This window comes from Phragmites australis, chromosome 16 (assembly GCF_958298935.1).
Source record: "Phragmites australis chromosome 16, lpPhrAust1.1, whole genome shotgun sequence".
Taxonomy (NCBI): domain Eukaryota; kingdom Viridiplantae; phylum Streptophyta; class Magnoliopsida; order Poales; family Poaceae; genus Phragmites; species Phragmites australis.
This window is the reverse complement of record NC_084936.1, coordinates 2,973,838-3,034,710: the sequence shown is the minus strand read 5'-3', so window position 1 is coordinate 3,034,710 and position 60,873 is coordinate 2,973,838. Positions and strand designations below refer to the sequence as shown.

Genomic DNA, 60,873 nt, shown 5'->3' with positions numbered 1-60,873 from the left:
TATATATATATATATAGTGCAATATCACATAGCATATTGTCTAAAATTATTTTATCCTCATGAATTACAGATGGGGGATATATACTTTGCAAACGATATTTTGTGATAATCTTGCAGATTTATTCACAAAGTTTTTACCAACATATTTATTCTATTTTATAGTATTAGATGACTTTAAGATGTGCAAAATTTAGGGGAGTAAATCCCTAAAACATAACCTGTTTTGATCCTCAAATCATAACTATTGCACTCTTTTCCTTTATGAGTTTTTTTAATATGGTTTCTCATATAAGGTTTTTAATAGGACAATATCAATACAAGCAGATATGCCACATTATTTTCTTCTAATTTTTTCACTGAGCTTTTAAAGAGTTTTCGATGAGATATTATGATTATTTCTCATCGTATTTTTCCCACAAGATTTTAGTAGGAGATTTCATTGCGTTATATAGATGACCAAATTGATCAAGGGGGAGTGTTATGATATAAACATTAATAATCATTGGAAAAAGTACATTTTACTCTCTCGAACTATCACATTTGTCCGGATAACCCCCCGAACTTTTAAACCGTCCATTTTACTTCCCGAACTATCAATACCGTCCATTTTATCCCCTGAAGTGGTTTTTTCACGGTGGTTTTGATGACGTGGCAGCGGTTTCGCTACATGGTAGTCCTAGTCAGTGTGTCCAGTCAGCGTGCTGACATCAGCGTTGCGCAGTAATTTGATTTTTTTTAAAAAATAATTCATGAGAATAGATTATTCCGAAAAATAGGTTTATTTTCAGAAAAAAATCCAAAAATATAAAAAAATTAGATAAATGTTTTAATATGTTTTTAGCTCTGTTTTTATTTCTGTAAATATTATTTAATATTTTTCTAGTGTAAAAATTATTCTAAAAATGTTAGAATAAATTTTTTAATTTGGAAAATAGTTTTAGAAAATATAGATTAATTCTGATAAAGTTTAAAAATATTTTTTTTATAAAATAAATGCTTTTAATATGTTTTTTTAATATTAAATTAGTTTTAATTCTAGGAAAATTAGGTTTAATTCCAGAAAAATCGTATGTAGTTTTTGCGTCCCATTTGGATACATTTTGATCACATTTGGCCATATTTCGGTCATATTTGGGCATATTTTGGTCATATTTGGGCACATTTTTAGCACATTTCGATATATTTTGGTCACATTTTGGCACATTTGGCCATATTTTGGACATATTGAATATATTTGGGTACATTTTGGCTATATTTGGGCATATTTTAGCATATTTGGCCACATTTGAACACATTTTAGCCATATTTGTGTACATTTTGGGCATCTTTTGGGCACATTTGGACACATTTTGTGCATATTTTGGGCACATTTAGACAAAATATGGTCAAACGTGCCCAAATACACCAAAATGTACCAAAATATACTCAAATATGTCTAAAATATGGCCAAATGTGCCAAAATATGTCGAAATATGCTAAAAATGCGCCCAAATATGACCAAAATGTGCCCAAATATGATCAAAATATGGCCAAATGTGATCAAAATGTGTCCAAATGGGACGCGAAAACTACAAACGATTTTTCTGAAATTAAACCTAATTTTTCTAGAATTAAAACTAATTTAATATACAACAAAACATATTAAAAGCATTTATTTTATCAAAGAAAATATTTTTAAACTTTATCAGAATTAATCTATATTTTCTAAAACTATTTTCTAAATTAAAATATTTATTCTAACATTTTTAGAATAATTTTTACACTAAAAACATTAAATAATATTTATATCAATAAAAATAGAGCTAAAAACGTATTAAAACATTTATCTAAATCATTTTATATTTTTTGGATTTTTTTCTCAACATAAAACCTATTTTTCGGAATAATCTATTCTTATAAATTAATTTTTGAAAGAAAAATCGAATTACTGCGCAACGCTGATGTCAGCATGCTAACTGGTCACGCTGGCTAGGACAGCCACGTGGCAAAACCGCCACCATGTCATCAAAACCACCGAGAAAAACTACTCTAGGAGGTAAAATGGACGGTATTGATAGTTCGGGGAGTAAAATGGACGGTTTAAAAATTTAGAGGTTATCCGGACAAACGTGATAGTTCAAGTGAGTAAAATGAACTTTTTTATATTTGGTTCGCTGCATGGCATGGATAGGGTGGCCAGCATCAAAGCATATTCTCTCAGATTCTGGATGAGCTGATTCAGCCAAAATCGCTGGACTGAGCCATCCAAGTTGGTCTTGTCCGTGTGTTCATCCGTGTACGTGTTCGTGATTTTTCTTTTAACTCTAGATTTTATTTGTACGTACAAAAGTAGTTTAAAAATTTTAAACGTTTTTTAGCAAATTAGATGACGGTAGCAACTTATTTTAATTGGTATAATCCAAAAAGCATAAGCCAATATTTAATTATGTAGGAATGAGAATAGTGACGGGAGGGGGGGGGTGAATAGGCGCCTCAATAAATTTCTTTCGAAATAGATGACATTTTCCTATTTCTCACCTAACGCACTCAAATCGCTCAAGCGAAAGCAAAAGAATTAGAGAGACAAAGCAAGAAGACTACTTTCATGACAACATGACTCCATAGATGGAATATGAACCATAGGTTCCATTCAAGACCATTCCATATTTCTTTGTGAAAAAACTCTTAACTTCCAAAGAAATTAGATAAGATGGACACCGGATAAGGTTATCTTCCAAGATAATAATCTAGTGGCAAGGGGACTCAAGACCCGCTCAAATACATGAGTACGTGAGTGTTTAAGCTACTAGCATAAAAAAAACAACACTGCAAAGGTGAAAAACTGCAGCTCAAATAAAAGATCTCCGGGCAAGGAACCTCTCCAAGTTGATAATCTAGAGGCAAGGGTACTCAAGACCTATGAGCATACACTCGTATATGAGTTTTTATGCCTCTAGCAACAAGAAGAATGATCTCACAAGGTGCTAAAATTTCAGACTAAAAACCAAAACGAAAATCAAAACCAAAAACCGAAAAACTTGCGAACTTGCAAGAGAACTAATAGAGGGAAACTAGAAGGAAGGGAATTCAAGCATATGCAAAAACATAAACTAAATTAATCAAAGAGGTCAGCCCTTAGACGAATTACAAAGATTTATCTCTCAAAACTCTCACCTATTACATATGCTAAGCACCCATTCTTCTCTTCTCTGAAACCCTAGCTCTAAGGCTCTCAAATAGGTGGCACAAGAGGCTCAAGTGGCTGGTTCAAAACTCTCTCTAACCCTACCCCTATATTTATAGGCCTAGGAAACTTGGCCCTTAAGTTTCCTAATTTTTCCCAAAAATACCCCTCTTTTGTAGTGCACTCTTACCTACCACCGAGGGTATTTTGGTCCATTTTCTTCTCCATTCATTGGACGGCCACGGCGCCTTCACGACTTAGCTTCGCCTTGACGCAAACTTCGCAATAGTGCCACATACTCCTCCAGTCCTCCCACGGTTTTGAGGCCAAACTGCGAAACCGCTTGCACGTTTCTCAAAGCGTGACTCACCGCCTTGCTTACACCTTAAGCAAGCGCTTCGATGTCGACGCGTGTACTCCGTCATGCGATCCTGATCGCCGGCAAGTTTCTCCCGCTCCCGATCCCTTAGGCCGTCTTGTCACTTGCACCGGCATTCCCTTCGCTTGACTTTGTCAACACGCCGTCTCTATCCACCTTCAATGCTTTGCTTGACCTCCACGTGTTCAGCTAGGATCACCCTTGACTCTGCTTGGCCTCCTTGATCGTCTGGTACCAAGCACTCCGCCTGGCCTCCTTGATCGTCGACCGCCAAGTTGCATCCATCACCTGCACACCATGAGACAAGCAAACACATATCTCCAACTCCAATTCCAATTAGTCCATAATCATTATGCTCAAATGAAATCTCAAATCAATTCAAATCACATCAAAGATCATGCAAAATCGAAGATCACCAAACCGAATAAATGATAATGTCAATCACTCATCACAAGAAAACCAAGGCACATTTTAACTTGGTTTCTCAAATTAAAATGCTCTAAAAAAGCTTACTTTTGTAGCTTATTTTATCAACTCTAATCCCACCACCAAACAGAAAATTGGTTCATCATATTCACTCTTATCTCATCAGCTGAAAAAAAAAACTAGCTCATCCCATCCATCCCAAACAAACAGAAAATTGGATCATTCTATCTAGAAAAACATGAATAGTCCTATCACATCCAACTTAGTCCTCCAACCAAATGCACCCTTAATAAAATCTAGCCTAAAAAGATACTAGTTACATAGTACTTTTTTTCTTAAAAGGTTATCATTGGTAGCAAGATCACTAAGCCCCGTTAGGAACGAAGGAATGCAAAACAGAGGAAAGCTGAAAAACGCGTGAATAGAATGGAGTGAAAAGTGGAAAAATACAGGAATCTAAAACACAGCAATAAAAAGTTTAGCCTATTTGGATCACAGGAAATATTTTGAATTTTCATATGTCCCCATGAAACAATGTAGTTGTTGCTCTGTGATGTGTTTGCATATAGTCGTTGCTTGCTTGCGTGTCTTACTTCTTGCTTGCTTGCTAGACGTTGAAAAGTTTGTTATTTGCTGCATCTAGCTATTACTTGCTTACTTGTCTATCTTACTTCTTGCTATATAACCATGCTTGATGTAGCAAGCAAGTATTTTGCACAACTACTTGTTCATTCTTCAGCTAGCAGTCGATCGTCCAATCTAGGTACTAGCAGTCATTATTTGGTGGTAGTTAAGATCTTTATCTTCTATGGATCCAAACTACCGCCGACGATCACAAAATGAAGATGAATTCATTTTATTCATCCTCCCTACATTAGAAGAAGGTAGCTCATCCAAATCATAAAAAAAAAAAGCAATACACGCCTCTGTAAGGAATAAGACCACATATATTCATAAAACTCTAACAGGGCATGAGACCCTATGCAAAAGGAGGTTCCATATGGAGAGAGAGAATTTTCAAGCTCAGGTTCAAAGATTGCGTGAATAACATTCTTGCTGATTCAAGGTATGTCTCTGTGGAAGAGCAATTAGGTATATTTCTTTATGCAACATCAAAGAATGCAAGCAATCGAACACTGCAAGATCAATTTCAACATAGTGGAGAGACAATCAGTCGTCACTTTGGAGAAGTGTTCAATACACTTACACAACTCACATGTAGCTACATACGCCAACCATCTCTACACCCACATTGCATCTTAAGATAACCCAAATTTTGCTCCATACTTCCAAGTAATCAATTTTTTATTTCTATCATGGAAATAAGAATTGTATTGTTGATGTTTGACATTAAATATAGCATTAATATATGCAGAATTGTATTGGTGATATTGACGGCACTCACATTCCTATGACTATTCCTCTCAGCCAACAAGAACTATATAGAAACAAAAAATAAGATCTATCACAAAATGTGATGGTTATATGTGACTTTGATCTAAAGTTTGTGCATATGCATGCTGGTTGGGAAGGGTCTGCTTCTGATACAAGAGTACTCCAAAATGCACTTAACCATGGTTTTAGTGTCCCTCATAGCAAATTCTATCTTGTAGATGCATGTTATGCAAACACACCATAATTTTTTGCTCTATATCGTGAAACTAGATATCATTTACAAGAATAAGGAAGAGCTAGACAAAAATCACAAAATCATAAGGAATTATTCAACCTTAGACATGCTCAACTTCGTAATCATATAGAGAGAACTATTGGTATATTAAAGATGAGGTATCCTATACTGAAAGTTGCTTCATTATATAACATCAACACACAGGTAGATATAATCGTAGCTTGTTGTGTAACTCACAATTTCATACGGCTACACAATGGAGAGATGTCATTGGCCCACGATACTACCACTGACATCAATCAAAGTAACATGAAGGTTGTACCAGAAGGAGATGACCAATACAGTAATGATGTGCCAGCATTTAACAACTTGCGTCAAGCCGGAAATGAAATGCGAGATGACATAGTAAAGAGGATGTGGGAAGATTATGATGAGGACATCACTCTTTCGGATACACACACACCGAGTATTCCTCCAACAATAGGTCTATTGACACGAGCTCGTGCACGTCAACTAAATCATGAGGTGAGCTCGTTCCTTAGTGTTCCTTTATATTTTGATAAGGATAGAATGCTACCGAATAATTGTGATGTATTGTTACTTAGGAACACGGGAGAAGACCAGCAGGGCGCCCAAGCCAAGGTGGAGGTCCCCAATCAAGTTCGAGTCCGTTTCGGAGTCCAGGATCAGACTGCACTAAAATCGTCGCCCAAGACACATACGGACTCCGTTTTCGACGTTCTACATATGGTTGGAAAGCTAAGGAGATAGGCTTTCCAACGGGACTGGTCCCATGTCCAAATTCGTTCTGAGTCAACAGAAATCATCGAAACAAGTGGATATCTAGAATCTGTCAGGGTGTTGCGCCACCATCTTTTGACTCGTTGGGCCGTGTAACGTGTTGGAGTCCATTAGGGACGCGTCTAAGGGTCCTTGGCCGACTCTAGTCTCTTATATACAGTAGCCGTCGCCCCAATTAAGGTTGGGTTTTGCTTAGATATTGATCTACACACAGATTGTGAGATTTTCGCTCTTGTTCCGGACCGACTAGGCCGCCGCAAGTGTTTGTGAAACCCCAACTTCGAGTGCTTGAATTCTATTCGCAATATTTCAGATTGCATCTTCTACGTTCTTGCTTGTGTTCTCGGTACGCTTGCAGGGATTGAGCCTTCTTAGCGAGGTCAACCGCGCAACACGGTTGATAACCAACGGAGCTGTGGTGTAGTGATTGCAAGGGAGGTGATCTGTTTGGGTCAAAGCCTTTAGATCATCAACGTCGAGTTCTCCACCTACCGACTTATCGCTACCTATCGGAAGATCAGGCCAACAATCCCATCATCTGGTATCAGAGCTTCAGATTGCCCGTTAGGTAATTTCGTTTTCCCCTTTAGATTAGTCTGTTTTTCATTACCTAGAGTCCAGAAAAAGCCAAAAAAAAATCCGTCACTTTCCGCTGCCCTAAAACCCTTTGTGCCTTTGCAATTTTTGTTTTCAGTTGCGCGTTGTTGAGTTTGTGTCCGTGGTCGAGTCTTGTTGCTGGTTTAGAGTCGTGTTCTTGGTCTTTAGTCAACGCTCCGTGCTGTTTTGATCACGCCGCTATCCCATCGCCACCATCCCCACCAACAAGTCGAGCCACCACATTACTCGATTTGCCACCGCGAGCCGCCTTGTGTTACTTTCCGCCACGCCAACCCTAGATAGGTTGCAAGCCGCTTTGTATCAATTGCCTTGCCATCGCTACCCTTCTTGTTCCTCTCATGATCTTATTGCTTGCCATACCTTAACGAGAACAATTTCTGCAAGAGGTGCTTTAAAAAAACCCTAACTCGACAGGGGTTCAGTAAAACGGCCATAACTTTCTCATACGGATTCGGAATCAGGCAAATTTTTTTTCACGGATATCTACAGAAAAAGTTATATCCGTTGCTCCCCCGCTTCGGCTTGGAAGATTGAGTATTCGAGCCGCGAAATTTTCGCACACTTTTCGGAGAACGTGCTTAATTTTCTATAGGCCACATCTTGCATCCGTTTGAGCTAAAAATTTCTGTGGTTGTTTCTTGTGTGCTCCTAGTTCAGAAAAAAATATCAGAAAAATACAAAAAAAATATTCGTAATTTCTACTAGTGCTAAAAGATAAAAAAGAGGAGCACATAGAGAACACCCAGATAATTGTGCTGTTTGCTGTGTCTTTCCATCTTGTGCTTTATCTGATCATCCTGATTAACTTTGTTTCAGCTGTTGTGCTAGGACTAGGGACACGTGATAGACTAGCAACTGTGATTCATACTTTGGACGCTTATTCAGCTTTGCTCATCTGATTACAGTTATTGCTAATCCTTGCTACCATATTGTGCCTTCCAAGCTCCACCTTCTTTGATCCGAACAGGTTCACTCTTGCAATCATCCCACGCTTCACACGGTTTCAAGACTTGTCACCGGTTGTTCCTCCTTGCTGCGTTGGTAAGAACATTTGTAAGAGCGTGGTAAGACGCTTGAGTGTGTGTGATTCCACCTTCCACCACCTAGTAATTGATAGGGATAATATTGTGTTATCCTTTGCTTTCTACTAACCATGTCAGATGATGGCTCTCTGTCGGATTTTAAGGATTGTGTGTCCAAGGAAGAACTCAACAAAGTCTTGCAGGATCATACTAGACTATTGACAAACATTAGAACAAGCATTGCTAACCTTGTCACGCGAGTGAACGACCTTGAGTTGCGACAGCCACCACAGGATGATGAACATTCACATGATGATAATAATAATGGTGACGGAGATGGTGACCAGGAAGATGGTGAGGTTTTTGTTGGGCAAGATGCGCGTGCTGAGCAACGTCGTCGTGCTGAACAATTACGTCGTGAACAACAACATCGTCAAGGTAATGGAGGTAATAATGTTAATCGCAATGGTCGCGATGATCCTTATTCTAAGATTAAGTTTTCAATACCGCCTTTTGATGGTGCATATGATGATGATGCTTATTTAGATTGGGAAATGACGGTTGATCAAATGTATAGTTCTCATATGGTTCCTGAAATGCATAGAGTTAGACTAGCCACTTGTGAGTTCACGAATTATGCTATTATTTAGTGGAATGGTTTAGTTTCTAGTGGCTTAGAACCTGAATTATGCTATTATTTGTAAGACGGACATGTCAATGCCAGAGATGTCCTTATATTTAATGTAACCATGTCCACTCTAATGAGTTGGTCTTTACCTATGCCAACTATCAAGTTTGCTAGTATCAGTCCACTACAAAAGTCATGCTAGTATCAGTACTCTATTCAAAAGACATGCTAGTTCTGGTGGCCTTTTCTACTACAAAATAACCATATAGCATACCTGCACACATGTCACAAAAGCTATTGTAATCCAAATTTGCTTAGGTAAGCTAAATTTGTTTGTGCAACCATCCCAATCGCAATTCATCACTTTGAAATGAGAGAAAAACTTCCTTGTTTGCTGGATTGTCTTTGAAGATGTCCGTTGCTTTTACCATATCTTTCATTTGTAGTCGATCAACCAAACCCTCAAGTGTTATGACACAATTCTTGATGTTGTAGGGATCCTCCATTTTCTTCTCCACGATAGCCGCAAATCGATCAATCTCTTCTTTTTTAGCCTTAAGTATATCTCCTAGAAATCATTGTTTGAAGTAGTGGTGCTGGTCTTTTGCCTTTTTAGTCGTTTTGCATCAACCACCTCTGGAGTTGAACTAGATGCCCGGTAATTGTAGCGTAGAGTTTCCAAAACTTGTTTATGGGAATGTAGTACATGTGCTCCTTCAGATGAGGCATGAAATGTAGAATCATTTACTTGACTTGAGAAAGGACTGAATACATAAGTACCAAACCAATTAGTGCCATCCCTATCCCCTTCTATTTCAAAATTAAAAGATGATGCACCTGGAGCAAGTAGAGTAGGTGAAGGTGACTGCAATGATGGCAAAAATATGATGCAGGAACTTATACAGATAGTTTTGCCTTATTCGCATAATGATCCATTCCATGACAATTTCTTCCTTGAGCATAACACTCTGCATAAATTATGTATATAACAATTTTAAGCACAAGTATAACAATGTGCAAAGATAAGCATAAACAATCAGATCTGTAACCTAAAACTTACCATCATATAGAGCAAACAGATCATCAAAATATGGAAATGATTTGTCTCACCATCGAAGAAGAGGGTCTTTGTTTTGGTGTGCCCCTAGTGATTCCCAAACACTAGTTGGTACCACTACCGTCATTCTATTAGAATCCCAGTCAAACAACTTTCTGCTAACAAATATTTTATAGCTCGGTACTCCTTCTTCATATCTTGCTCATTTTATTTTACTTGAGCAATGGTGAATGATGAAGAAAACTTTTGGTTGAATTGAGTTGTAATACTGGTTCAGGCCTCCTTGCTCCATGCATTTTGTGTCCAAAATTTAGGCACATCGTGATCTTTTAAGAGTCCAATAAGATAAACTTTCCTTTGGTGATTACAGATAGCTCTAGCAACATTCTTTGTGGTGTCTAACATGGTTTCATAACTATATTTTTAGTTTCAAAATAAAATAGAGAAATATGAATACAATATAATTGAAAAATAGCAAAAAAAGGTAAAGGCATTGTCTGTTGTATTGCCATGCCTCGCTCTAACATCTAGCAAAGGAAATCTTGATTAGCATTAGAGTATTTTACCATGTCTTGATCTAACGATCTAGCATAGGAAATCTTGAAAAAAAACCAAAATAAATCTGAACTAGGATGCATATTGCAAAGGTATTCTAATATAGAAATCGTAATAAGGACACAAAATCTTTCTTAAAGGAGGAATCCACGTTGTTATCAAATAAATTACATGTTTCTTGTGAAATCTCTTCATCCCTCAAATTGGTGACCCTGTGCTGATGGAGGAGGAGGGGGAGGATGGGGAGGAGGAGGGGTAGTCAGATTTCCTCCATCAAAGATGCTTCATTGGTGTTGATTCGTCATCTCTAGTGGTGGATTCGCGTCAATTTTTTTTATTTTCATTGGGAATGGTCGCTATGACGGGAAGGATGAGAGAGGAGCTAGGGAGAGCAGCAAAGATTCTTTCTCTGGCTTGGAGTGGATGTTTTATTTCTTGTGAAATCATGGATAGCAACGCCTTTCCAGAGGCACGAAATCAGCGTTTCCTTCATTCCAAACAGCCAAACTATCGTACAGAAATATGGAATCCTGTACTTTTTCCCCCAAATTTTCCTTGAATCCGAACGGGACCTTAGGTTACCCAATGAAAAAATCGATGCTACAATACCAAGTTGTACATGCATACACATAAGATTCACATTTTCGCTATATTGCTTGCTTAACGTCCTAACTGTCCAATTTAATGGTAAAAATCTGGATCTCACTGTTATTGATAGAGTGACAACATATCCTAATAAAACATCATTCACGTATAAAAGTAAAGTTGTTAAACAGATTGTGAGGGATTGAAATTATAAATTGCGGATAAAACCGAAAGGACAGTGTGCTAAAAAAGGGTGAGAGAAAACCTGTCCGATGAATTACCAATTGTCTCCATTCGTCCCTCCTACACCCCACCGCCCCACTCGCCGGAGCTCGACCGCCTCGATGCCTCACGATTCGCGCCCAGCTGGGATGCGCCTCTTCGGCGTCACCATCGCGCCGGCGCCCCCGCCGGCGCTGGAGGTGGATCCGGCTGACCGGCGTTCGAGCCCGAACCCGCCGTTGGCGGCGAGGGAGACCGTGATGCGCAAGTGTAAGAGCATGGGAAACCTCGCCGCCGCCGGCTCAGGAGATGGTGGCGGCGCCGGCGACGGGTACCTCTCCGATGGCGGGTTGATGCAGTCGTCCGGGAAGCGGCGGAGAGCGCAGGAGAGGAAGAAAGGTGTTGCCTTTTTCTCTTCCGTTTTGCCTAAAAATCTCTCTTTTGATGCATAAATGTGTACAAACACGCAAAGATCTGGTGATGTAAAGTCCCGTTTCCGTTGCCGGAATGCTTAGTCTGGTCCTTGTGTTTTTTTATGTAGAAAGTTGCGGCATTTCTGATTTTTTTTTTCATGCACAAATGCTGCTCTTTTGTATCTGTGCATGCATTAGAGGGAGTGTTTGTGAATATTAGCTTCGTTTAATAGCTGAAGCCGTTGATTTAGCTGCATCGAGCTGTAGATTTATGGTACCCCGGTTGGTTTGTTCGTTGAATGCGTAAAGCTTGTTCCTTTGCTAGCGTTGTACCTTAGCTTGTATGTGTTATCCATTTTATTGTTTTGGCATATTGTTTCATTTAATGTGTACCCTCCATGTTGCAATTTGCATACCTTTTCTTGCCTGTTTGATCCAAATGATGTGGACTGGTGAGATTGTTTTGTTCATAATAGAGTTTGGGTTGGAAGTACATTCTGATTTGATGATTGGGAAGTATAGAACTGATCAGAAAATCCCTGTTTGGAATTTGTACTTTTATTGATAACTTGTGATGTGGACTAGTTCAATCACATAAGGACCAGTTATGATCTTGCCCTTTTGCCAGTCAAAATGGAAGTCGAATAAGACTGTCACCAGACCTGTGTTTGATTTTACGTCATGGTCTGTGGCCATGTCAAACAGTGTACTGCATGTATACCTCTACTCACATTGTCACAGGCATAAGAAAGAAAAAGTTTCGATACATCTATTCTGGTGATTTTGTGGAATTGGAGATTGGATGCATTCGAGTTATACTTTGCTTAGAAAAGACAAGTTATTTGTCTTCTACCGGGGAAGTGATGGCATGTGATGCTGAACGCTGCTGCCTTGTTGGCTCATATACTGCTGTCAACCGGACTTAACTGTTCTATTAGTTGAATACTCCATTCCTGCATTGCACTGACTCATGCAGCCCTATTTGCATGACTTGCCAGGTTGTAAGAAATCTTTTAGGAGCCCATTTTTCTACTGCCCGAGGCTATATGGTGAAACCCACGCTGAAAATTGTTCGACTGCCTACAGTTTTCGTTCTATTCGATGAGTTACTATAACAGTTTGTTAGTCTGATCTACCTTAATATATTAGATATATATGGGGGCAACCATTCTGCACTTATGCCCAAAGCTTCCACTAAGGTGCCTAACGCCTGTTTAAATTGAAAACCTATCAGGTCTTGTTTACCAATATAATATCTAATTTTTACTAATTGATTATCAATAGTTTAGACTTCGGAATAGTATCCTGCTGTTTTGCTGAGCAAAGCATGTGGCCATGCTTGCTAAATATACTCAAATGAATGATAAATAACTCATACAGATTTGTATTTACTCCCTGTATTACTTTTAGAAATTAAGAGTTGACGGCGACTTCTATTTGGTTGCCTATACAACTGTGTTGGCCTCAACTATCAGGCCACTTAGACCGATTAAAGACATGAAACTATATTAGCAAAATAGCATTAAGAAATGATTTCATGGTATTCTTTGTGCCAATAGGCAAGTAAGATGATGTACAGTTGTTTGACGAGGTTTTGGATTATAGGAAAATGTAGATTCAGGAATTGCTATGAAACAAGCTTGAGTTAGGAAGTGTTAATTTTTCTAAGTGGTTCTGAAGGTTTTGTCAAAGCTGTTTAGTAGGATGAGTAGATGACACACATTTGAGAACTTAGGTTTATCCCTACAGTGAGCCCCATTTAGCAGAGTGGTGGTGATGGCGAACTGTTGAAAATTGAAATACTTCAAAGCCCACATTGATTAGGGTTATCCGGTTATGTCCCCACCATTTTTAGTTATTTTTTATTTAAAATAATTCTTTATTGCATTGGTTTCCTGTGATTGTTTATTTGGTTCTTATGCAAATTATCCTCTTATTTAGATAACACCAACTGATGTTGAGAGCAGCAGAATCAGATCACTTTTATAAATCTTTTGGACAATTCTAGTAGTGAATAGTTCTGAGAGCCAATTCAGGAAGAAGTTTTACCATATTGAGTTGAAGAAGAGATATGGATGTCTCTCTATTTTGTAACTACAATTTGTAAATGCATAACATCTTTCTACATCTAGTTCTATTCATTTGACAGTATTATTGCTACTTTGCAGCTGTTCCTTGGACTGAAGAAGAGCATAGGACATTTCTTGCTGGTCTTGAAAAGCTAGGGAAGGGAGACTGGAGGGGTATAGCAAAAAAATTTGTTACTACAAGAACACCTACCCAAGTGGCAAGCCATGCTCAGAAATTTTTTCTCAGACAAACTAATCCAAACAAGAAGAAGCGCAGAGCTAGTCTTTTTGATATGATGCCAGGAGAGCTGGTACTTTCTGCCAACCTTTGAAGTATTGCACTGACATCTGAAACATTGTCTATAACCAATGCTTAATAAACTTGTGAATCGCAGTCAGAAGCACCAAATTGCCCCATCTTACCACCATCAATGGCAAAAGTACATGATGTGGTAGCTATGACGAAACTACTCCAGAACAGCAACTTGGTATGCTCATGATCCTCGCAGTTTAATTTTAACACCGTACTTTCATTACTGAACTGGAAATGGCAATCACTTTCAGGAAGGAGTCTCATCTTCAAACGCCTATATGGCACCTCAAGTTGGAAGAGATCTTTCCCCAGTTCCATCTTTTAAGGCAACAAATATGGATTCAAGTTTCAGAAAATTGAACCACATGGTAATGCTACTATACTATCACTTTTGTAACACATATACTTTGTGTTAGTCCACTCCCAACAGAGTTCCTAAAAGATGGCGTAATTAACGGAGTTCAAAACTTTTGTAGTTTTAGGTGTTGGTCCACATGTATCGTTAGCAATTTTGTTTTTTCATATTATGTCTATAACATGGGCATAATTAGCTCACCATAGTGCCAGACCATAATTATCACTAACTAGATGAACCTTAGGTGTAGTAGGACACTAGTACACTAGTACTCCCTTAATCAGCGAAATTGCAAACCAACAGTCTATTCATATTTACCATAGGACAGGTTATGGGGAAAGTGAATTTGCATTTAGTGGTCAACTCTTACATTTCCATTTAAGGACCATTTCAAATCATCACTAAAATTTTTTGTAAATTTTGCAAATTTTGTAAAAAAAAAAATTGAATTGGAAATGTAGGTACAAAATCATCAGTCATCATGCAAAAATCAAGTTTTGAAATAGACAAGGAAAAAAGATATCCGGTTGCAAAAAATAATTTGTAAATAAAAATAAAGAAAAGCTTGTTGAGTGACTTTGTCTTCTCTGTTTCTCATGCGTGAAGACATGCACTGTTGTTGGACAGTAGACCTCCCTAATCCTTACCTTTTAAATTTTTGTAGAATCTATTGTGATGTTTTGGATGGTCACTTGTCGGAGAGAGTGTTGGAGCATCAAATTGGTTGGCTGCACAACGGGTATCTCCCATAGGAGTTGCATACCTTGCACTTTAGCATAACTTACTAGCCTCATGTATAAATCCAACAAGTAGCACCTGAAATAGCCCCCTCCCCCTTGTCCGGATATTTGGTGTTAACAATTGTTACTTTTTATACTGAAACTTATGACGTGCAAAATATGAGAATGTTAATTGTACCTTTTAAACTAAGGTTATTGGGTACCTTAGCCGCAACAGGGGACCTACCTGGTATCAGAAAATTTTCTTATTGGGAAACTGCAGAGCATTTCTTCTATACTGTCACGTAGTGTTCAAATGTTGATCTGTTTGCGTTGTTTAATGTGCTAGATTTAAAATGTAATGAGGCATCCATTGCGTTTTGTGCTAGATTTAAAAAATTCATGCTTTTATCCTTTGTCAGGAGCGCTTCTGGAAAATGCCCTTCCCGTTCAGACCAATTCCAAGATCCCCTGAAGGGACGTCTTCATCAACTCCTGCCACTGCCAATATAGCTGCTCCAGCATCTCAAGCATTCTTGAGCCTGCAAAGTGATTCTTCATCATCGCCTCCTCCAAAGGCAGATCCTCCAACAGAGAAGAAGGATTTGGAACTAACTGTTGCCCCACCCTTCCAACAAACCATGACCAATATTTCTTCCCAGAATGCGGTAGGCGTTTTTTTTTGGAACTTACCATGCCATTGATAGTTAACCAAATAAACATTATCATTCTATTAGTAATACATCAATAAAAGCATGAATTGAAGACAATCATTGTCTGTAACTTTGTATGCACCCATCATCTCATATCAGCTGCCTCCGAAGTTCTGGCCTACGTTGATGTGAAGCCATTTCTTTCTTTCTTTCTTCTGCAATTTTGATGTTACTTCTTTTTTATGTTTCTAGGAACTAGCACAAGATTAACTAATATTTTCGCTGCATTTGTATGTCGGTTGGAGTCGATTGCAGTTCATGTGCATGCATGGTTCTCTGCATTAGGTCCAGGAAGAAGGTAGAGCAAATCATCAATGGAGATTGTGACTGAAAAAAGAGTGCAATACAGAATGTTGCCGAGCCGTAGCTCTTTTCCTGAACCTCATGGTTGGTACTTGAACAGCTTGCTGTCTGACTGTTGTAACTGAACGTTTTGGTTTAGATTCCTTTTGTGAATGAGAGGTGTACTTGAGGTTTCTGAAGGAACAATTCTTGTTGCCTGTTGCAGAAGTGAGAACTATGAACAAGGGAAATACTTCTTCGGCCAAAAAAAAAGGAAAGGAAAGGAAAGAAAGGGAAATACTTGACCAAATGCAAGACTGAACATCTTGATCTGGATCATCCGTTTTGTGTTTCAATGGAGGACCAAAAGCCTTGGACCAACCTTGGATAATAATCTGACGCTTGGGTAGACGTCAGCACAAGATTCTTATGCCCCATTTTTGGAATATCACATTCTTGCAAAATTCTTCGGAAATTTTCTGCTTTCCACTGGATATGAAATCCTCGCAAAATTCTTGAGGAGTACATGTATTCCAATTATTGTATGTCATTAACTATTCTGTTTCTTATCTGGTGGAGTTCACGAAACTCGAAGATCACACGAAATCCATGGACCCCATTCACACACTGAAGCATTTGGGTTGTCTTTTGCAGAATCAGAGAGCCTCGGTCATCTTGTGTAGCCCCTCGCAGCAGTCGCATCACCCCCCTTTTCCACAATCGACTACTCATCCAAATTAAAACGCACGCACAAAAATAAACAAATCGAAAGAAAATGGAATCAAAGAGTGTCACTGACACTACCATCCTCCATCCTGCTTACAGTCCGAGCATGCATCAACGTGTCAGTTGTCAAGACCTGAAACAAAAAAAAAAAAAAGACAAGGATTTTGGACAAGGAAGAACGAAATTAAAGCCAAAGGAAGTGTAACAGTAATTTGTCGGCTTGCCATGGCCACTACTGCATGTCAAACCCTAACAAACTGTGATGTTGGAAGGAAGAGAGAGAAAGGAATTGATCATACATGCCAAGAGATGTCCTCATCCAATTCATGCCTTGCCTGCATCCTTACGAAAACCACACCACAGAATCATCATGACACTACAAGCAAAATCATGCTAAAAAAATGCACACTACAAAATCATGCAAAAAAAAAAAAACACTCACAAGCACTCGCACTCGCACTCGCTCTCTCTCTCCCTCACACACACACACTTTCCATGGAAGCAATTGCAAGGAAGAATTAAAACTAGTCTTCAAATGGTGGTGGCTAAAGCACGGTGTGCTTTAATCCGTCGGTCCACAGCGACATGCGATGGAATTGGAATATCGTATCGATGGATCAGCTGCCATGCGTGTGACACTCCAGCTAATTCTCCCTCTGTCTATCTATTGCTTAATTTGCTAAAGTCCAACTCCACCTAATGACCCACTATACACAAGTTAATTATATGCTACAAAAAGTTTTTGGTTTTCACCGACGACGATCATTAGTTATATTAATGAACTCGTGCATGCATAGTAGCTAGGGTCAAACATGGGCGGACCCAGCATATATAAGCCTCAACTAGCACAGGTGACATTCAAATTCTTGTATTTCAGTAGATTTCAGTATATTTAAACTTTTTCGTGAAGTTGCAAAAGCTCAGTCACTTGAATGCCACCGCTCAAATTTTTTTAGATCCACCCCTAGTTCAAAGATAGATATTGAATTTGTTGCATCTTTTTACGTAACGGAACAATTAATATCCCGACCTCTATATCCCAAAGATAAATGTGGCTGTAAGTTCAACTAGTGACGAAACAACATTTTCACGAATTACTTTGCAGTACAAGTGATTGATAATTATGTCAGTGATCTTACACTAGCTACTAGGAATCTTCAAGGAATTTTTTTTTCATGCATGGCTTAGTTTATATTTTTCATGCAACAACAACTACGACAAAATATATATCATAGTACATACGTGTTGAAGGGTCATTACGAGCGACAAATTATATAGTTAATTTCGGGTTGACTAATAACAAAACTAAGGCAGCATGCGTTCGGACCATGTGAACTAATCCAGAATGCGAACCCCCTACACAAATATATATAGTGTTATTCTACACCAAGAGTGTACAGTGATGGGCCCAGTATTTTAAACTTAGGTGTACATACTGATATGTATAGATATTTTTTTATAACCATAAATATTAAACAATATCAAGATCCAAGGTAAAAATTGTTTATAATAATGACAACATCTAAGGTAATATAAAAGAACTAGAAAAAAACAAAATTACAGTACAACTTTACGGTTCTTAATCTTTTGAAACGTAGCTATGATGATATTATCCTTAACTTGCAAAAAGAAGTCTCGCTCAATAAATATGACCAATCAATCATTTATGTATCAGCTCCCTATTTTATTTCTTAGCTTATTCTTCACATAAGTGAGCATATAAGCATATGAGCATAAAAGTAGAGGAGTATAATCACTCAACTCTCTAGTTAGTGCTTTAAAAAAATACAAAGAGAAATATGCTTAGGTAGATACAAACACTCTATGCAACTTTATGAGAATCATATTTTCTCAATTATTACCCCAATTGAATGCTCTCTTAGAAATATTAATTTCTAGCAAACTTATTCCATAAACATGTGCTCTCATGCTATAAAAAGGCTAATCAAAAAGTCATATTAATTTCTAGCAAACTTATTCAAATTAATGCATACAGGCTAATCAGAAAAAGCTACACACAGTCACACAGATCCATAAACATATGCTCTACCTCCACCAACCAAGAACCTGGAGCACCGGTATTGTATGTATAGCATAAACATACCTAAATTACCATACTAGTTAAGTAGTTCTTTACCAGCTAGTATAAATATATTTAAATTACCACACTATGTATAGCATAAACATACTTGGAGTGGCAGTAGCGCCCACATCGTCTGCGTCACCACGACCATGCCCCGTCACCCCGTGGCCATGGCACAGCCACAACGCCACACCCACACCCTGCGGCCCCTAGCCGGGCCTGGATCTCGCCCGCGCCCCCATGGCCCCCGCTTGGGTGTGAATCTCGACTGCGCCGTCCACATCTTGCATGCACATTACGGCTCCCGCTTAGCAGGCCTGGATCTCGCCCGCCTACCACGCCATGCCCACACCTCGTGGGCCCCGCCTGTGCCTCGATCTCTCCCACGCTGGCGTGGCGGCTATGCCACGCCTTCGCTCGGCTCACTGTCGTGCCGCTACCCTCGCCCTCCACCTAGGACGTGGCTTCGTGCGTGTGCCAGCGTGTGTCTTAGCTCTCAGGCAGTTAGGCGTGACCACATGAGGCCGTGGGGTTTAGGGTGGGGACTAAGCCCACGTTAGATGAGGCCGTGGGTGCATCACGTGCATGACCTTGGGCAGTTGGGCCTAATCATGGTCATGTGGGCTTGACTGAATAGCTGATAGATACCTAGTAGTTGAATACCTAATACATAATACTATATATTTAAAAAAATTGCAAAAAAAAAATTGGGTGTACATTTGTACACCCATGCCCTTTCTTGATCTGCCCATAAGGGTGTAGAATATTTATTATACACCCAAAAGATCCAGCCCACCATGTCTGCCACATCAGGCCACCGGTCCCCCACCCCTGCCTTAAGCGCACGCATCGTATGGGCCCCACCCCACACGCCCTGGCCCAGCGCCTGCCCCGCGCTCACCCTGTGCCAACTCTCATGCGCGCCACCCACACGTACCCTACCATACACCGATCCATGGCAGTCACGTCAAAAAATCACGATAGCCTCTTTTGTTTAATCCCATGATAAATGCCGTCCACCGATCCATACAGTCAAGTCCAAAAATTATAATGGCATCTCTTTGTTTAATACCATAGCAAATGACCACCGCTTAGAAATAGCATGAATGAGCCGGGTAGCTGCTCGGCACTACTCCCTAGCTCTTCTCTCTCTTTGTTTATAGCTATGTTGGTGTGGAAAATGAACATACACAATCATTCAGAAGTAATAGGCTAGCAGCATATGTTTTCTGTTGCACCTGTCCTTCATGCCATAACTACTGAACAAACTACTGCATACAAACTAACACTACTAACAAAACCTACTGAGCAATTTTATTATAACTGAGAACTACTAACACAAATTACTGAAATATTGATATAACTAGTGAACTACTGACACTATTTTGAACAAACATACTAAGCAAATTTTCTATAATTTGAAACTACTGAACCAAAACTACTGATACTACTGAACAAAACTATCGATACTACTGTCAACTATTGACAATTGCTAACACTACTGACACAAACTACTGAATAAAAATTACTATGACTTAGAATTATTAAACCAAACTATTGATACTACTGAATAAACTACTAAATAATTTTACTATAACTTGAAACTATTGAACAACTACTGACACTGCTGAACAAAATTTACTATGACTCAGAATAACTGAATTTACTACTAAGTAACTGCAGTACTACTACTAAACTACTGAATAACTACTTATAGCTACTGACGCTACTGAACAATTTTTCGCTATTGTCTGGCGTTCCCTCTCTTTGCAGCTTAGCAAAGTTAGTTGATTCCAATTATCTTATCTTCACACAAAATGCTACTGCTATTATTTTTCATCATAAATCATCCATACAAAAAGTAGCATGCACATTAGTGTGTGCATGCACGGATGGTGGTGAAATAAAATCCATCGCATATATGATATGTGGGCCTTGAGTCATGGATGCAGGAGCACGTGGCTAGGTACGGCAACGTGGCGTGAGAGCACGCGCTGGGGAAGCGCAGCTGGGCGGGCACATGCGCCTTGCGTGGTTAGGCGGTAGGCGCGTCTAGGCGAGCAGGCTGGGCTGGCACGTCGATGCAAGGGCGTATATTCCATATCAACATTCACTTATTAGTGCATGGACTCTGTTGTCTGGCTATGTTACGAACTTACGATCAAGCAGAGAATGAGTCCGGTAGGGGAGCAACTCATTTGTTTATGATCAACTCTTCTATACTGTGAGTATATTTCAGTAACTGGATGAATTAATTAGTTGCCTGCATGAATGTAGCTGGGTGTGTACACTGACTCATTTCTTCATAATTAATTTGCATATAAGTAACACTTCCATGAACCCATGCACTTTTTTGAGGGAATGAACCCATGCACTTTGTTAACATTCCAATCCACATAGTGCCATGGTGCATTGGGATTTATTTGCATAGTAATTAATCCATATACACACTTGCTTCGAACATTGGGAGATATAGCTTAACAAAATGACAACATATAGGAGTAGTACACTTATCATCTTCTTTAATTCTATATATGTTTATTAGTGTAGTATCTAGTTTGCTTAGCACAGGTAAAAATCTTGCTTATATAATAATCAAGAGTACTACGTACACCAATATTAATCAACGCCATTATTGAGGCCCCTAAGACCAGACAGCACCAACCGTTCCATGAGCACAAATTTGTTGGTGTACAAGTACACTTGCGCGCACACATGCATATATGCATGCATTGGTTCCTTAGAACCCAAGAATGCCATTAATTTGTCAATTGTTGAGATCAAGTGGGGAGACTTGTTGCATCGCCATCCAAGAATATATATGTTCCCTGCGTGTCACATCCCATACACACACGCTGACTAATTGTTACTCGGGTGTTTTAGTACTTCCTAACACCCGAATATCTCGACCATCGGATCTTACTTTTTATGGCTGAGATTTGACCTCACTTGGTGGGGGACAGAAATTTGGGTGTTCTTGTGGACACCTGAGTTTTTATTTACTCCAAAAGAATTTGAAAATTATACACTACATAAAAAACAGACAAAAGATTTGAAAATTATATACTACATAAAAAACAGACAAAGGAGACATGAAATTAGTAACATGTCGTAATATGACCCGTCACTTATGATAATAATGATGGGTCGTAGTTATAACCTGTCACCAGTGGTGACTCATCAGTGACGGATCATCCTAGACCAGTCATTGGTGATAGATAAAAAATTAACCCGTCACCAATAACAACTCATTAGTGACGGATTATCCTAGACCAGTCATTAGTGACGGGTCTTCTAGGCCAGCCATTGGTGACAGGTTAAATTATGAGCCATCACTAATTAGCAAGCATGCCCCTCCGGTTAAACAAGTGTATGTAGTCATATACTATTAAGAAGTTTTACCAATAAGATGAAAGTGGTTATCGTAGATGAAATCAAGATCCTTTTCTATGAGATAAATCAACCAAAAACACTTAAGATGATAATGGCCAATGCTACCTATTATTGATAACAATAATACATGAGATATTACCAAAATATTTTTATTTTTCTCTTAACTTTTCTCACCTCAGCAACATTAGAATAGGAACTATTATACATTTCTACTTAAGTTTGATGTAAGGGGTGACAACTATGGACACAAACACGCATTCCAAAAACTATGCAGAAACTTCTAAGGGCAATAACTCAATCTTTCAAGCCATTTTTGGCCTCGAAAATTTGCTGAACCCAACAGTGTTGGGGAGAAATGGATGTAACTTTTTCTTTAGATGTTTGTAAGTAAAAAAAATATCGAAATCGGAGTTTGTATGTAAAAGTTATGCCTATTTTACCGAAGACACTCTAGATTAACTGGTTTGTGTGTCTATTGTACAATAAATCTGAGTGATGGGTTATAACTATGACCCATCACTTATGATATGATGAATCACAGTTATAACCTATCACTTATAACCTTAATAATATTAAAAGGATAAAATATTCGTCTCTCTTCAGAAGGCACGCGAGATGAGGTGGTAAGGTGGATACGCGTGTGAGGGTTAGGTCGTGGGTTCGATTCAGTCAAAACGCAGGGTATAAAAACAATGTGAAAAATCGCCTTTGACACGTGACAAGTTAGAATGGCTCAGGTGAATTTTTTTTTACCTTTTTTCATGTCAAAAAATGCAAATAACGTTCGTCATTCATAAGTGCTGTGACCCGTGACTTATGGCTTATAATAAGTGACACTTGTTAAAGTTATAAGTGACGGGTCAATTTTTGATCCGTTATCAATGATCTCATTAGTAATAGATCTTTACCCGTCACTTATGACTAGTCATTAGTGACGTGTTCGGGATAACGGATATGGTACCTGTCGGAGGGTGAACTCCTGTCGCAGGGATCCCGAGAGATCCCTTTTTAGAGATTCGGCCGGGGGGATGATCTTGAATAAGTTCGTCGGAGAAATAAATGGAAGCGGAAATAAATGCAACGGCCGGTGGTGGGGGAGGATCGACCTAGTGCAAAGGGAAGTAAATGCACCAGAGTTTAGACAGGTTCGGGCCGCACAGGGGCGTAATACCCTACTCCTGTATGGATGCAATAACTTTCCCTGAGGGGGATCCCTCAAGGAATATGTCTGGTTACAAGAGTGTATTGTCTAGCTAAGAGCTTGAGGCTCCTTGTTCTTCGGTCGGAGCTCTGCTCAGGCTTGCTTGTGATGACTTCGTCTGTTGGCTTGATTGACTCTCTTCTTTTGTTAACTTAGTCTTTTTTCTCCTCCGGTGTGTCCATCCTTTTATGCACTCATCGGCCACGACATACCCCGAACGGGAAAGAAGGGGCACAAGTTCCCAGACGCCATGACTGAGAAAGGCATCATCATTTCCTCTGGGCGAAGTGACAGGGGCGGTGGAAAAACGCGGCGCGCGTCCGATCACTCGTCACTGTGGACGCCCTGGCGCCGGGCGTCGTTGAGAGGGCCCACCGAGCAGCCACAGAGGCACCCGGTGCGCCCACCCTGTCTTGTTCCTCTGCCACGGCAGGGTGGCAGGCGGAACGCCTTGATCCTGGCAACGTTATCCCGAGATACACCGGATGATACGGGACGGGACCCGTGCAATTAATGGCCCCACGCCTCTCTGCCAAAGCATGGCAGGGACTGACACTGCGGCGGGAGCAGTTGGGGATATCAGGATGTCAGGCCGCGCACGCCCATTAAATGCGGCCTCGGACCTCTGACTGGTTGACACCTCGTCGGCGGGCCCCTCGGGGGCCCTTCTGGGTCGTCGGGGCACCGAGTGCTCGGGAGTACTGTTCACCTCCCCGAGCACTCTCTCCCGGGCACTCTCGCACGAACCTTCGGGGAACCGAGTGCTCGGGGGCTGCCACGTGCAGCCCCGAGCGCTCTCTCCTGAGCGCTTTTGCACTGACCTTTCGGGGAACCAAGTGCTCGAGGGCTGCCACGTGCAAACCCGGGCACTCTCTCCCGAGCGCTTTTGCTCGAACCTTCGGGGAACCAAGTGCTCGGGGGCTGCCACGTGCAACCCCGAGCACTCTCTCCCGAGCACTTTTGCACTGACCCTCGGGGAACCGAGCGCTCGGGTGCTGCCGCACGCAGCCCCCCGAGCGCTCTCTCCCGGAACTTAGCTCTTCTGATCATCGGGGGACTGGGGTGCTCGGGGGCGACCGGGAACCTCCCCGAGCACTTTCTTCCCGGAACTTAGATTTTCCTCATCCCGTAGGAAGGACCTCGCAGGATGGTGACACGTGGCGGACGGCTGGCCTGGCCTCAAAACTCAGGGATCCCTAGTTCCTGATACACCGACAGTACCTATCACCTATCACAATTATAACCCATCACTTTTAAGTTTTATTCACGTAGTGACATCAAAATAATGACTATAACTCCAATATAAACTAATTGTTAACTCCAATATAAACTGGTTGTAGCTGTATGTGTGAATGAAAATTCAGGGTTGGAAGGTATAAAAACTCATGAATTTTTCTGACCTCGAATCCCGAGTGCCCTTGGCATGAATCACAACAATCCGACAGCTACAAATTCTGGTGACATGGAAGCTTCCTAAAACACTCATGTCAGATTTAGCATTTCCCTAAACTATAGGATCTAGCCTAGGCATAATTACCGATCAGTACTAGCTCTATAATGAATATTTACATAGTACGTTCTTCTTAAAAAATGAATATATATATATATATATATATATATATATATATATATATATATATATATTTTTGTTAGGTGCTACGTTAGCCAGCAGGGCACAATGAAGCACGATCAGTGCAATTCGATCCTAGCTAGACATTGAGAACAAGTTAATAAGTAACAATATTTAATTGGAGAAACGCACAGCTTCTTGCTGAAACAAGCTAAGCCATAGGCCCATGTTGACAACTATGTTCGTCCAAGAGAGATAACGACATGAAAAAAAAAACATACAGTGGCCGGTGTCTTTTATATATATATATTTGTACTTCCGAAAGTACGTACTCTTACATATATATCTCATTATCTAGAAAATATCTCATATGATAAATAGTATGTATATAGAGTATATGAATATATAAGATCATCTAAGTGGTATATATGTATAGTTTTTTTTAAAAAAGTTTGCACATATTTTTTTAGTATATTATATTTTATGTACAAATACAAAGGTACTATCAAAATCTAATAAAATTGATGGACTTCTTTCTATTTTTTCATGTAGTTCATAGTGGAGTATCTTAGAGTGAGTATATAAGTATACTCATAGTGACAAAGGAGTATATTCAGTTCATTTATGTGGTATAACATAATAGGGAGTACGTACTCCTAAGAGTACAGACTAGTTTTCCTATACATATAGAATAACTATTCCAACCGGCCAGCCCAACGCACCTGCCATAGCAGGTCGCCCCCCTCCCCACCCTGAGCACCCACGCTGTCTGGCCCCACCCCACGCGCTCTTACCCGCCGCGCGCACCCCTGCGCCCACTTGCACCGCACGCCACATGTCACCCTTGTCTTCGTGCCCACACAACACCGTCACCCGCATCAGCTACTGAAAGCTATTGAATAATTTGGAACTACTGAACAAAACTATCGAGTAAAAACTACCGATACTACTGAACAAACTACTTATACTACTGGCACAACTAACAACTACTGACAAAACTATTGAATAATTTTATTATGACTTGGAACTATTGAACAAATACTGACACTACTAACAGTCAGTGTATTGAGTAAAGGGGTACTCTCACAAACATGCCCGTGAGGGATATAATGGCCAGAGGCGTATATTTCCTAAAACAGGTTGGTCGCACGACCAGGGTATGGTTCCCGCGACCAGTACAAGCCATACGCGATCAGTCTCCCTGCGTCATCGCATAATCTGCGACTGGCCTCACTGGACCCAGGGCCGGATCTAACACATCCTGTCTAATCGCATTTATTGGCATCGACTCAAGTGTTTTTCTTTCCCAGGTGCCAACTCCAGTGGACGAAGTTATGGACGGCGTAGAGGGGTATTATCCAGTCTCATAGCATTAAATGCTACAGAGTGGGACTTCTACAGGTCGACGCGATGCCGCACGACGGATGGGACGTTATCAGCAGGTCGATCAAGCAAGTGGTTGGCGATGGCACAGAGTGGGACTTTGCAGACCAGCACAAAAGCGCATGGCGATGGGATATACTAAGCCATCTGAGCAAGTGGACACGCCCGGTCCTCTGTAATGATGGCGTGGGTTAGATATTAGGATGAGCAGTGTCTTCTGTTTGGACCCACATATAAGTTCTTCTCCTCCTTACTATATAAAGGAATAAAGACCCTGTTTGTAGGAAAAGGCAGATCAAGCCTGGCAAACAGCTAGAACTACCTCTGTAACCAATTGAGATCCTTCATAACACAACACACAGGATGTAGAGCTATTATCCTCTGAGAGGCATGAACCTGTATAACTCCCTGTATCCCTAAATCCATCGTACGCGCACACATCAATTCCAAAAATATCGTTCACGCACCCACTATCTAGCATACCTCGAAATCATTGTCAAGGACTAACCCTTGACATTTGGCGTACCAGGTAGGGCGTGCGTTTTCATCGTTTTATCAAGTTTGAAAAGCTTGATCAGGTAACCCATGGCCGGATCCACGGCAACCGTTGAGTCCCATTCCGAGGACCCCAGCCACCACAAGGTATTCGTCATGGGGTACCATCCAGATGAACCCAGTGTGCATCAGGCATGGGACACCGAGACGAAGTCCAAGAGCTCCAAGACCTAATGCGAGGTCTTCATGGTGGACCATGCAACAAGGGGCGCTGGAGGCCCTCATGTTCCAAGCTCCGGTTACGAACCCCGGGCTATACGCCCATAGGGAAACTAGTATGGCGCCGGATAGGCAGGTGCTTCGAGACAGCTCCCGCATCCCTAGCGCTGTCCCGAGGAGCCCCTACACAGGACGCAGTCTACGGTGGCATCATCGCCTAGGTCATCGCGCCGCCCAAGCGTTGGGGGCTCCCCCCCCCTCGCGAATTATCGCCGCTCTGCGCTCAGCATCTCGACTACGAGACCATGACACTGGTGCAAAACCTACAGACCCTGCCAGTCCACCTTAGCCACCCACGGGTATTTATACTGGAGGGCTCACCTGTGGCACCATGGCTACGTGATCTCGCCCTCCTGGCCGAGACCGCCCGACACCAGACCACATCAACATGCACCATGCCTATCGCAAAGGCCGTGAGGGTCACGGTTGCCAAGGGTCATGGTAGGGCCTACGGTGGAATAGGTCATGTGCTCCCTCAACCACAGTGGGTACTTGTGGACCACCACCACATCAGGACAGCTAACCCTCTAACCTGCGCGACTCTCTATGCCAACGTGACCTACGTGGCGTGATCCAAAGCCATGTGGCCACTAGAGAGCAGGAGGACCGGGCTAGGCAGGAGCAGGAAAGGGGCAAGCAAACCTACTGCACGCCTTCCTCCTGCAGGGAGGCATCGGACAGCTCCACCCCATCGTCGGGACCCTGAGACCACCATATCACACCTCTGGCGCCTGCCGCTGCCCAACAATGAGTGGCTCACCATTATGGGACAGGGTACAATGCCCTATCCACCCAGTTACGGGAGGTGCGCTGGCTAGACAAGTTTCGGCCTGTTCTAACCAAGAAGTATGACAGCTCGACCAACCCGAAGGAGTTCCTGCAAATTGACACCACCATGATGCAGGCTGCAGGAGGCCATGGGAAGGTCATGGCCAACTACTTTCCTACCGCCTTGGCCGGTTCCACCTGGTCCTGGTTGATGAACCTCCCTCATGGGTCGGTTCACTCCTGGGAGGACCTGTGCGACCAGTTTGTTGCCAACTTCTAGGGGACCTACGCCTGATCAAGGGTCGAGGACGACCTATATCAGGTCCGGCAGTGACAAGGAGAGTCACTGCGAGACTTCATACATCATTTCACCAAACACCAAAATAGCATTCCAAGGATCATGGGAGAGTCTGTGATCATAGCGTTCAAGCGGGGGGTTAAAGACTAGAAAATAGTCGAGAAGCTGGCCACTCGGGTAATCCGAAGCACAACTGAGCTCTTCAAGCTCGCTAATAAGTGCGTGCAGCCCACCGAGGCCTAAGAGTGGCAGATCGATGTCAGGCCATGACCTGCTTCCGACCAGCCCGCCTCTTCCAAAGGGGTCAACCGGAAGGACAAGAAGAGAAAGCGCAAGGCCAGACCTTCCGAGGTCTTGATGGTCGAGCAAACCGGCCTAACACGCCAGCTCTTCAAGAAGAAAGACAGGAAGAAGAGTCGGGGCTACTGCCCGATCCACCGTACAGACGCCTACGACCTGACCGAGTGCAAGGTCGTTCGAGGCATCATCAACCAGGAGCTCAGGGAGCACAAGCACGGTAAGGACGATGAGGATGGGGCCACCCCTGACTAGTTGGCATTGGGATACCAACAGGCCGATCACATGATCCACCACATTTTCGGAGGTGCCGCGACATATTCCTCTAACAGGGAATACAAGTCGATGGTCCAGGAGGTGTGGGTGACCGCATCAGACCAGAGCCCGCGCATGAAGTGGTCGAAGGTCCCTCTCAATTTCAGCCAGGCTGACCACCCCACGTGCGCCAGACGCCCAGGTCGCTACCCCATCGTGGTCGAACCCACAGTGTAGAATATCAGGCTGGGCCGCGTACTCATCGACGGGGGGAGCTCGATCAACCTTGTCGGTGTATCAGGAACCGGTCCGCCACATGGCGCCATCCCGCGGAGTCTCTCCCGCAAGGTGAAAAAGATCGAGTCCCGGGAGAGGGCGCTCGGGGCCACAGTCGGTGGCCCCCGAGTACCCCAGTTCCCCGATGATCCACGAAATCTAAGTACCGGGAAGAAAGTGCTCGGGAGGATGTACGGTGACCTCCGAGCACTCAAGTCCCCCGACGACCAGGAAAGCTAAGTACCGGGCGAAACGTGCCCGGGGCTGCTAGCGGTGGCCCCCTGGGCACCCAAGTATCCCGAAGACCCGCTGAAGGAAGTTCCGGGAGAGAGTGCTTAGGACTGCGTGCGGCAGCCCCCGAGCACTCGGTCCCCCGAGGATCCGTACAAGTGTGCCCGGGAGAGAGTGCTCGGGGAGGTGAACAGTACCCTCGAGCACTCGGTTCCCCGAGGATCAAGAAAGGGCATTCTCGGGAGAGACTGCTCGGGGAAGTGAACAGTATCCCCGAGCACTCGGTTCCCCGACGACTCAGAGAGCCCCTTGACAGTGGCCCCCGAGGGGCCCACTGATGAGGTGTCAGCCAGTCAAAGGCCCAAGGCCGCATTTAAAGAGCGTGCGTGGCCTGTCACCTCCAACTGCTCCTGCCGCGCTCAGCATCAGTTCCTGCCACGTTCTGGCAGAGGGGCGTGGGGTTATTAATTGCACGGGTCCCATCCCGTGCCATCCGGCCCGTCTCGGGATAACGTCGTAAGGGCCGAGGCGTTCCGTCTGCCGCGCTGCTGTGGCAGGGGAACAAGACAGGACGGGCACGCCGGGCCGCTCTGCGGCTGCCCGGTGGGCCCTGTCCACGGCACCCATTGCCAGTGCATTTATGGTGACGGATGACCGGGCGTGGGACGCATTTTTCACCCCCGATCACTTCGCCCAGAGGAAATGATGACGCCCTTTCCATTTATGGTGTCTCGGAACTCGTGCTCCCCCTCCCGTTCGGGGCACGCTGCTGCCGGCGGGGTATTTAAAGCCGCCGGCGGCACAAAAGAAACAACGGCTCAGTAGTGTGGGAAGACACAGAAAGTAAAAAAGAAACAACAGTTGAGAGGTGAACAACACGAGACAGAACAGAAGAGAAGATCACAGGCCGAAGAACAAAGAGCCTCAGGCTTTAAGATAGACCAACATTCTTGTAACCAGCAACATCCTTGAGGGACTTCCTCATGGCATTTATAGTATCCATACAGGAGTAGGGTGTTACGCCCCCGTGCGGCCCGAACCTGTCTAAACATCAGTGCATTTATTCCTTTCCGCATTAGATCACTCCGCACCGCTGGCCATCGCATTCATACCCATTTATTTCTCAGGCGAACATATTCAGGATCATCCCCCCGGCCGAATCTCTAAAAAGGAGTCCCCCAGGATCCCTGCGACAGGAGTTCACCCTCCGACAAACCTCCTCTTTGCTGACGTGTTGGATGCCCTATAGATTTTGAGGAGCTCGTTGAGGCCATCTCCACCTTTCTTTGCGATCTCCTCAGGCTCCTCGGCTAAGCCGCTAGGGCGAATTGAGCTGCCCATTACCTTCGGCTTGCCGGACAAGTTCAGAACCGAAAGGGTCCTGTTCGATGTGGCCGACTTTAGGACCGCGTATAACACAATCCTCGGATAACCAACGATGTCCTAGTTCATAGCCATTGCCCACTACACATACCAAGCGATCAAAATCCCTGGGCCAATAGGGGTCATCACCATTGTTGGTAACGACAAAACGGCCCTGCACTATGACAAGAGGAGCCTCGACATGGTCGAGCTGAGTCCCAGGTCACAGCCGGTGACCGCTAAACCAAGTGGGCGACCGGTAAAGGTCCATGTCATCGCTAACCCAGATGATCGACTCAAGGTAGTGAGCCTGAACGACACCGACCCGACCAAGTCGGTCCAGATAGGGGCCACACTGGACCCTAAATACGGACTCACGCTCATCACCTTCCTCCTAGCGAACACGTACATCTTTTCATGGAGTCTGTCTGATATGTCCGAAGTCCCCGGGGATGTGATCGAGCACAAGTTATCTGTGCGACCAGGTGTGAGACTAGTAAAGCAAAAACGCATCGATTCGTAGCCAACCAGAAGGAAGCACTTTGTCAGGAGATCGACAAGCTCTTGAAAGCAGGCTTCATCCAAGAGGTGTAGTACTTAGAATGGCTAGCTAACTTAGTCGTGGTCTAGAAGCACAATGGCAAGTGGAAAATGTGCGTCGACTTCACCGATCTTAATAAGGTGTGCCCAAAAGATATTTTCCTTCTTCCCCGAATCGACTAGCTAGTTGACTCAACGGTCGGCAGCGATCTGTTATGTTTCTTAGATGCTCGATCGGAGTACCATCAGATTAGTATGTTTAGGGAGGATGAGGAAAAGACGGCTTTTGTTACGCCCATTGGGGTCTTTTTCTATGTAAAAATGTCTTTTGTCTTAAAAAGCGCTAGTGCCACTTACCAATGATGTATTCAACTCGTTCTTCAACCACAGCTTAGAAGAAACATCAAGGCATACGTGGACGATGTGGTCATCAAAAACAGGACTGAGACAGACCTGGTCGCAGACCTTCAAGAAACGTTCGACAATCTCCGGAAGTACCGTACGAGGCTGAACCTAGAGAAGTGTACATTCAGGGTTCCGTTAGAGAAGTTGCTCAGATTTCTTGTGTCTTATTGAGGGATAGAGGCGAACCCTAACAAGATCAGAGCCATCGACCAGATGATATCCCTGACCAGGTTAAAGGAGGTTTAGAAACTAACATGATGCATTGCTGCTATGAGCAGGTTTATCTCAAGGCTAGGGGAGAAGAGACTGCCTCTCTTCAAACTCCTGAAGAAAAATGACCACTTCCAGTGGATGTTGGAGGAAGAGGCGGCATTCCAAGAGCTCAAAAGGTACATTTCCTCCCCTCCCGTACTGACCGCGCCTCGACCTGACGATGAGCTTTTGCTCTATGTTGCCTCAACACCACAGGTCACGAGTGCGGTCCTGGTCTTCAAGCTGGTAGGTCTCCAGTGACCAGTATATTACGTCAGTGAGGTCCTGCACGACGAAGGCTCGGTACCCACATGATCAAAAACTGCTATACGCCATCCTAATTGCCTCTCACAAGCTCAGACAATACTTTCAGGCTCACAAAATCAAGGTGATTTCCTCGTTACCAATTAGGGAAATTCTCTATAATAGAGATGCGACAGGAAGAACAGCAAAGTGGGCAATAGAGCTCGTGGGATTTGATCTCCAGTTCATCCCCCGAACATCTATCAAGTCCCAGGCGCAGGCCGATTTTGTAGCTAAGTGATCATCCTTCGAGTCCGAGCAGGTGCAGCAACCAGAGGTAAGCGAACACTGGACCATGCACTTTGATGGATCGTTCACACTAATGGGAGCCAGGGCTGGAGTGGTTCTAACCTCACCTACCGGAGACATCCTCAGGTGCGTAGTTCAATTATATTTTCCAGCCACTAATAACACTGCTGAATATGAGGGCCTCTTGTCTGGAATACGAGCAGCCTCCACACTTGGTATTAAATGAAGTGAGAAGACTAGAGTGACACTTCGTTGGCTTTGAGTTCAAGCACGTCCCTCGCAAGGACAACTTCCTAGCCGATGAGCTGGCTCATCTTGCTTTTTCTCGTGAACCTATCCCGATTGGAGTCTTTGAAGAAAGACTCTGACAACCATCCTCCATGGTCTCGGGCAAAGGTGAAGGGGATGCTCCGCTCAAAAACGGAGCACCCGAGGCAATGCCTCCTTCGGTGTCGTCGACCTCGGGCGGCCATCATATGGTCATCCTGCTTGATTTGGGTACGACGCGGATGGATCAAATCTTGGACTACCTTCAGAATCGAGCACTCTCTAATGATGAGGTGTCGCATAAAAGGTCTCGCGGTAAGCACGCAAATACTCCCTGGTAGAGGGACGCCTCTACCGCTGAGGGAGCAACGACCTTTACTGAAATGCATCACTCAGAAAGAGGGGAGCACAGTGCTCTCTGATATCCACAGAGGTATATGTGGTAGCCATGCTTCATACCACACCCTGGTCGGAAAAGCGTTCCGCTAAGGATTCTATTGGCCCATTGCCCTCCAAGATGCATGCGAGCTGGTGAAACGGTGTGAGTCGTGTCAGTACCACGACCGAAATACCAACATATCAGCCCAGGCACTGTAAAACATACCACTCTTTTGGTCTTTTGCTGTCTAGGGGCTCGATATCATGGGACCGTTCCCTAAATCCCCAAGCGACTTTTGAGTTCCTGTTCACGGCAATCAATAAATTCACTAAGTGGATTGAGGCCGAGCCCATGAGGAAGATCACCGCTACAACAACGATTAAGTTCATATGAGGACTGATAGTGCGGTTTGTCAATCTAAACAACATAATCACTGACAACAGAGCTTAGTTCGCCAGTAGTGCTTTCTGAGACTACTGCGAAGAGATCGGGACCAAGGTTTGCTATGGGTCTATGGCTCACCCCAAAGCAACGGATATGTCAAAAGGGCGAATGGGATGATACTGCAAGGGATTAAAACCCTAGTCTTCGACTGGCTTAAAAGCTATTCGAGACGCTGGATGGATGAACTCCCTATAGTACTCTGGTCATTGCGAACGACCCCTAGCCAGGTCACAGCCGAAACCCCTTTCTTCCTGGTTTTTGCCGCCGAAGCAATGCTCCCCTCTAAAATCACCCTTCAGTCACCCCGAGTCAACAATTACTCGGATAACGACCAGGTGTCATGATGGGAGGATGACATAAACCTGATTGAAAAGTTCTGTGATTGTGCTCTAATTCGAGCCGCTCGTTATCAGCAGAGCCTTAGACGCTACCATAACCGAAAGTTGCGGAAGCGAACACTGGTCATAGGTGACCTCGTCCTTAGGCAAATCCAGAATAAGTCCGCTCAGAATAAACTCTCCCTCAAATGGGAGGGACCCTACAAAGTGGTCACGATCACCCGACCTGGCGTGGTCAAGCTAGCCATGGAGGATGGCCATGAATTACACAACTCCTAGAACATCGTCTTGTTGGCAGGTTCTATGTGTAGGATTTCTCGAAGATGGGCTTGTCTTTCTATTTTGTAGGACATTTCGGACTAGCATGGAATACACCTTGTAAGTTGTTAAATTCAAATAAAAACAGACTTCACAACCAAGCCACGGGCTCCCGACATATTGATTCTCCGACCACAGCACGCGACCACGCTCGACGGCCACTACGGAACTTAGTGACCAAGATGCCAAACGACCAGGAGGTCGGAAACAACGACCACAAAGCCACAAGTCCTCTCTAGGGCCAAGCGCTAATCCCCCCCAACGGACTTGCCGAGCCGTGTCTTGTTCCGTGCACTAAGAACCTGACTAGCGTGTGGAAAAGAACAAGAACAATCATCCAACCCCTACACTCTTTCATTCATAGAAAGGTTAGGTTACATACCGACTAGTTACATCCGATCGGACTAACTATCCTATTACATACCTACCCTATCCTCCCTAACTCAAGCGGCTAGCAAAGTTGATAGAAAGGGTCCACCAAATTCTCACCTCTATTTTCCCTTAAATGAGTCAAGGAACCTCTTATACTCCTCCTTGGAGCGGTAGCTCACCACTCCAGGATCAGACGACAATCGGCATAAGGTCCAAGGAAGGTGGCCGACATAAAGACCTTGCTAGGGCTACTGACCGGCACTGGTGCACCCTGCAGACCTCCCTTCCGCTTCATCTCCAACTCTTCCTCTTCATCGATCTCCTTCTCCAGAAGGTCCCAATTGACCCACTCCTCGTCATTGGAGATATCGATGACCTCGGCCGAGGGATCCGCCCAGGCGTGAGATCGAGATGGATCGGCAAAAGGTGGCCTTCTTTGGAAGGGTGTGAGCTCGATGGTCGCCAGCTTCAACCTCGCAAGCATACCCGCGACAATTGCTGCCTCCGAAAGCACCACGGTGAGCGGATCCAAAGCCAAAGGCAACTCTGCCCCGCCGAGTCATTCGAGATCATAAACCTCTCCAACGATGAAGGAGGGGAGTACGACATGGCCTTAGGGCCCGCCGACACTACAAAGCAGAACTCGGGATGGGATGGAGGTGAATGGACTCCAGGCATTAAAGGCTTGAGGGTGAGAAGGAAGGTGAGGAGGTGGTTCGAAAGGCCATCAAGCACACCTCTTTTAAACCACAGCGGCACCCCAACCAGCGTGGCCTTCAAACTACACAAAACCCAAGGGGGCGCATAGAAGGAATCAAGAGTCCTTCAGGTCCAGCGGCAATCTCTCTCTCTCTCTCTCTCTCTCTCTCTCTCTCTCTCTCTCTCTCTCTCTCTCTCTCTCGAACCTTTTTTCCCCTCTCGGAACATTTAAACCTCCCCACGTAACGCGAAGTTCAGAGTTGCACTCTGAGGACTGACGGCGTCAATGACCACTCCCTAGGCAGACTAGGGCCCAAGTGGTGTGACTAGGCTGGACCTCGGTCACAAGGAAGCTTGGGGGTTACTGTCGGTGTATTGAGTAAAAGGGGTACCCTGGAAAACGGGCTCCGTGAGGGATATAACGGCCAAAGGCGTATATTTCCTAAAATAGGTAGGTCACGTGACAAGGGTATGGTTCCCGTGACCAGTACAAGGCATATGCGACCAGTCTCCCAGCGCCATCGCATAAACCCACAACCAGCCTCACTGGTCCCAGGGCCGGATCTGACACAACCTGTCTAATCGCATTTATTGACATCCACTCAAGTATTTTCCTTCCCCAGGCCAACTCCAATAGACAAAGTCATGGACGGTGCAAAGGGGCATTATCACATCTTGTAGCATTAAATACTACAGAGTGGGACTTTTGCAGATCGACACAGCACCACACGACGGATGGAATGTTGTCAGCAGGTCGATCAAGCAAGTGGTCGAGGATGTCACAGAGGGGCATTGTCCCATTCTGTAGCATTAAATGTTGTGGAGTGGGACTTTGTAGACCAGCACAACGGCGCATGTCGATGGGATATACTGAGCCCTTCGAGCAAGTGAACATGTCTGGTCCTCCGTAATGATGGCTTGAGTTAGATATTAGGATGAGCAGGGTCTTCTGTTTAGACCGACATGTAAGTTCTCATTCTCCCTACTATATAAAGGGATGAGGACCCCGTTTGTAGAAAAAAAGGCATATCAAGTCTGGCAACCAGCTAGAACTACCTCTGTAACCAATTGAGATCCTCCATAACACAACACACAAGATGTATGGCTATTATTCTCCTGGAGGCATGAACCTGTATAACTCCCTGTGTCCCTGATTCCATCGTACGCGCACACATCAATTCCTAAAACACCGTTCACACACTCGTTGTCCAGCATACCCCGAAATCATTGTTATAGACTAACCGGCATATATAGTAGTATACAGGAGTGCTATTTTACACCCAGGGTTATTCTACACCCAACCAGTCCAGCCCACTGCGCCTGCCATAGCAGATCACCGCTCGCCCTATGCACACCCGCTGCTAAGTGTCACTCGTCCTATGCCACCCGCTCAGTAGTTGTCCATTAGTTATCATCCAGTAATTCTTTAGTAGTTATCCAGTAGTTATTATCCAGTAATTCTTCAGTAATTATTGAGTAATTTTGCTATGGGTTGGATGCTTTCAAGTACAAGTGTGAATTTTTACTATAACTCAAATGCTTCAGTAGTTATCAGTAGTGTGAGAATTTACTATAACTTAAATTCTTTAGTAATTTTGCTATGGGTTGAATGCTTTTAAGTACAAGTGCGGAAATTTACTATGAGTCAAATTCTTCAGTAGTTGTCAGTAGTGTGAGAACTTATTATGACTTGGATTTTTCAATAATTTTGCTATGAGTTAGATGTTTTAAAGTACAATGTGAAAAATTACTATGACTTGGATGCTTCAATAGAATTTTACTATGATTCAGATGTTTCAGTAGTTGTCAGTAGTTTTATTCAGTAGATGTTCAGTAGTTTCAAGTCATAAAAAATTGTTCAGTAGCGTCAGTAGTTCAGTATTCAGTAGTTCCAAGTCACAGTAAAATTGTTTAGTAGTATGTTAGTAGTTGTCAGTGGTTACCAATAGTGTTAGTAGTTTTTTTCAGTAGTGTTAGTAGTTTTGGTCACTAGTTTGTTCGGTAGTTGTTAGTAGTTTCCAGTAGTTTGTATCAGTAGTGTCAGTAGTATCAATAGTTTATTCAGTAATATCAGTAGTATTTTTCAGTAGTTCTCAGTAGTTGGTCACGCCTTTAGTGGTCAGTAGTTGCACGCAGGGGGTGGGGCGCATGGGGCGCGGGGCGGGGACACGTGGCGGGCGCAGGGGGATCCAAGCGCGAGGGCGAGGGCACGTGGCGCACACGGGCAGGCGCGAGCGCAGGGGCCAAGCAGGCGCAATGGTGCGCACACTAGGAGCTGAGCCGGCGGCATGGTGTGGGTCGGTGGGCTAGGCAGGGTGGTGTGGGTTATTCTACACCCTGACACAAACTATTAAATAATTTTACTATAATTTAAAACTACTGAACAAACTACTAATAACTATTAAAGCATCTAAATCATAGTAAATTTTCACTTCTGAGCACTACGATACTACTAAACTACTAAACACTATTAAGCAACTATAGAGCTGCTACTGAACTACTGAACACTACTTGACGCATGACGCACGGGCGCATGGCGAGCGGCGCACTAGGACACATGCGCGTGCGGGCGAGGGACACGTGGTGTGTGCTGCACACGCTAGGATGAGGCTGGTGTGGGCGCGGGCTGGCTGGGGAGGCTCTGTTGGGTCTAGGTGTAAAATAGTTCAAGATGTTTCTTACAGAAGAAAACAAAATAAATTAAGAAATAGAAACAAGGAAAAAGGTAGCTGATAGCTCGAGATGTTTCTATCCATTCATGGATATGCTTGCACAATCTTGAGAACAAACACATAAGAATCCAAAGGAGAAAAGAGGGGCTGGCTCCCTCTCTTTGTTTCTTTTTCTTTTTCCTGATGTCATCTTGCTTATTTTAAATTCACATAGATACATCAATCAAATTACACTCCAAGTATTGTGCAATGCCATGCATGCATGCAGTTTCTCTTTACAAAAAAAACCCAATTAATATGTACACACACACTTCATTCTTCAGTCCAAACAAAAAAGGGATAAAATAAAAGGGAAAATCCAAATGACAAAAAATAAAGATCCAAAACAATAAATTAATTACGTGCGGCGTCTTTGGAAAACCTCATTATTTCATGTGTAGACAGATCAGATCGAGTGAGAGCTAGAGAGGGATTGGATCATAGATAGATAGATCAGATGAGATGAGACCAGAGAGATATGCATGCACACCAGCTTGCTTAATGCATGATCATGCATGGTCATTTGGTCACATAAAAAGGAGGGAGTGAGCACCACTTTGCATGGCTTCCAGGTTGGACGGTGTTAGTTCTTGGTCATCATCCCACATCAGCAGATGCTGCGCCGACTCGTCATCCCACTGGTCCTGCCCTAGCTGCTCCTCCTGCTGCTTCTGCTGCTCGTAGCAGAAGCCGCCGCCGTTCGCCATGCCGGCTGCTTGGCCATTGTTGCTCTCGTGATCATGGCATTTTTCCTCACCTAAGCCGCAGTCCATGGCTCCCATGCCCATGCCGTCCACAATGGGTGGCAGCTGGTAGCTCGGCACGTCCATCGCCGTCGCCGTGAAGGTGAGGAAAGGGTGCTTCAGGATCGGCGTCGACGTCAGCGACGACTGCGGGCTGACGCTTGTGTCGAACATGAAGAAGGGACCGTGCGTAGGCAACGGAGCCGGCGGTGAATCTTGGCCGGCCGCCAGCTTCGGCGGCAGGGCTAGGCTCTGGCTGATTATGGCGTCGAGCTGGTGATCGGCCGCGCTGAACGGTATCTGCAGGTGGCCGTGGACTGCATCCGACGCCGCCGCGCTGCATGGAGAGCTCGCCGTCATCGCCGGCAAGATCGTTGTACTCGCCGGCTTGCGGATCTTCTTCTTGATCCATGAGTTCCAGTAGTTCTTGATCTCGTTGTCAGTCCGGCCGGGTAAGTGGCTTGCAATGTGGGCCCACCTGCAGAAGGGATGACAAGACAAAGCTTTGGTCATGTACACATCAACTAGGTATGCATTACTTTGGAATAAGCCTTCGTTTTCAAGTAATGCAATCCTAACATATAGTATACACTGCTTGATTTGTCATAGTCGTGTTCGAGTTTAATTAACTAGTAGAAAGCGACTTCTAAATTGGCACGATTTGTGATGTATGATGTCAAGCTGATGTATGTACAGATCATTGAATAATTAACTTTGAGAGGACAAACTGAAAAGCATGGAAAATATATAATAGCTAGAGAGTGATAAATCACCATTAATTCTGAAGAAATTTCAGGTCACTTTTATCGTATGATGTTACCTACAAGATTGCTATGTCAATGTCTCAGGAAATGAAAACGAAGCAAGGAGAAAATTCTAAAGAAGAATAGCAATTTGGCACCATATCACTATTGCCAAATTAAGAACACAATAATTGAGAATGGGAATTGATCATCGAGTTACGATGAAATACACCAATGTGGGGGAGCAAAGATTATTGCAATGACTCTTCTTGTTAGCAATTGACAAGCAAATTTGATATATCCTAGCGGTGTAAGTAGTTTGGGGAAATTGGTAAGAGAAGAAAGAGACCAAAGCTCCACTTGGCACTGAAGGAAATTAAAGCACCAACTCTTGTGACCTACCTGTTGCCAACAATGGCGTGTAGGCTGATGATCAGCTTCTCCTCCTCGGCGGTGAACCGCCCTCGCCGGATGTCCGGTCTGAGGTAGTTGATCCACCGCAACCGGCAACTCTTCCCGCACCGTTGTAGACCTACAAAACCATCACATTGCGCAAACTTACTTTTAATCAAAAGAAAAGCAATGTTCGTCTAATTAAGAACAAGCAAGAAATCCAAATGTTCATCAATCAGGCCATGGGGATCGAGTTGAGCGAGCGACCTACCGGCTTTCTCGGGGACCTCGCTCCAGCATCCGTAGCCATGGGTGGTGATGTATCTGATGAGCTTCTCATCCTCCTCAGGAGACCAGAGCCCCCTCTTCACCTTCTGCTGGTTGCAGCAGGAGTGATGCCCCATGCACAACGAACACACACCTTGATAACTAACTTGTTATAGCTAGCTAGCTTAACAAGTTGTGTGATAACTATCAAGCTAGAAATATGACATATCATGGGGTGTGCAAATGGCTGGTTGGTGTTTAGGCCTTTTAATATGAGCTGCCTCTCTTGGCTTGGCCCCTTCCTCTCTTCTACATCTAGTTTCTTCCTCCTTCACTCTTCTTCGTCGTCGATTAATTAAATCCTCAATTAGTTTCTTTGCTTCTCGAGGGATCCTCTGATTAAGCAAGCATGCAAGGCTTCACCATGACACTTCCTTTCATTACATTTCCCTGGTGAGGGCCCTACCCCTGTTCCACTTTAATTGGTGCTTTCTATCTAACCCTAAAGCGACATGGCATCAAACATATAGCTAGCAAGAATGGTTTGCCTCACTGTTATACTGCATAACAACCTGCTGCTAACAACGTATACACTTTCATGGGCACTAGCTTTGTGCAATACACGGCATCGGTATGAAGCATCCATGATAGCACCATAACTAATTTGCAGAAATCTACATGATATATACAGTTATCGGGTATATATATGTATTATACAAACATGTGGAATATTAGCATGCAAGGTGATATATGTTGTCAAGAGAAAAGGTGCAAATGTGCCTTTGGGTGCTTCTGTTGGTAGTTAGCAAGCAAATGTGGAGTTTGGTATCTAGTCGACACAATATTATGCGTGATCTTGATGTCAACCTACTTTTCGATGTGCGTTGAAATGAATATTGAGGTACGTCCTGATTGGGATTCAGCTGATGTCTATATGTATGCATGATCTCTCAATAGCCATCATTGCTGCTTGGTTATTTTTCAATAAATGTGATATGCACCTCCGTCCATTCTAACCAAATAAAGTTTAATTAAATGGAATTATCTCTGCTCGGCAAAACACGTATATAGCCTTGCAATGGAGTAGATCACAAAGAACAACTAATTTAATGTGGATTCATTTTTAACAATATAAATTTAATGTAGATCACTAATACAAACATTATTATTACATAACACAATACAATGATGCAAGGTTAGAATTAAGCTCTCAAGAAAAAAAGAGGAAAAATATAATGTGCTACGAGTTCCCGCCAAAAGAAAATATCTAGCCCATAGAATTTGAACTACAAAATTTTGATATATACAAGACTACAAATGTTTTTAAAATAAGATTTGGATATGAGCGCAATGAGCATATCACGTGCGATTGCAGAAGGCACTATTACTTTTAAAATTTTGAATAAAAAATTTTATTATCAATGATTGAGAAAATGGTTCATGTGGAACATTTATAAAGAGGCATGTTCTAGATTGTGCTATGATTTAGCTATAGTCTTTTATATTAAGTTCTAGAATCATCATCTGATTTATTTAGTGATTTATTCTGTACATATTTCTTTTTATCAAATCAAAATCCAATTAATGGTAGCTAGGAGGATAATTTGATGATGTGGCTTCTCCTTTTGCACTTAATTTTAATATATACTAAAGATTTTTCAGATTTTAATATGGTAGCTAGGGGGGTGCTCAAGCTCCATGTCCTTGCTCCTCCACCTCCTCTTCGTCATCTTCTTCTTCTTTCCCTCTTGTCTTACACCTCCGCCTTCTATCCATCATATTGATTGGGACTACTCTTACAAGAAGCACAGAATTTTCTTTTATCAAGCTATATTTTTCAGGACTCGTAATATTCTGTAAATAATTTAAAACAACTGATTCTTTTTCTTTACGAGGAATGAATAAGGGTAACATTGTTCTTGATACCAGTTTTTCTTTTAACAAGGAACATGGTTCTAAGTCAGGTTTAATAATTATTTACAAAGTGATCATATCTGCTTTCCTAAGAGAAAATTGCGTGTAAATCTTAGAAAAAATTGAGCTGGACAACTTATGCACATGCACTATATTATTAATTGCCAAAAAAAACGCACCACAAATAATGTTTGATGACTTGGACTCGTTGGAAGAGAATTTTCGAAGGAGCTGAGGCTTAGTTTATTGTGAGATGAATATAAAGAAGCAACCCTCTAGTTGTAAATTGAATAAATATACAAAGACAAATATTTGCTCGACTGAAAAATAAAAACATGTGTTAGCATGTTCCCCCGTAAATAAAGTTATTACCTTTAATTAATATGTAAAACAAATTATCTATAGTGCAGAGAGATCGTCCCAAAAAGCAAAAGAGGTAGCTAGCTAGCTTATACAACATCATTGTCACGCCATATATGAAAATATACATGACATGCACCGGGGCCCACATGTCAGCGACCGAGGACTTTGTCGCCAGACACAGTACCGCATGGGGCCCCCGTGCAGGCCCAGTGGTAGCTGCGCGGAAAAGGGCATGCCGACGATGGACGCAGAGCTTCAGAGTGAAATCTTGTGAAGAAAACTAATCAGACCATGAAATGTGAGAGCAAGGACAGATGAAACTGTACGCAGGAGACGTCCCCTTCACATCTCGGCAACCATAAGCTACGCGTCATCTCAGTACGATCGACTGGCTTCTGAGCAGGATCAGACTGACCTGATGAAGTTGCAGCTAGACAAAAGCGAGATTCTCTGATGTCCTCACTGAATGTCAAGTGATCTTACAAGCTCATCCAATCAGCTGTTTTTTATGGTTTTTCTGCTAGTTCTGCATTCCTGCAGGCTATTAATTCAGAATAGTTCATGCATCATGAATACTGTGGATAATCCTGTTGCTAATAAGTATGAGACTGAACCTCGATATAGTACTTTCTGATGGACTTTATGATCGATCTGATGAGCTATTTGATTGTACGATGCAACATAACTAATTTTTTGGTATATCCTGTAGATCTTCGTGTGTTCAGAATATTGGCCCATCTCTGTAGATGCATGAAGCATATATTTAAGATTGAATATACAATTCACATTATGATTTAAAAAGACACTTATGATGCTCCACAATAGAAAAAAGAAAAAGAACCAATTGATTGCAAGGCTTGAGCCAGAATTTGGTGGAAACAGCTTTGTTCAAATCAGAAATATATCGACGAACTAACCAAAAGAAAAAATAACCGCACCCAGTTCTAAGCAACTGCAAAGAACTTGTCTATCTCTGTCTGACAAGAAGCATAAGACATCTCCTAATTGCCATTGTTCAAAGCAAAACAACCGTGACAAATTCTCTGAACAAACTCTCAAATATACGCACAGATTCTAACTTTTAAGACATCACTCTGCTTCCATTATTCGCTTATCGTAATCTTGAAACTAACTATCCTATGTTTGCACTACTTCAGGCCAGTTCAGTTAATGCAAGATGGATTGAACACAAGTAACTAATTGCTTGCTTCATGCTGTTAGAGTTAATCTTATATTTTTGGTAGGATTAATTTTGGCATATGCACATGCATGCACGAGAGTCCATGCTAAAGTCGAAGTGATGTCCTAATTAGAGTTTAATATGTATAGAGTTGAGGTAAGAGTAAGAGTTGGAGTAGAAATAGGATAGGATCGGAGATTTTTAACGAACTGACAAGAAAACTATTCGTTATATTAATGATAAGAAGACCCAACTACCCAAAAATTTACATTCCAGAATAAAAAAGAGCCGAGGATTCCGAGCGATCTCCAACCCACCCGTAGGCCTACTCTCGCACAATTAGGTGCCCTAAGTGGCGCGCTCCCGCAAAAGCCTAGAGGGAGGCTTCATCCTGAATAAGACAGAAGATCTGGATTGACGACTGCTCTATGTGGTCAAAAGTGTGCCGGTTATGTTCATTCCAAATTTCTCAAGAAACCAACAGATAGATCATAGTATGATTCAAAGTCTAGTACTTGGTTTCTATATAACGAAGGGTGAGGACACCGCATAATGTGCCATGAAAAAAGAGTCGTATTCATGAGTTGTAACTTATGCGTGCATGAGAAATAAAGTAACAGCGTGTGCTAAGAAAAATATACATAGTTCTTTTGTGTGTTTATGTTCTTCGTGATTGTTGATCCCGGTGAAAAACCAAAACATGCACATCCAAGTGCCCAAGAAATGCAGACATTTCCAGCACTTGCTAACTTGGCATAAAAATTAATCTTGATCTTAACAGGATGCAATAATCACCAACCAAAATATGATCTGCAGGGGGACAGGAAAAGAAACCTCGGTCCCCTTCGCTGCTCTTTCCCCTCAATCATGTACCTTCGACGTCGCCACCGTCGATCTGACGCAGATGCTCCGAGCCGCCGTCGCCGTCGGTCGGCCGGATGGCGCAGGCGGCACGCCTCTTCGTCGTACGATCCATCGAACGGGTTCCTAGCGTGATCGTTGCTGTGCATGTTAGTTCAGCAGTGACGCTGATCGAGTTCAATATACGTTGCATATTGAGCTCTCAGGCCCCTTGTCTGCTACTTGCAGAAAACACTGAGAGTGGTATTAATTTGGTTGTTGATTATTCCCGAATGCTGAACGTAGATTGGTGTCGAATTGTCGATATCCTTAACTGATCAAGAACAATTGAGACAGAGTCCTTCAGCAATTGATTGAACTGAAGAAAAATTGGAGCTAGGCAGATACATCATACAAGCATCTCTAGGTAACTAACTGAACGACAAGGGCAGGAGCCTTACATGTTCTTTCCATGTAAGTTTGTACTACAGTATTTGTTGAAAGTGATGAAAGGGACAGGTGTTTCAAAAGTTATATTTACTTAATTTCTCTTGGATGGACTGACTAATTGATTTGCTCATTGGGATTATTTACTGTAATTTTTTTCTAGTGGTTGGCCTGAATTTGGCTGGTTGACACTACTACTGAATTAATTTATGTGGTGAGCAAAGCAGTTGTTTTCTTACGGAGTGAAGCTGAAATATTGTTTTCTTGATCGTTATTTCAGAAATTGATTAGTTAATCTAGGATGGACTTGCACCGGTTTTATAAATATTTTTCCGGTAACCGACAAAGTCTCCTTAGTTGGGTGAAGCATCGGTGCCAAGAATTATGTTAGTTTTACTAGGTTGTTCTCTAACAAATTGAAGAACGAGAGAGATGGAGTAGAAACAAGGCAATTTTACAGAGTGAAACAAAAGTGCTATTTTCTCGATCGTTATTTCAGACGTTGAATTAGTTGATCTCGGACGGAGTTGAAAAAAAAAAAGACATATTTCCAAAATTTTCCAATAACTGACAGAGTTTCCTCGGTTTGGTGAAGCATCAGCACCAACAAGTGTGCTAGTTTACTAGGTGGTTCTCTAACAAATTGAAGAATGAGAGAGATGAAGTAGAAACAAAGCGATTCTTCTTGTCCATATGTAAACATGGATCCCAATAGGAACTAAAAGAGATGCTATAGGCAATTTGGGATGCCACAAAGCCAAAAGGGAGGCAACCGAAGCATGTAGTCAAAAACCTTTTGAAACTGTGGTTTTCAGTTTGCACACATGACAAGTATGCTACACATTTTTTTCCTGCTCAACAGGGATTTGGATCTTGAGAGCAAGCTAAAAAACCTGGAAAGCATGTTCTTGAGCCGTCTTACATTAAGAAGTTAATGATGTTGTTCTTCTTTTGCGAGATTCAGTTATTAAGCATTTTAGTTCGTCCCTGCTGTTGTCAGCTGCGTCGGTCAATAGCAGCTTGTATCCTGTTTTGACTCCCTTTTGCTTCTTTTTGTTGCATTAAGGCCTTTGTTTGCATTTTTTCTTGGATTTAAACTTTTCTCTATCTTAATATACACAGACATATGTAGTTCTTATGCGCACTCCTGAAAAATATACTTTCGGTATTTATAAAAAGAAAACACAGCGACAGCCTCAAGAACACCATCCCTCCTCAATCCAAAGAAGCAACTCCAAACCAGTTTATGGATTCTAGTAGTAAATGTAGCTTTTGTTTCAACTTCGGATTCTGAGATCAAAATTTATAATCAAAGACTGAAACAAATAGGGTCATGCTAACAAGTACTAACCATTTTGCTCACTCGAGGAATGCCGCATGCTCCCTGTCTAGTGGCTGTAGGTTTAGTGCCTGTATAAAAGAAAGGAAAAGATGAGTGGCATGAGGAGCACAAATCTAATCCTCATGGGCGTGTGGGTTAACAGGTCACTCTTACAGCAGCAGCAGGACCAGCTGAGTGATGTGCGATTGATATGATTGAGGCATATCACTCACCATCTGTGATGTGAGCAGCTCGAGCTTCCATATCCCTTTCTTCTTCTATTTTTGCTTGGATGGGTAGCAATCCATGGTTGATAAACAAGAGGGACAATGTGAAGAGTTCTGTAATATATGTACATCCTTCATTCTTGTTTCAGATAGTAGTATACTGTAATCTCATCTCACAAGAGCGCACATTTCAATTTTCTTCCTCACGATCTTAATGTGAAAACTATCAACATATAAAAATTAGAGCGAATTAAGAAAATACTATTGCAAAAGAGCTCATATGAGAAAATACGACGACAAAGATAATGAATTTCTAAATACCATCGCCAACAAGGTGAATGTTAGAAAATACTATCGCTGTTTCCCGTGCGGTCCACCTGGTACGTTTAGTCACGTGAAATGACGATAGTGCCCCTCCAATAAAAGGAAAAAAAGAGAAGAAAAAATAACCAGGTCTTCCTGCTCTCTACTCCGGGACCCGAGAAGAGAATACATACTGTAGCATCTGAAACAGTAAAATACAAAAAGTAATTTGCAGTTGTACTGTAGGAAAATACTGTAGTAACAATATTTCGCTAAGCTGTGACGACGATTTCTACTGTTCATTTAGTTACTGTAGCATCTAGTCTAAAAGGAAACCTAATGTATTTACTGTAGCCCTATTCGGTTGCTATCGCTCTACTCCGTCCCTCCCCTGTGGCGCCTGTCGTGTCTCTACGCCAGCTCCTCCGGTGGAGCACAAGGGAGAACTCTCTCGCTCGGCAGTTCGGGCCCGATTTGGCATCACACGCGCCGGATTCGCCGCTGCAACCGCAACAACAGGCAACGTCCGTGGCTGCCGGATTGGTCGAGGGAGCCGAGGACGTGAGCCGCGTGCTGGCGCCATGGCTGGATTGGGCGAGGATGGCAGGCCGCGCGCGGGCGCCGGCCGCCGGGCATGTCGCAGACTTGTGCGAGCAGTTGAGCAGGAGTCCACGCTCTGCCACGGCAAGATCAATGGACCTACTCAAGCATCCCCTCCAAGCGAATCCGATGCCAAATCCATCAATTGGGGGCTCAATGAGAGAAAGCACGTCAGAGCCATCTCCGGCGCTCACATCTGTATGAACAAGTAGAAACAGAGGAAGAAAGAACAACAGGGCAAACTAGTCTCTACTATTTAAAAAATAGGTATCGATTCTTCATCACTGCAGATTACTAACTTCATAAAAATTATTCATTTTATACCACTTAATCTTTACTATTCCACTCGTATATGTTCCGTTTCCGAAAATTCTGCTCTCACGTTTTGTCTCTGGCTCGCACGCTCGACTGCCCAGCGCGTTGCACACCATACACTCGACCGTCTCCCGCAGCTCTGACTGACAACTGTACATGTATGAGCCCAACAACTAGTCATTTCTGAATTTTCTATCTTCTCGATGGCCACTAACGGCTGAAAGGGAGAGGAAATCCAACGGCAACGGTATTTTCCGCTGCTCTCTACTGTTCACGATGGTATTTGGCAACTCACAACCTTTTGTGTTATTTTCCTAATTAGCTCTAAAAATTAAGGCACCGGCCATTGTTTTGGTGGTATTTCATTGAGTCCGAGTCGAAGGACTTGAATTATCTCTCGTGAAATTTTTGCGTTCCAAACAAAAACCAACTGAGCTTTGGTGTAGCTCGAGCTACCTTGATCGAAGGAAAAATGATGTCTATTAGGGGAGTAATCTAAAGGGATTATGGTTAATAAGGCGCATCAGCTTAATTATTTCAATTAGGGACCGGGCACTGTAATGTAGCAATCAGGGATTTTTTTGTCAAAGCAGATGGAGACATGGTGATTATATAGCACATAGCTTGAGGAAGAAGCATATCCTACCTCAACACAAGCTAGCAGGAGCCACTATCTCCCTATTTCAAACACTGTAGCAAACCCATTTTAGCTAGAGCCTTTGTGTTCTCTCTCTCAAGAGTTGGTTAAGCTAAGCCAGTCTCAGATGGTTAAAACATCGCCTTTCTTGTAGTTCAGTCCTCCAGCTCGTTGGTCTTCTCTTTATCTCTCTTATTCTCTTTCCGTGATATGTCCCTATACGTTTTAGATTTTCTATATGATGTTTTTTTTAAAAAGCTCATAACTAAAGCTCTTGGAAGTTAGAATATAAACAAGCATGATAGATTGGTGGCTTGGATGCTATTACTTGGAAATAAGAACAATGAAGAGGGTTAAACACATGTCAAAGATGACAATATTGATCGCCACCACTACTACAGAAAGTGTCTTTACTGCCAATTTTGCATCCGACAATTGATCTACAGTGAAAGTCATGCTCCAATCACTGCCGGTTGTACAACCGATAGTGAAAGTGGTTTCGAGAGGTAAAAAAAGGGAAACGAGCTGGCTCGAAATCAAGTCGTCTCCACTGTCACCACCGCCAGCTCGGCCTTGCACAAGAAAACGTAGCAGAACGAAGGTTGCCGCAACAGCACACACGGTCACGCCCTGCTTGTCGTCGCCACCGCGCCCTGTATGACGAAGACCGTTACGAACGAGAGGTAGCAGATGACGTTGAGCGCTGGTCGGAGCTCCTCACTACAGAAGGAGCGTTACTCGGGCATGTTGTCGTCATCCTTCTTGACGTCGACCACGAGCACAGACGGCGCCACGCTGAAGATCTCGGCAGCCACGGTGAGTTGGCCCTTGGACCCGCTACGCTCCACACCCTCGAGGCACATGTCATGAGCGTCACTCTTGGTCACCCACATCCGTTCACCGTCGCGGGCCACCAGCTCCATCGCTCTTGGTCACCTGCATCCCCCTGTCGCTGCTGTTGCACCCTGGTCAGCTGCCCTCATCCTTGGACCCGCGACGGCAGTGACGTCGACGAAGGTAAGGGTTCAGGGGCGCCCTTAGGGTAGCCGCACGACGCGTCGGTCTCCAGATCCCCCTTGCTGTCATTGCCACTGTTGCTCGCTATCTTTGCCGCTAGCGAGATCGGTGGGGTCTCGTGAGGGAAGAAGGAGGAGGCCGATGGGGGAGGAGGAGGAGTGACGCGAGCGATGGGGTGGGAGAAGGGGCAAGAGAGACAGAGAAAGAGAGCGAGGGGGTAGAGGTAGCGGCCACACAGAGAGAGAGGGGGGGAATTAGAGTCGAATGTGAGTATTGCGAGCCAAAATTGGATTAAAGTCAGATTTCTTGTTCAAATGACTGTTCATTACCGATTCTAATTAATAATCGGTAGTGATACTATAAATTGTTTCAGTTTTTAATATAAACCGACAGTAAAAATTCATTATTATTGTCGGTTTAGTTATAACTATTTTTTCAAACTAATAGTGATACCATTACCACTATCAGTTTTTTATCCGACAGTAACGAGTCAGCATATAAGATATATTATATAATAGTGTATCTTAGCTGTGTTAAAAGCTAAAACAGCTTTAAAAAAAATAGCGGTAGCATATGAGAATCGCTGAACCTCTTCCGGCTGCTCTATCTACTGCTAGCAAGGCCAGATACCCTGATCATTCAGTTTATCATTCAGATTCTGTGCTTCGATTTTCGTGCAGGTGTGCCGGGCAGTACATGTTCGTCCTGGCTTGATCAACATACACATGCACTGTTGATGCTATCGGGACTAGTGAACAGGTTGGGCAGGGGCAGTTGTACTGCGAGCCTGTAGATGAACAGCTTGTTGATAATTTCCTGATTTGCAAGCAAGAATATTGCTAAGTGGGGCTTAATATCTATCATTCACACCTCCACCCAGCATATGCGTAGAATACACAGTTGCTATTCACATTGCGCATATCATACAGTTACAATCGAAATACTGTGAGTTATAACTTGTTATGTAGACCAGTTACAACTTTACGTTCATAAATGCATAATTGCAACACGAGAAGCTAACACTGTGAGTTACAACTTATTATTCGCATTGCGTATACCTCCAGTTACAACCCAAAACACTATAAGTTACAACTTGTTAGGTAGACTAGTTACAACTTCACATCCATAAATACATAATTGCAATACGAGAAGCTAACACTGTGAGTTACAACTTCTTATTCGCACTGCGCACATCCTCCAGTTACAACTCGAAACATTGTGAGTTACTACTTGTTAGATAAACTAGTTATAACTTCACGTCCATAAATACATAATTGCAACACGATAAGCTAACACTGTGAGTTACAATTTCTTATTCGCACTGCGCATATACCTCAGTTACATCTCGAAACACTGTGAGTTATAACTTATGGGGTATACGCAGATATGAACTACAGTAAACATACCTGCAAAATACACACATATATATATATATAGACAAACACACCTAGATGCATGACGATATTAATTGTCGTCCGAAAGAAATAGATACTATGTTTCAACCTAAATCGGACTTGAGTGGTTTCTTGGTAAGTCTGTTTCTAGACTTCTGATATCTAAGGTTTTTATACTAGTAAAAACTGATTTTGTTTTTTAAAATTACAACAAAAAATTAACAGAAGCTCAAACAACCTACCTACCGTTTATTCTTTTTTTAAGAAATATTCCCTTCAATCCTTTTTACAGGACGTATTAGAATTTGAAAGTATCTTTAAAAATATATTTTAATCGTTAATTTCTCTTACGGTATATTATCAATTCTACAAAATCAATATTGTATTAAATTATTTGTAAAATACGAATCTATTCAACTTTTGTACACTGAACACGCACATAATTGACTAATTCTTCTTCAAAACTTACAAAATTTGACCTTTTCAAATCCTAATATGCCATGTAAAAAAATAGCGGAGTAGTAAAACCCACAAAGCTTGTTCCATGAAAGGGAAGAATAAAACCAATCAAGTTGCTAACTCTTAAACTGCTGCAAAAATCCTACTGTTGGGGGGATTGCTTATATGCTATTAATTTACTTGTGTTTCAATAAAATTTTATCCTTGCTCACATATCGTTGGCACATATGATCCTATATGTCGGTAAGAGAAGGGTGACATTTTGTCAAACAGCAATATAAACAGTGGCAACTCGCCAAATCCTCTGTTTGGCGGCACTTCAGCATTTTCTGTAGAGAAGCTGAACAGAAAATGTCAAGGACACTCAAGCTCGGCCCAATTGTTTTCCTATCCCGGGCCCAGGTGAAGGCCCATAAAGTTTCCAGCCTACTCAGGCCCATCGGGGCAGCCCAAACCATGGAACTCCTTCATCTGAGCCGTCGGATCCGTTTGCACAAATATTAAAGCAAGCATCCCCGCCCGCCGCCGCCATCTCCTCGAAGACCGCAGCGCGAAACAAAGCAAAACCCTTCTCCTCCCTCCCCGCCTCCTCTCCTCGCCGCCGCAGTCTCGCTAGGGTTTGGCCTCCCCCGCCCGCCGCGCGCGCTTCCAGAAGCTTCTAGGCGCTCCGAAGAGGGGGAAGCTTCCGCAGCCGCAGCCATGGCGTCCACCAAGGTCCAGCGTATCATGACCCAGCCCATCGTAAGCCACCTCTCTCCCCTCTGCTCTTGTTTGCTCTTTCGGTATCTTGCTGTTCCTGATCGTTTTGCTTTTCCCCTTGCTCTGATGGTTGGCGAATCCCTGGTTCCCGTGCGCGGCGTCAGAACCTCATCTTCCGGTTCCTCCAGAGCGTAAGTGGACTGGAAATTTTCGCCCTGTTTCTGACTATGATTTAGGTATTTTAAGGCGCTTCAGTGAGGGGTTTTGATTGATTTGGTTCTTGGAATTTTGATTTTGTGCAGAAAGCGCGCATCCAGATCTGGCTGTTCGAGCAGAAGGATCTCCGGATTGAGGGTCGCATCATCGTGAGTTCCCCGGCCGTTTTCTTGTTCACAATTGCAAGATTTAGTACTAGTCACCCTCTGCTTGCATAAACGTACAGTAGTGGTAGTGTAATTGCTAGATATTTTAAGAATCCATGGGACCTTACTCAAATGCTCTGCTCTTACCATCTAGACACCTAGTATTGCGCTCTAAGCATAATGCACACTCTTGAAGGGTCTCAAGTCTGAAACTAATTAATGCTTGCAAGCAAGGATTTTGTTGCTTTCTACTAAGGTTGTCTTCTTGAAAGGGTTACAACCTAGGTAGGCAGGTTTGAAAAAATGACTTTCATTGCAAGGCAAACATGGATAGGCAAGGTTGGTTTGTGCACAGTTATTGTTTCCCCCAATATTCTTCTGAGAATATAGGCCTTCTTCTGACTTTATGTGTTTTTGAAATGTGACGCATTCCAATGTCAGGCATTACTTTTCATCATATCTTAAACTTGTAAAACTGAAACCAATCCAAATTGTTATCCTGTGAATCAAAGAGCAATATTATATGAACAAGTATACCTGTAAGCAGATATTGAGTTCTAGTGCTTTCTCATAAACCGATACAAACATTACCTATATATACAATGTATCTACATGTCTAAGGCAGTGATGAAAAAATCGGCCGATTGGCCGAGTAATTGGTGATATAATCGGCCGGCGGCGGCGGGGGAGGAGAGGAGGCGGCGGCGACAGGGAAGCGGAGGAGGTGGCGACGGGGGAGCAGATGAGGCGGCGGCGGTGGAGAAGGAGCAGAGAGGAGGTGGCGGCGGGGGAGCAGAGAGGAGGCGGCGGCGGTGGTGAGGAAGAGGCGGCAGAGGCGGGGAAATGGTGGAGGCGGTGGCAGGGGACCAGAGAGGAGGCGGAGGCGGCCTGGCGGTTGGGAAGTGAGGAGTGAGGAGGATCGGGAGGGGAGTTGGGTAAGAAGCCCTAGTGGGCTTCTGTGTAGTTGGGCTGCAGTTAGGTTGAGAAGGAGGGATAAGTTTGTTGTGTATTGCTGCATTTTTGTATGTAAGCCACTCAAGTACTTTATCCCAACCAATTAATGGTTGGTCGATTAATTCAGTTAATCCCCGAATAACTGATTAATCCCTACTCCTTGGCCGGCTGAGCAGCTACCGATCACCGATTTTGAACAATGGTCTAGTCAGAGTATTTCTGAAAGATGCCTTTAAGAAGGTGATCATTTAGGGATATTGGGCGCTGTCTTTTGAGTATAGAACAGTTTGGGTATATATTTTGCTTGTTTTGACTCATGAGACTGGGAAAGAAAGGATTGGTGATGAGTGACAATCAGAATTCAGAAATCACTTATGTCCTGGATTTCTGAGAGAAACCACTTATGTCCTTTACTCCTTTTGCCTTTTGCTAACTAGTATGTGTTTATGTTATCAATGGTGTTTTAATAACTAACTACACTCGGGGGCCCTTAAAATATCTAATTAACTTTAATGTTTGGGACCAAATTCCTTGCACTTCAGATTTTCTAGAACCAGGTCTAGGTTGCTGCATAATGCCTAAGCGTTAACTTCATATTTTGTCGTTTCTCTTGGCATGGTTGACTGACACGGATCATGTGAATTTTAGAATTTGGGAAGCGGTCATCAATACCATATTGTGCTGTTATGCTGCTTCTGTATTTCAATTATGTGAGCATTTCGTTTTCTGTGCAAAATAAACCGAAATAATTCTTGTACAAACAAACAATTTTAGAAATTCCCCTAAAACATTATATGCTTTGTTATTGCTGAATTGTTGTAGTCATCAATGACTCCCAAGATTCAGTGGCATGCAGCCCATTTTGTCCCTTCCAACATTATAGCTTTTCCATTTGCATTAGATGATTGTTTTCTTAAAGTTTTGCTTATGCCCAACAAAAAAGAACAGATAATTTGTTTTATCTGTTTGAAACTATGTGATATTAGTACTTTATGGGCTTCCATTAATTGGTAAACTGCCGCTAATCTATATCACTTGAGAGCTATATTTTGTCTGAATCCTTTCTGTATCAAGTAGTTTTCTTGTACATCTTCCTTCTGGATATGCACACTTTCTTTGGCTCAGAGGTCATACAATTTATGTGCATTCCTGCTTAGTAATGTGGTGTTTCTACACTGGTTGTGTACATCTGCAGGGATTTGATGAGTACATGAACTTGGTCCTCGATGATGCTGAGGAGATCAATGTTAAGAAGAACACTAGGAAATTATTGGGTTAGTAAATTTGCAGCCCTGTACAAGTTATTTTTTTATCCCATTTACATGAATGGCTATCGTTAGTCCGCTGCTTTGTTCTAATATGTTTTGGTGGAAATGATTTGCAGGTAGGATACTCCTGAAAGGCGACAACATAACTTTGATGATGAACAGGTAAGTTGACAAAGCAAACCTTTGTGTTCATGTTCTGATTTCGAAATCTCGAGTGACAAGACTTATAAAATTTGTCGTTTTGAACTTCTGCAGCGGGAAGTGAAAGCTCATCCGGGATGACGTTCTGGTGTTTGCCAAAGTATTTCTGTGACACTTTGTACTCCATGGAATGTAGCATGTAATCGTGGTTCATTGAGGATATGTAACGACTGTTGGGTTCCTTTCAACTCATTCTGTGAACTCTATGCGATATGTCGAGATAACGAGCTGCTGACTTTGTTTAATATTGACATTACCTAAAGTGCATGCTGGCATTTTTTTGGATCTAATTATCAGGTTTAGAATAACCTCCAGCCGTTTTGGGAAGTAATGCAACATAATGAAGTTAGTCAATAGGATGGTTCGTGATTTGCCCTGCGTGTTCGAAGGGTCTCGAATTGATTCTTCATGAGATAAATAGCAAGGTCTCATGTCTATCAGGAAAAAAGATAAAAAAAAAATTGCAAGCCTGTAGTATTATCAAGAAGAATCTCTGATACGATGTGCTTGCTCGTCTGAAATTCTTGGCTTGGAATGTGAAATTTTACTACATTGGATTGGATAGATCAAAAGAACCACCTGTTCTTGGACTTGCTCTTGCCCATCTTCTCCTTCCTCTTCCTTGCTAGTTCCAACTGCAATCTCTCGTCGTCGTCGTCATCCTCTTCGCTACTCAAGCTGCTCTTCTCATCCTTGTCATCTTCCTCCTCGGCGGGCTTCGCCTTGTCGCCGCCGCCGACACCAGCCGTGGCGACGTCGAGACGCGCGGCGTCCAAGGCCCACCGCATCACCTTGTCCACCTCGTCCTCCGACTCCCATCCCAGATCCTCCAGCCTAACCCTCGTTTCTTTCTCCGGCCCCGCCGCCCCCTTCAGCGCTGCGAACCGCGCCTCCAGCCCCCCGCTCCCAGCTCCATCTCCGGCCGGCTTCGTCGGCGGCGGGGCGCGGGACTTGAGCGCGTCGAAGCGGCGGGCGAGGTCGGCGTCCAGGGGATCGGGCGCGGCGGCGGCGGCGTCGAGCGAAGGAGGGTTCGAGGCGGAAGCGGAGGTGGAGGAGACGAGGTGGGAGTTGGCCTGGAGCTTCAGCAGCACGGCGTCCTGCGCCGCCCGGAGCAGAGCGTCCACCTCCGCCTCCTCGCTGCCGGAGACCGCAGCTTTCCGGCCGCCGCTCATCGTGGTGGATTGAATTCCGTGCCCTCTTCTCTTCTCTCTTACGCTTCACTGATTTCCTTCGCTTTAATACTAATCGCACGATTAGAGCAGCCCAGCCCAGGCCCACCTAAGCCCAGCCCGGCCCATCAAATAATTAAATTAGTTAATTAGTTAATAATCTGTTTCACCTTAACGAACCATCCGTCTCCACCTAATAGCCTTCCAATGGCGGAACCCTAACTAAGCTTCTCTCCGACTCCTGTCACCACCTCGCGCATGGACCACCCGCCGCCGCCGGACCTCGGCAGCTGCCTCGAGGTCCGCCTCTTCTACGTGCGCCTCTCGCCGCACGGAAGCGCGCCGCCGCCTCCGCGCCTCGCGCTCGAGCTCCGCCCCGCAGGCGGCGAGGCCACCCTGCTCCTCCCGCTCCGGCTCGACCGCCACGACGCCGCATCCGGGGAGGCCACCTACGTATCCACCGCGGCCGCGCAGCTGCCTCCGCCCGCCGCGCCCTTCGAGGTCGCCGACCACCGCGGCGCTGCGCTCCTCCGCGGCTCGCTTCGGCGGTGCCCCGGTGCGAAAGCCGATTCCCCCGCCTGGGAAATCGATTGCGCCCCTGCCGTTGGGGCGGCTGCCTCGGCTTCGGCCTTTGAGGTCTACGTAGCAGGATGCTGCTCCGGCGAGCCCGCGGTGCTCACGCGCGCCCTGCGGCTCGCCACCCCCGAAGAAGCTGCTGGCGGATTAGTTCGCCGCCCACCGGGGCCATTGTCAGTGAGTCTTAATTAAATCTCAAGAACATGATTTGCTTCATTTTACTGAATGATATGACTTCAAGGGAATAGCTTTGATGTAGGGACAAAGGTAGCAACAAAATGGGCGTCCAATAGTGTTATTTGCATAGACTGTAGAATGATGTTGCTTACCTGTGTTCGCTAGCGATTGGTGTAAGGTGGCAAGTGAAGGCTTGTGTGGCACAGGAACTGATAGGCTATTGTTCCAAATATTTGTAATAATGTGCTGTGATTGTGATTGCTTTCTTCGCATATTGCGTTCGTGGTTCAATTAGCAGGATGCATTGTTGTCAATTGTGCTGCCACTCTGTAGAAATATATTTTTTGGGTTTAATCCCGTAAGCGGAACATGGTGATTTAGACGTCATGTTCTGATCGTTACTTTCTGTGACTATGATGGATTGAAGGGTAATAGTGTCGTTATCCCCAGTCTTGGATTGATATGTTTGTTTGTGTGTTGAAAAGTATTGTTTGTACTGAAGGGGATGCACCTCTAGGCCCCAGCCTATTCTAAAAAAATTCATATTTTCCAAGTGTTGAAAATTATCATTTTCATGTTCGTTACTAATATCCTTGCAAAGGAAAAATTACTTAGTAATAATGCTGTATAAGTGCTGAAACTCTTATATATGTATGATACTCCGTCAGAAATGAACACTGCCTCTGCATGGCTATGAATTTTAAACTAATTTCATATCTATTTAATTGGACTGCATCGTGTAATATAGGTTGTATTGCTAGAAACATTATATCGCATATAGTCTGTCATTAATTCCTGCATTGGCTTGTTTAGCTTGAATACGGTGAACTTGGGAACTGTTATGTGCTATTCCAAGTCATGGTTTAGGCTTCTCCTCAACCTTACAAAACTATATCAAATGGCATATATATGGTATCAGCTGACCTAAAACATTATAGCCTGATGGCGTAGGGATGCTACAGCTGTCCTCCAATAGCTTTGGTGCCATGTATATGCTTCGCTTAGTCCAAAATTAGATTAAGTAGGTTAATTATTATATTTTGAGATCAACTAATAATGTGACCATGGCCTTAGGATTGAAAGTATCAAGGAGTAGTCCCCCCCTCCATTTGCAATATAAGTCCATTTTACGAAATTGTCATTTCACAGTGTGATTAAGTGGTTGTATAAGGGTTAAGTGGATGTAGCATGCCATTTTATAGGGCTATGTATGGTCCAACGTCATTACCTGCTTCTTGAATTTAGTGCTTTGCATGCTAGATTTTGCCTAGTTTCTTGTTCTCTCTTCATGAATCCTATCTAGCGTTTCCATTGATGAATTGTATCAGGTAATGGACAACCTAGGGAAAGAGAGATTAATTATAGGCATTAAGTACTGCAGATGTTTGGTATCTTGCTATACAGTATAATTTTGCATATAACTTATAAGGTGACAAGACTGGAAAAATTATGAGTAAATTAGACTTCCATGACATTTATTGTCCTGAATATTGTTCCCATATCTTTTGTTTGTCTTTGTGCCTCTTGCTTCAATGTGCTAAAATTACTTGCTTGGCGGACTCAAATTAATTTGCACCTGTACACACATTGTGACCATCAGATGCTCAAATTTCTGTTGCTCAATATGAACTGCTTTAGCAGACTACAGGTGATGAAGGCGGCAATGACATGAACACTGGTAGCATGCAATACCCTGAAGGTTGGTACTCCGATGATGATGACGGGCAACTCTCATGGTTCAACGCTGGTGTTAGAGTCGGCGTGGGGATTGGCCTGGGAGTCTGTGTCGGTGTTGGCATAAGCGTTGGGCTCCTCATGCGCTCCTATCAAGCAACGACCAGAAGCTTGAAGAGACGATTCTTCTGAGACTGTCGCAACAAATACCATGACCTCTGATGGCCAGTAGAGTTGTTTTGACCTCTGATGGCCAGTAGAGTTCGTTCATGTGTTCTCTGTGTAGGAGGAAATGTTGTGTTTGTGCTTGTGCAGTTTTTGACTTGTGTCCATCGCTCTCTCCTGTGTATGTAACTTGTGAAGGCCTCATGTACATACAGCAAATGTTTACATTAAGCAAATGTTGTTGAAGGTACGATTTTTTTCCCTGAAAGACCTTTTGGAGATATGCATAAATATGAACTGCAAATTAAATCTTCTTCTTTTGCATCTAAAACATTTGGTTGGTCTTCATCATGCACAAAACTTCCTTTGAAGAGCTAAAGTTCCAAATAGGGCCTTTTTTGTGGACTAGAGGACTGGTAGTGTCGGGGGAAAATTTCTGATAATGATTCCGGGGTGTATCGGACGACGGGTGTGTGATCTTTGTTCGGAGAGTGTCTACTAAATTTGTTTGTGTATGTGTAACTCAAGAACACCGAGGATTATTATCCAGGTTCAACCCCATTAAGGGTAATAGTCCTATATCCTGTATTTTTTTGTTTTGTTATTATAGATTTTAGTTGATTATAGATGATGTTCTAGCTGGTTGACTGAAGTACTCTCCTCCTTGAATGGGGTCACCATCCTTTTATATAGTAGGGATGGAGGAGGATTTACATGCGGACCCTACAAGATGGTCTATGCCTGTTCGAATATCTAACTCAAATTATCATTATAGAGGACCATGCATGCTCACTTGTCCGGATGGCGTTGTATGTCGTGCCGCCGTGCGCCGTCGTGACCAGGCCTAAAGAGTCCTACTTGACAATATTTAATGCGACGAGATGGATTGATACCCTTCTGCACCGTCCCCATCCACTTGCATCTCCACATCTTTCCCAATAACATCTCATCTGTCGCCCGGTGCTGCGCCGACCTGTGAAGCCTCACCTCGTAGCCTTTTTATTGCTACGGGATGGGACAATACTATCTTCCTTGTACCACCCATGACTTTATTCGTCGGAGCCGACGCCTGGTGATGAAATATATTTGAGCGCATTCCAGCAAAGACGCCTCGGATGGGTGTATCAAATATGACCGTTGTAATCCTATCCCGGTCAGTGGGGTACGCCTGAGAAAGAAAAACTGTATGGGCATTAGCATTAAATGAGAGTAGTTTGGTTTAGACAAGTACCTACTGGTCGTGGGAAATTCAGCAGGGGTCGGAGAGTGATCGTGCGATGTCGAGTGGTCGCGCGTGAACCCTATTTAGAGAAAAAAAATTAGTCTTGCAAAAATCGGTCGTTGACGTCCGTCCTGACAGAGGATCCCATATACCTTACACCGACAGGTAGAGAAATCTTGAAGGATTTTCCTACCTTTTATTTTTAGCAAAGTGTTTACATTTTTTTTTTTTTTGAAGCAGCTTCTTGTTGAAATATGACAATGTCAGTTTTGAGTTTCATAGGCGACTGCGTTAATTTCTTTTAATGAATTTACGAATCAATTAATTTTTCTGGAAACAAAATCTAGGAGTGGCAAAACGAAAGAAAGAAGTGAAAAAAAAACGTCCCGCCATAAAATCTCCTCTGTATTTTAAAACTCGCGCGAAGCGAAAGGGAAAAGCTCTCCGTTTCCCTCCCCCTAAAATCGACGACAAGAAGAGGGCTCCAGCCAGATGCCGCCGACGCCATGACCGCCGCCGCCGCATGGCCGGTCTGCACCATCTGCTACGAGGACCTCCGCCCGCTCTCCGACCAGCACCTCCACTGCCTCCCCTCCTGCGGCCACGTCTTCCACGCCCTCTGGTCTGTCTCCCCTTCTCTCTCCAACCGTTTCTTCCTGTCTCAATCCCGCAATGGCATCTTGATTCTTGATGCGTGCGAGGTGCGAGCAGCCTGGAGCAATGGCTGGAGTACTGCCCCGGCGGCAAGAAGAAGCTCACCTGCCCCATCTGCAAGCAGCCCTGCGGCGCCGCGCATCCCCCGACCCGTCTCTTCTTCCAGTCCACCGGCGCGTGCCCGACCCAGGCCTTCCCCTCCTCGCAGGACACCTCCGAGGGCGCCGACCGGGAGGCGCTCGCCGCCGAGGTCGCCCAGCTGGAGCAGAAGGCGGCGTCCCTCGGTAGGATGATTGAGGAGCAGCGCGACGGCATCAAGAAGCTCAACGCCGAGGCGAGCGCTGCTGATGTCTTCTCCGGATCTGTATGCTGGGTTGTGTTTCGCGTGGATTGCTGATGGGTCCTTGGTGGTTTTGGGTTAGGCTGCCAGGTGGAGGGAGCAGGCGGGGACAGCGGTGGCGATGCGGGAAACCGTGAGGAAGGAGAAAGAGTATGTCCAGCTGCTGCTCAATGCGAAAACAGAGGTAATTTGATTGATCTGGTGGCGAGATTCGGTGTCCCTGACTCTTCATCCGGCCATGGATTAGTGAATTGCATTGTCACTTCATTCTAGGAGTTGTCGAGGAAGACGTCAGAGTGCAGTAGATTGCAGGAGAGGAGCCTTGCGCTGGCGAAGGAGCTTGCTGCGCTGAAGCTGTATGTTTTTTCGACCTGAAAGATGCTAATATTATTGCCTTAATGATTG

At 43.5% G+C, this 60,873-nt stretch overlaps 6 protein-coding genes across 8 annotated transcripts in view; 4 read left to right on the top strand and 2 right to left on the bottom strand.

Annotated features, from left to right (window-relative positions):
* The first annotated feature begins 11,116 nt into the window (after window positions 1-11,116).
* Window positions 11,117-16,469, top strand: LOC133896447 (transcription factor MYBS3-like). Of its 2 annotated transcripts, XR_009905762.1 has the most exons (7): window positions 11,117-11,485; window positions 13,668-13,879; window positions 13,964-14,056; window positions 14,133-14,249; window positions 15,378-15,623; window positions 15,924-16,055; window positions 16,177-16,468. XR_009905762.1 is itself a non-coding variant. In XM_062337055.1 (6 exons), the coding sequence occupies exons 1-6, from the start codon at window positions 11,137-11,139 to the stop codon at window positions 15,951-15,953; spliced, it is 1,047 nt and encodes a 348-aa protein (XP_062193039.1). In that variant the 5' UTR covers window positions 11,117-11,136; the 3' UTR covers window positions 15,954-16,469. The 2 variants fall into 2 exon arrangements, 1 of the variants encoding a protein (XP_062193039.1); XM_062337055.1 differs by having other exon boundaries at window positions 15,924-16,469.
* Window positions 16,470-37,938: 21,469 nt separating this feature from the next.
* LOC133894780 (myb transcription factor 42) lies at window positions 37,939-40,345 on the bottom strand. Its single transcript, XM_062334943.1, has 3 exons — window positions 39,995-40,345; window positions 39,733-39,862; window positions 37,939-39,065 (listed from the first exon to the last, which is right to left on the bottom strand). Exons 1-3 carry the CDS (start codon window positions 40,125-40,127, stop codon window positions 38,372-38,374), a joined length of 957 nt encoding a protein of 318 aa, XP_062190927.1. The 5' UTR covers window positions 40,128-40,345; the 3' UTR covers window positions 37,939-38,371.
* An 11,181-nt stretch (window positions 40,346-51,526) lies between these two features.
* On the top strand, window positions 51,527-54,734 carry LOC133895370 (uncharacterized). The gene is made up of 6 exons (XM_062335628.1): window positions 51,527-51,748; window positions 51,871-51,897; window positions 52,009-52,071; window positions 54,218-54,296; window positions 54,407-54,452; window positions 54,546-54,734. The coding sequence occupies exons 1-6, from the start codon at window positions 51,707-51,709 to the stop codon at window positions 54,553-54,555; spliced, it is 267 nt and encodes an 88-aa protein (XP_062191612.1). The 5' UTR covers window positions 51,527-51,706; the 3' UTR covers window positions 54,556-54,734.
* A 219-nt stretch (window positions 54,735-54,953) lies between these two features.
* On the bottom strand, window positions 54,954-55,663 carry LOC133895369 (uncharacterized). Its single transcript, XM_062335627.1, has one exon. It carries the CDS (start codon window positions 55,661-55,663, stop codon window positions 55,058-55,060), a length of 606 nt encoding a protein of 201 aa, XP_062191611.1. The 3' UTR covers window positions 54,954-55,057.
* A 254-nt stretch (window positions 55,664-55,917) lies between these two features.
* LOC133895368 (uncharacterized protein At1g01500-like) lies at window positions 55,918-58,520 on the top strand. 2 transcript variants are annotated; one of them, XM_062335626.1, is made up of 2 exons: window positions 55,918-56,413; window positions 58,055-58,520. In XM_062335626.1, the coding sequence occupies exons 1-2, from the start codon at window positions 55,919-55,921 to the stop codon at window positions 58,277-58,279; spliced, it is 720 nt and encodes a 239-aa protein (XP_062191610.1). In that variant the 5' UTR covers window position 55,918; the 3' UTR covers window positions 58,280-58,520. The 2 variants fall into 2 exon arrangements, with proteins under 2 accessions (XP_062191610.1, XP_062191609.1); XM_062335625.1 differs by having other exon boundaries at window positions 58,052-58,520.
* A 1,391-nt stretch (window positions 58,521-59,911) lies between these two features.
* LOC133895384 (uncharacterized) overlaps window positions 59,912-60,873 on the top strand; it is a 4,082-nt gene continuing 3,120 nt past the window's right edge. The window contains exons 1-4 of the mRNA XM_062335672.1: window positions 59,912-60,096; window positions 60,186-60,462; window positions 60,551-60,652; window positions 60,742-60,824. Coding sequence (XP_062191656.1) covers window positions 59,981-60,096; window positions 60,186-60,462; window positions 60,551-60,652; window positions 60,742-60,824 — 578 coding nt within the window. The 5' untranslated portion in view covers window positions 59,912-59,980. The remainder of the gene's footprint in view (window positions 60,097-60,185; window positions 60,463-60,550; window positions 60,653-60,741; window positions 60,825-60,873) is intronic.

Bases quoted from the DNA above. Each gene is read 5' to 3' on its own strand.
- LOC133896447 (XM_062337055.1), top strand. From the start codon at position 11,137: ATGAATTACCAATTGTCTCCATTCGTCCCTCCTACACCCCACCGCCCC. The intron at 11,486-13,667 runs GTGTTGCCTTTT...GCTACTTTGCAG, and splicing joins AGCGCAGGAGAGGAAGAAAG to CTGTTCCTTGGACTGAAGAA. The intron at 14,057-14,132 runs GTATGCTCATGA...AATCACTTTCAG, and splicing joins TACTCCAGAACAGCAACTTG to GAAGGAGTCTCATCTTCAAA.
- LOC133894780 (XM_062334943.1), bottom strand. From the start codon at position 40,127: ATGGGGCATCACTCCTGCTGCAACCAGCAGAAGGTGAAGAGGGGGCTC. The intron at 39,863-39,994 runs GTAGGTCGCTCG...ATGGTTTTGTAG, and splicing joins CGAGGTCCCCGAGAAAGCCG to GTCTACAACGGTGCGGGAAG. The intron at 39,066-39,732 runs GTAGGTCACAAG...TCCCTTCTGCAG, and splicing joins CACGCCATTGTTGGCAACAG to GTGGGCCCACATTGCAAGCC.
- LOC133895370 (XM_062335628.1), top strand. From the start codon at position 51,707: ATGGCGTCCACCAAGGTCCAGCGTATCATGACCCAGCCCATC. The intron at 52,072-54,217 runs GTGAGTTCCCCG...GTACATCTGCAG, and splicing joins GGATTGAGGGTCGCATCATC to GGATTTGATGAGTACATGAA. The intron at 54,297-54,406 runs GTTAGTAAATTT...AATGATTTGCAG, and splicing joins GAACACTAGGAAATTATTGG to GTAGGATACTCCTGAAAGGC.
- LOC133895369 (XM_062335627.1), bottom strand. From the start codon at position 55,663: ATGAGCGGCGGCCGGAAAGCTGCGGTCTCCGGCAGCGAGGAGGCGGAG.
- LOC133895368 (XM_062335625.1), top strand. From the start codon at position 55,919: ATGGACCACCCGCCGCCGCCGGACCTCGGCAGCTGCCTCGAGGTCCGC. The intron at 56,414-58,051 runs GTGAGTCTTAAT...GAACTGCTTTAG, and splicing joins GCCCACCGGGGCCATTGTCA to CAGACTACAGGTGATGAAGG.